This window comes from Bos grunniens, chromosome 16 (assembly GCF_055505025.1).
Source record: "Bos grunniens cultivar Pamir isolate PY7600 chromosome 16, Bosgru_T2T1.0, whole genome shotgun sequence".
NCBI lineage: Eukaryota > Metazoa > Chordata > Mammalia > Artiodactyla > Bovidae > Bos > Bos grunniens.
The window spans coordinates 13,282,834-13,354,922 of NC_141180.1; the positions used below are offsets into that span (position 1 = coordinate 13,282,834).

At 40.0% G+C, this 72,089-nt stretch overlaps 1 protein-coding gene and 2 pseudogenes across 1 annotated transcript; 2 read left to right on the forward strand and 1 right to left on the reverse strand.

Moving 5' to 3' along the window:
- Positions 1-3,603: 3,603 nt before the first annotated feature.
- On the reverse strand, positions 3,604-6,144 carry LOC147356187 (histone H2B type 1-C/E/F/G/I-like; annotated as a pseudogene).
- Positions 6,145-24,195: 18,051 nt separating this feature from the next.
- On the forward strand, positions 24,196-32,081 carry PTGS2 (prostaglandin-endoperoxide synthase 2). Its single transcript, XM_086343324.1, has 10 exons — positions 24,196-24,620; positions 25,676-25,792; positions 25,902-26,045; positions 26,730-26,873; positions 27,522-27,703; positions 28,303-28,386; positions 28,498-28,744; positions 29,029-29,315; positions 29,813-29,960; positions 30,110-32,081. Exons 1-10 carry the CDS (start codon positions 24,569-24,571, stop codon positions 30,517-30,519), a joined length of 1,815 nt encoding a protein of 604 aa, XP_086199450.1. The 5' UTR covers positions 24,196-24,568; the 3' UTR covers positions 30,520-32,081.
- Positions 32,082-51,453: 19,372 nt separating this feature from the next.
- On the forward strand, positions 51,454-52,487 carry LOC147356189 (RNA guanine-N7 methyltransferase-activating subunit-like protein; annotated as a pseudogene).
- Positions 52,488-72,089: the final 19,602 nt, after the last annotated feature.

The following is a 72,089-nucleotide window of genomic DNA, read 5'->3' on the forward strand; positions in this document are numbered from 1 at the left end:
TGTCCGTTGAGTCAGTGATGCCATCCAACTATCTCATCCTTTGTCGTCCCCTTCTCCTCCTGCCCTCAATCTTTCCCAGCATCAGGGTCTTTTCAAATGAATCAGCTCTTCTCATCAGGTGGCCAAAGTATTGGAGTTTCAGCTTCAACAGCAGTCCTTCCAATGAACACCCGGGACTGATCTCCTTTAGGATGGACTTTTTGGATCTCCTTGCAGTCCAAGGGGCTCTCAAGAGTCTTATCCAACACCACAGTTCAAAAGTATAAATTCTTCGGCACTCAGCTTTCTTCACAGTCCAACTCTCACATCCATACACGACCACATAGCCTAAACTTGACGGACCTTTGTTGGCAAAGTAATGTCTCTGCTTTGGAATATGCTATCTAGGTTGGTCATAACGTCCCTTCCAAGGAGTAAGCATCTTTTAATTTCATGGCTTCAGTCACCATCTGCAGTGATTTTGGAACCCCAAAAAATAAAGTCAGCCAGGGTTTCCACTGTTTCTCTATCTATTTCCCATGAAGTGATGGGACCAGATGCCATGATCTTCGTTTTCTGAATGTTGAGCTTTAAGCCAACTTTTTCACTCTCCTCTTTCACTTTCATCAAGAGGCTTTTGAGTTCCTCTTCACTTTCTGCCATAAGGGTGGTGTCATCTGCATATCTGAGGTTATTGATATTTCTCCCGGCAATCTTGATTCTAACTTGAGCTTCTTCCAGCCCAGCATTTCTCATGATGTACTCTGCATATAAATTAAATAAGCAGGGTGACAATATACAGCCTGATGTACTCCTTTTCCTATTTGGAACCAGTCTGTTGTTCCATGTCCAGTTCTAACTTTTGCTTTCCAACCTGCATATAGGTTTCTCAAAGGGCAGATCAGGTGGTCTGGTATTCCCATCTCTTTCAGAATTTTCCACAGTTTGTTGTGATCCACACAGTCAAAGGCTTTGGCATAGTCAATAAAGCAGAAATAGATGTTTTTCTGGAACTCTCTTGCTTTTTCCATGATCCAGTGGATGCTGGGAATTTGATCTCTGGTTCCTCTGCCTTTTCTAAAACCAGCTTGAACATCAGGAAGTTCACAGTTCATGTATTGCTGAAGCCTGGCTTGGAGAATTTTGAACATTACTTTACTAGCGTGTGAGATGAGTGCAACTGTGTGGTAGTTTGAGCATTCTTTGGCATTGCCTTTCTTTGGGATTGGAATGAAAACTGAACTTTTCCAGTCCTGTGGCCACTGCTGAGTTTCCAAATTTGCTGGCATATTGAGAGCAGCACTTTCACAGCATCATCTTTCAGGATTTGAAATAGCTCCACTGGAATCCATCACCTCCACTAGCTTTGTTCATAGTGATGCTTTCTAAGGCCCACTTGACTTCACATTCCAGGATGTCTGGCTCTAGGTCAGTGATCACACCATCGTGATTGTCTTGGTACATGGTTTTGTACAGTTCTTCTGTGTATTCTTGCCATCTCTTCTTAATATCTTCTGCTTCTGTTAGGTCCATACCATTTCTGTCCTTTATCGAGCCCAACTTTGCATGAAATGTTCCCTTGGTATCTCTAATTTTCTTGAAGAGATCTCTAGTCTTTCCCATTCTGTTGTTTTCCTCTATTTCTTTGTATTGATCGCTGAGGAAGGCTTTCTTATCTCTCCTTGCTATTCTTTGGAACTCTGCATTCAGATGTTTATATCTCCTTTTCTCCTTTGCTTTTCTCTTCTCTTCTTTTCACAGCTATTTGTAAGGCCTCCCCAGACAGCCATTTTCCTTTTTTGCATTTCTTTTCCATGGGGATGGTCTTGATCCCTTTCTCCTGTACAATGTCACAAACCTGCATCCATCGTTCATCAGGCACTCTATCTATCAGTTCTAGGCCCTTAAATCTATTTCTCACTTCCACTGTATAATCATAAGGGATTTGATTTAGGTCATACCTGAATGGTCTAGTGGTTTTCCCTACTTTCTTCAATTTAAGTCTGAATTTGGCAATAAGGAGTTCATGATCTGAGCCACAGTCAGCTCCTGGTCTTGTTTTTGCTGACTGTATAGAGCTTCTCCATCTTTGGCTGCAAAGAATATAATCAATCTGATTTCGGTGTTGACCGTCTGATGATGTCCATGTATAGAGTCTTCTCTTGCGTTGTTGGAAGAGGGTGTTTGCTATGACCAGTGCATTTTCTTGGTAAAACTCTATTAGTCTTTGCCCTGCTTCATTCCGTATTCCAAGGCCAAATTTGCCTGTTACTCCAGGTGTTTCTTGACTTCCTACTTTTGCATTCCAGTCCCCTATAATGAAAAGGACATCTTTTTTTGGTGTTAGTTCTAAAAGGTCTTGTAGGTCTTCATAGAACCATTCAACTTCAGCTTCTTCAGCGTTACTGGTTGGGGCATAGACTTGGGTTACTGTGATATTGAATGGTTTGCCTTGAAAATGAACAGAGATCATTCTGTCGTTTTTGAGACTGCATCCAAGTAGTGCATTTCAGACTCTTTTATTGACCGTGATGGCTACTCCATTTCTTCTGAGGGATTCCTGCCCACAGTAGTAGATATAATGGTCATCTGAGTTAAATTCACCCATTCCAGTCCATTTCAGTTCGCTGATTCCTAGAAAGTCGATGTTCACTCTTGCCATCTCCTGTTTGACCACTTCCAATTTGCCTTGATTCATGGACCTGACATTCCAGGTTCCTATGCAATATTGCTCTTTACAGCATCGGACCTTGCTTCTACCACCAGTCACATCCACAACTGGGTATTGTTTTTGCTTTGGCTCAATCCCTTCATTCTTTCTGGAGTTATTTCTCCACTGATCTCCAGTAGCATATTGGGCACCTACTGACTGGGGAGTTCCCTTTCAGTATCCTATCATTTTGCCTTTTCATACTGTTCATGGGGTTCTCAAGGCAAGAATACTGAAGTGGTTTGCCATTCCCTTCTCCAGTGGACCACATTGTGTCAGATCTCTCCACCATGCCCACCTGTCTTGGGTGGCCCCACAGGCCAGGCTTAGTTTCATTGAGTTAGACAAGGCTGTGGTCCTAGTGTGATTAGATTGACTAGTTTCCTGTGATTATGGTTTCAGTGTGTCTGCACTCTGATGCCCTCTCGCAACTCTTACCGTCTTACTTGGGTTTCTCTTACCTTGGACGTGGGGTATCTCTTCATGGGTGCTCCAGCAAAATGCAGCCGCTGCTCCTAACCTTGGATGAGGGGTATCTCTTCACCACCGCCCCTCCTGACCTTGAACGTGGAGTGGCTCCTAGAGGCTGAGGCTTCACAGAAGATGTCATTGTTGTTTAGTCACTAAGTCATGTATGACTCTTTGTACCCCATGGACTGTAGCCCACCAGCCTCTTCTGTCCATGGAATTCTCCAGGCAAGAATACTGGAGTGGGTTGCCATTCCCTTCTTCAGGGGATCTACCCAACCCAGTGATCGAACCCTCATCTCATGCATTGGCAGGAATGTTCTTTACCACTGTGCCACTGGGGAAGCCACAGAAGACAGTTCCACTCATTTATTCAATAAATATTTATTGAAATATGTAGCACTTGAAATACTGACAAATGCTAATAAATGATAAATCTGGTTGGATTGTGAGCCTGTTAATTCCTCTGGTGAATATTAAAGGAAAATAGCTTTATGCTGATGCTGAAGTTCCAATACTTTGGCCACCTGATGCAAAGAGCCAACTCACTGGAAAAGACCCTGATGCTGGGAAAGATTGAAGGCAGATTCTTTACCAACTGAGCTATTGGGGAAGCCACCATAGTAGGAATCTTATTCACAAGCCAGCTATATGTCTTTCTGTTCAACTGTTTTGAAAATGAATTGCTTCTGTATTTCTTATAATTTCTCCTTTGATAGAAAAGACCATATACCATATCTTTCCTACATGATCATGCGTAACTCTTTAACTCTTTTCTGTATTTTTCTTTTATTCATCACACCATCTATTGAAAACACATCTTTGTTTCCTTAAAGTTTTTTTCCACATTGAGGTATTTGCTGACAAATTTGTAACAGATGTAATAGCTTATTTATGTTAAACCTAGGCACAATGAAAGTTTTATACTTAATATTATATTTAATATGTTGATGATTCAAGACATGTCTATATTATTATTAGATCCATCAAACATTAATATCAGGTACTAATGTAATATTACGTTTTCCAGTTCATGTGAAATGGAAACTCATTTAACTTGATCTCTCTTGTATTTAGAATGTTTTTGGTTTAAAAGTGCTTATTACTATAATTTAGGCCAATTAAATAGAGTTATTTTTACAATCAACCAGGGCAATATTTCCCAAAAAAGAGATATACATAAACACACAACAAGGCCCCAGTTCTTACTTCGACTTCAGTTCTGAGTCAGGTACAGCAATGTAAAACCCATTAGCTTACAAAAGAGGTGGATTAAAAGTGGGCTTCTCACAGATGAAACAAGTCAGCCTTACTTGGCTAGGTGGCAAAATATTAATATTTGCAGAAAAATCAATTTCTAATTACATAGGACATGCCAGCTTCTAATTACCTTCAGTTGAGTTCAGTCCCTCAGTCATGTCCGACTCTGTGACCCCATGGACTGCAGCACGTCAGGCTTCCCTGTGCATCACCAACTCCTGGAGTTTACTCAAACTCATGTCCATTGAGTCAGTGATGCCATGCAACCATCTCATTCTCTGTTGTCCCCTTCTCCTCCTGCCCTCAATCTTTCCAGCATCAGGGTCTTTTCAAATGAGTCAGCTCTTCGCATCAGGCGGCCAAAGTATTGGAGTTTCAGCTTCAACATCAGTCCTTCCAATAAATATTCAGGATTGATTTCCTTTAGGATGGACTGTTTGGATCTCCTTGCAGTCCAAGGGACTCTCAAGAGTCTTCTCCAACACCATCATTCAAAAGCATCAATTCTTCGGCACTCAGCTTTCTTTATAGTCCAACTCTCACATCCATACATGACTATTGGAAAAATCAGAGCTTTGGCTAGACCGACCTTTATTGGCAAAGTAATGTCTCTGCTTCTTAATATGTTATCTAGGTTGGTCATAGCTTTTCTCCCAAGGAGTAAGCATCTTTTAATTTCATGGCTTCAGTCACCATCTGCAGTGATTTTGTAGCCCAAAAATATAAAGTCTGCCACTATTTCCACTGTTTCTCCATCTATTTGCCATGACGTGATGGGACTGGATGCTATGATCTTCGTTTTCTGAATGTTAGGCTTTAAACCAACTTTTTCACTCTCCTCTTTCACTTTCATCAAGGGGCTCTTTAGTTCTTCTTCACTTTCTGCCATAAGGGTGGTGTCATCTGCATAGCTGAGGTTATTGATATTTCTGCCGGCAATCTTGATTCCAGCTTGTGCTTCCTCCAGCCCTGCGTTTCTCATGATGTACTCTGCATAGAAGTTAAATAAACAGGGTGACAATATACAGCCTTGACGTACTCCTTTTCCTATTTGGAACCAGCCTGTTGTTCCATGTCCACTTCTAACTGTTGCTTCCTGACCTGCATACAGGTTTCTCAAGAGGCCAGTCAGGTGATCTGGTATTCCCATCTCTTTCAGAATTTTCCACAGTTTATTGTGATCCACACAGTCAAAGTGAAAGTGAAGTCGCTCAGTCGTGTCCAACTCTTAGCGACCCCATGGACTGCAGTCCACCAGGCTCCTCCATCCGTGGGATTTTCCAGGCAAGAGTACTGGAGCGGGGTGCCATTGCCTTCTCCGTTAACAGCGGCTAGGCATATTATATTTACTTGGAGCTGGTATACTTGGTGACAGCCTTAGTGCCCTCAGACACGGCGTGCTTGGCCAGCTCCCCAGGTAGCAGCAAGCCCACGGCGGTCTGGGTCTCCCTGGATGTGATAGTCGAGTGCTTGTTGTAATGCGCCAGGCACTATGCCTTGCCAGCAATGCGCTTGAAAATGTCATTGACGAAAGAGTTCATGATTCCCATGGCCTTGGACAATATGCTGGTGTCCAGATGGACTTGCTTCAGTACCTTGTACACGTTCACGGAGTAGCTCTCCTTGCGGCTGCACTTGCGCATCTTGCCATCCTTCTTCTGGGCCTTGGTCACAGCTTTTTTAGAGCCCTTTTTAGGGGCAGGAGCCGACTTAGCCGCTTCAGGCATATCTATAATGACAACATCCAACAACACAGAAATATCGTGAAACACAGTCAAAGGCTTTGGCATAGTCGATAAAGCATAAACAGATGTTTTTCTGGAACTCTCTTGCTTTTTATGATCCAGAGGATGTTGGCAATTTGATTCTTAGGTTCCTCTGTGCCTTTTCTAAAACCAATGCCAAAAAATGCTCAAACTACTTCACAATTGCACTCATCTCACATGCTAGAGAGGTAATGTTCAAAATTCTCCAAGCCAGAGTTCACGGATTGTTGAAATCTGGCTTGGAGAATTTGGTGCATTACTTCACTAGCATGTGAGATGAGTGCAATTGTGCGGTAGTCTGAGCATTCTTTGGCATTGCCTTTCTTTGGGATTAGAATGAAAATTGACCTTTTCCAGTCCTGTGCCTCTACTCTTTTGTAGAGTCAGAGGGATAGAAGTAATGAGGAACTAAATTCAAAAGCCACAATTGCACTCATCTCACATGCTAGTAAAGTAATGCTCAAAATTCTCCAAGCCAGGCTTCAGCAATATGTGAACTGTGAACTTCCAGATGTTTTAACTGGTTTTAGAAAAGGCAGAGGAACCAGAGATCAAATTGCCAACATTGCTGGATCATCGAAAATGCAAGAGTTCCAGAAAAACATCTATTTCTGCTTCATTGAATATGCCAAAGTCTTTGACTGCATGGATCACAATAAACTGTGGAAAATTCTGAAAGAGATGGGAATACCAGACCACCTGACCTGCCTCTTGAGAAACCTGTATGCGGTCAGGAAGCAACAGTTAGAACTGGACATGGAACAGCAGACTGGTTCCAAATAGGAAAAGGAGTACGTCAAGGCTGTCTATTGTCACCCTGTTTATTTAACTTCTATGCAGAGTGCATCATGAGAAACGCAGGGCTGGAAGAAGCACAAGCTGGAATCAAGATTGCCAGCAGAAATGTCAATAACCTCAGATATGCAGATGACATCACCCTTATGGCAGAAAGCAAAAAACTAAAGAGCCTCTTGATGAAAGTGAAAGAGGAGAGTGAAAAAGTTGGCTTAAAGCTCAACATTCAGAGAACAAAGATCATGACATCTGGTGCCATCACTTCACGGGAAATAGATGGGGAAACAGTGGAAACAGTGTCAGACTTTATTTTTGGGGGCTCCAAAATCACTGCAGATGGTGATTGCAGCTATGAAATTAAAAGACATTTACTCCTTGAAAGGAAAGTTATGACCAATCTAGACAGCATATTAAAAAGCAGAGACATTACTTTGTCCACAAAGGTGCATCTAGTCTAGGCTATGGTTTTTCCAGTGGTCATGTATGGATGTGAGAGTTGGACTGTGAAGAAGGCTGAGCGCCGAAGAATTGATGCTTTTGAACTGTGGTGTTGGAGAAGACTCTTGAGAGTCCCTTGGACTGCAAGGAGATCCAACCAGTCCATCCTAAAGATCAATCCTGGGGGTTCATTGGAAGGACTGCTGTTGAAGCTGAAACTCCAATTCTTTGGCCACTGGATGCAAATAGCTGACTCATTGGAAAAGACCCTAATGCTGGGGAAGATTGAGGGCAGGAGGAGAAGGGGACGACAGAGGATGAGATGGTTGGATGGCATCACCGAGTCAATGGACGTGGGTTTGGGTGAACTCCGGCAGTTGATGATGGACGGGGAGGCCTGGCGTACTGCGGTTCAGTGACCGAACTGAACTGAAAGTCAAAAGGCAGAACAGAGAGGGAGAGGCAGTGGGGAAGTAAAGTGAAAGGGTCTACAGTCTTGCAAAACATCTCCCAAGGAATGGCCAGCCTTTGGAAAGGGTATATTAATCTCTTCTATTTGCATGTGGGCAGGGACAAACCATCTTTCCATGAGCTGAACAAAAGCCCTTTAGTTTACAGACAAGCAGAGGGACAGGGACCTTTTAAGCAAGCCACTGTGTATGTTTATAATAACAAAAGCAATAAAAAGCAAGTTAAAGAAACAGTTTCCATCATGGAGTCAGAATTGGCTTTTTCTCTACAACAGGACATGACTTAGCAACTGAACAACTCAATTTTATTCCCAGATGACACAGTGATAAAGATTCTGCCTGCCAATGCAGGAGACACAGGAGAGGCAGGTTTGATCCCTGGGTTGGGAAGATCCCTTGGAGGAGGAAATGGCAACCCACTTCAGTATTCTTGCCTGGAAAATTCCATGGACAGAGGAACTTGGCAGGCTGCAGTCCATGGGATCCCTAAGAGTTGGACATGACTGAGCACGCACAAAAAATGAATTTTAAGCTGAGGGTGAGTTTGGCTTTTAGTATGGTCTTATGAAAAGTTCCAGGGGGCAGTTGTATAAGTATTTGAAATTTAGATTAGAGAGTAGAGATACAGCTTTAGAGGTCAGAAACCCTGAAGCTTTTGCAGAAGCAGTTGGGAAAGATGCACACGTCTTATGAGTAGTGCTTCTGAAATTGAGCAGGACCCTGTAAGGCCCTCCCAGGTATAAAAACCTCTCTGGTGACCCAAGGACGAAAGAGCAGATAAAACCAAGGAGGGTCTTGGAATGCAGGAACAGAAAAGCCAGACCCTATCATCCTTCCCTCTCCCATGTTATAACTATTAACTGATTTCAGGTTCTCCTGAGCAGTATAACCTGTCTCCCCTCCTACCCAATAGGGAGGAGATATTTGTGTTACTCTTCCCCTCCTGCAATATATGTGCCTCATCCAATCAGCAAATGACCCACAAGACCCCCTACCCCACCCCTGTACCCTGGGTATAAAAGTGGACTAAAAAAAGGACCACTGTTCAACACTGGCTCTCCCTTGAGCTGGCCCGCTGTTCTAACAATGTCTCCCACTCTAATAAACTTTATTTCCCTCTCATATCGGGAAATTCTTTACCAACCCACACCCAGACCATAACACTCTCCATGCTCCTTATTTCTTGTTTACAGGAAAAAAGGCTTCAGCCTACTTAATCTTTCCTGAGTTCTAAAGGGGGCTTCCCTGGTGACTCAGATGGCAAAGAATCTGCCTGAAATGCGGGAGTGCTGTGTGTGTGCTAAGTCACTTCAGTCATGTCCGACTCTTTGTGACCCTTTAGACTGTAGCCCACCAGGCTCCTCTGTCCATGGGATTCTCCAGGCAAGATTACTGAAGTGGGTTGCCATGCCTTCCTGCAGGGGATCTTCCAGACCCAGGAATCAAACACACATCTCTTATGTCTCCTGCATTGGCAGGCAGGTTCATTACCACTAGGGCCACCGGGGAAGCCTGCAATGCAGGAGACCCGGGTTCAATTCCACGGGGTCACAAAGAGTCAGAAATGACTGAGCAACTAACAAAAAGCAGATTCAAATAGTTCCTTACTAGGGAAGGATGTCAGAGCTATGGGAATGGAGGTCAAAGCTATAGTCAAAGCTATGGTTTTTCCGGTAGTCGTGTATGGATTGAGAGTTGGACCATAAAGCAGGCTGAGTGCCAAAGAATTGATATTTTTGAACTGTGGTGTTGGAGAAGACTCCTGAGAGTCCCTTGGAATGCAAGGAGATCCAACCAGTCCATCCTAAAGGAAATCAGTCCTTAATATTCATTGGAAGGCCTGATGCTGAAGCTGAAGCTCCAATACCTTTGCCACCTGGGATGTGAAGAACTGACTGATTTGAAAAGACCCTGATACTGGGAAGGATTGAAGATGGGAAGAGAAGGAGACAACAGAGGATGAAATGGTTGGATGACATCACCGACTTGATGGATATGAGTTCGAGCAAGCTCCGGGAGTTGGTGATGGACAGGGAAGCCTGGTGTGCTGCACTCCATGGGGTAGCAAAGTGTTGACACAACTGAGTGGAAGTGTTGGACACAACTGAGTTGAACTGAACTGAAGGGAAGGGAGGAAATGCAGAAACAAAGGAGGACCAGGGAAGAAACAATAGTGCAGTGATAAAGCAGGTCTTGGTTTCTCCTCAAGGGATATACATATTTTTGAGATCTTTGTCAGGAACAAAGGTCCCAACCCCAATAGAGAATGGCAACTTCAGGCTAAGCACAAGATTCCTGGGGAACCACCACGCTGTTGCCTCACCACCAACCAATCAGAAGAAAGTCATATGCCCTGCAGCTATCACCCCAAATTTCGCCTTTAAAAACTCTTACCCCAAATGATTGGAGAGTTTGAGGTTTTTGAGCATGATGTTCCTGTTCTCCTTGCTTGGTCCCTGCAGTAAACCTTTCTCTGCTCCCAACTCCAATGTTTCCATTTGTTTAGCCTCCCTTTGCATTGAGCACAAGCACTTGGGTATGGCATCATTTCAAAGAAAGGGAAAACATTATATGAATACAATGTCTGGATATGAGAGGAATGAGAGAAGGAGTAAATTCTTCAGATTTTATTAATAACAAGGGAATAACAAGTTATTAATAGCAAGGGAATTATTGTCCTTAGGGTACAGAGAATTTTTAGTTAGGAAAAGAGCATCTGTCATTTTTCAGATTCTGCAGCATTCAGCCTTGAAGATTTTTACCAATGATTATGAATAGTCCAAAAAAAAATGGATTGCCTTTAGCAAAATAGCCTGTGGCTCATATGGTGGAGGTTGTTTTCATCCACCACTAAAATTAACGTGAAGCATGTGTGAGAAGAGTAGAATTAATATGTGAACAAGAGAAAAAGAAACAGCTAAGAGCAAAAGCCCTTTTATGGGCTGAGGTTCTTTAGAATTTCTTTTAATTAATAAACTTTATTTTTTTAGAGCAGGGTAAGGTCATGGAAAAATTAAGCAGCAAGTACAGAGTTCCCATATACTCATGTCCCCACACATGGACAATCTGCCCCACTTTCAAAAAGCGGGAAAGGGACCCGAAGAGACATTTCTCCAAAGAAGACATACAGATGCTTAACATCAGTCATTATTAGAGAAATGCAAATCAAAACTACAATGAGATACCATCTCACATCAATCAGAATGGCCATCATTAAAAAGTCTACAAACAACAAATGGTGGAGAGGGTGTGGAGAAAAGGGAACACCCTTGCATTGCTGGTGGGAATGTAGACTGATAGAGCCACTATGAAAGACGGTGTGGAGATTCCGGGAAAAGCTAGGAATAAAAGCACCATATGACCCAGCAGTCCCTTTCCTAGTCATATACCCTGAGGAAACCAAAGTTGAAAAAGACACATGTACCCCAATGTTCATTGCAGCACTATTTACAATAGCTAGAACATGGAAGCAACCTAGATGTCCATTGATAGATGAATTGATAAAGAAGCTGTGGTACATATATACAATGGAATATTACTCAGCCATAAAAAGGAACACATTTGAACCCATTCAAATGAGGTGGATGAACCTAGAGCCTATTATACAGAGTGAAGTAAGTCAGAAAGAGAAATATAAACATCGTATACTGACACATATATATGGAGTCTAGAAAGATGATACTGATGAATTTATTTTCAGGGCAGCAATGGAGAAACAGACATAGAGAACAGACCTATGGACATGGGGGAAGGGGGAAAGAGAAGGGGAGATGTATGGAGAGAGTAACTTAGAAATGTGTGTGTGTCTTAGTCGCCCAGTGGTGTCCGACTCTTTGAGACCCCATGGACTGTAGCCCACCAGGCTCCTCTGTCCATGGAATTCTCCAGGCAAGAATATTGGAGTGGGTGCCATTTCCTTCTCCAACATAGAAATTTACAATACCATATGTAAAACAGATAGCCAATGGCAATTTGCTGTATGAATCAGGGTACTCAAACAGGGGCTCTATGGCAGGTTGAAGGGTGGGCTGGGGAGGGAGACGGGAGGGATATCTGGGAGGGAGGGGACATGGGTGTACTTATGGCTTATTCTTGTTGATGTGTGACAGAAAACCACAAAATTCTGTAAAGCAATTATCCTTCAATTAGAAATTTTTAAAAAGTAAACTTTATTTTTTAGAGCAGTTTAAGGTTATGGCAAAATTAAGCAGCAAGTACAGAGTCCCCATGTACCCATGTCCCCTCACATGGACAATCTGCCCCGGTGCCAGCGTCCCCCACCAGAGTGGCCTGTTTCTTGCAGATGATGAACTTAAACTGACACACCATCATCACCTAAAGTGGCTTTTTGTCTCATCCTCTTTACAAGGTCTTTCACAAAGCAGAAGTTTTTAATTTTAGGGACATCTACATCATCAATCATTTCTGATTTCATGGATCATGAAAGTCTGCTGTATCTAAAAAGTCATTGCGATAACATAGGCTGCATAGATTTTCTCCTACATCATCTTTTATATTTTTTTAGTTTTGCATTTCACATTTAACTCTACTTTGAGTCAATTTTTGTGAAGAAAACTGTGTCTAGATTTTTTCTTTCTTGCATATGGATGTTCACTTGCCCCAGTAGCATTTGTCAAAAAGACTATATTTCTCTATTATAATGCTTTTGCCAAAGATCAATTGACTCTCTTTATGGGGTCTATTCTGGGCTCTCTGTTCTATTGATCTATTTGTTCTTTTGCCATAGTGCACTGTCTTAGTGACTGTAGCTATATGCTAAGTCTTGAAGTCGTTAGTATCAGTCTTACAATCTTGTTCTTCTCCTTCAATATTTAAATAGCCTGGGTCTTTTCCATTTCAAAATCTTAAGAATCAGTTTTCCTATATCCACAAGATAAATTTCTGAGATTTTGATTGAAAGCGCATTGAATCTATCAAGTTGGGAAGAACTGACGGCTTGACAATAATGAGTCTTTCTATCTATGAACGTGGAATTTCTCTAAGTATTTAGTTCTTTGATTTTTTTTTTTTTTTTGTCATCAGAGTTTTGTACTTTTCTTTATATAGATTTTATACATATCTTGTTACTTTGCATACTTGGAATAAATTCCACTTCATTATGGTGTATAATTTTTATACATTGTTGGATTTCTTGTTGTTGCTGTTGTTTAGTCACTAAGTCATGTCTGACTCCTTGCAATCCCATAGACTGCAGCACACAAGGTCTCCCTGTCCTTCACTGTCCCTCAGAGTTTGCTCAAACTCATGTCCATTGAGTTGATTATGCCATCTAATCATCTTATCCTCTGTCACCCCCTTCTCCTCCTGCCTTCAATCTTTCCCCGCATTGGGGTCTTTTCAAATGAGCTGGCTCTTCGCATCAGGTGGCCAAAATATTGGAGCTTCAGCTTCAGCATAAATCCTTCCAATGACTATCAGGACTGATTTCCTTTAGGATTGACTGGTTTCATCTCCTTTCAAGAGTCTTCTTGAATACCACAGTTCAAAAGCATCCATTCTTCGGCACTCAGCCTTCTTTATGGTCCAACTCTCACACTCATATATGACTACTGGAAAAATCATAGCTTTGACTATTTGGACCTTTGTCAGCAAAGTGACGTCTCTGCTTTTTAATATGCTGTCAAGGTTTGTCATAGCTTTCCTTCCAAGGAACAAGCGTCTTTTAATTTCATGGCTGCAGTCACTATCCACAGTAATTTTGGACACCAAGAAAATAAAATGTGCCATTGCTTCCACTTTTTCCCCATCTATTTGCCATGAAATGATGGGACTGGATGCCATGATCTTCATTTTTTGAATGTTGAGTTTTAAACCAGCTTTTTCACTCTCCTCTTTCATTCTCATCAAGAGGCTCTTTAGTTGCTCTTCACTTTGTGCCATTAAAGTGGTGTCGTCTGCATATCTGAGAATGTTGATATTTCTCCTGGCAATCTTGATTCCAGCCTGTGATTCATCCAGTTTGGCAATTCCCATGATATACTCTGCATATAAGTTAAACAGGGTGACAATATACAGCTTTGTCTTACTCCTTTTCCAATTTTGAACCAGTCATTCCCTGTAAGGTTATAACTATTGTTTCTTGACCTGCATATAGATTTCTCAGGAGACTGATAACCAGACCAGGTGGTCTGGTATTCCCATCTCTTAAAGGATTTTCCACAGTTTATTTTGACCCACACAATCAAAGGCTTTCACATAGTCAGTGAAGCAGAAGTAGATGTTTTCCTGGAATTCCCTTGATTTCTCTATGACTGAATGAATGTTGGCAAATTGGTCTCTGGTTCCTCTGCCTTTTCTAAATCCAGTTTGTATATCTGGAAGTTCTCAGTTTAAGTACTGCTTGAAGTCTAGCTTGAAGGTTGTTGGACTTTGTTTGCTAATAATTTGTTGCAAAATTTTGCACCGATACTTATGAGAGATATTAGTTTGTAGTTACCTTTTCTTGTAATGTCTTTGTGTGGTTTTGGTAATAGGGTAATTCTAACTTCATGGTTAAGTTACGAATTATGCTCTCATCTTCTGTTTTGTGGAAGAGACTGTAGAGGTTTAGAATAACTTCTTCTTTAAATGTTTAGTTGAAATTAGTAATGAATCCATCTGGGCCCGGTGCTTTCTATTTTAGAACGTTATTAATTATTAATTCAAACTCTTTAGTAGAATTCATATTGTCTAATTCTACTTGCTTGAATTTTAGTCAAAGTGTCTTTCAAAAATTGGTCCATTTCATCTAGGTTGTCAAATTTGTGGTCACAAAGTTGTTATTTAGCTTATAATTAGCCTTTTTATTTCCATTATAATAGTATGCCCACTCTCATTTCTGATATTAGTAATTTGTTTCATTCTACCCTCACCCCCAACCCCCATTTTTCGGTTTTGTTTCCTCAGGGGGAAACTAAGATTACTGATTTTAGATTCTTCTTCTTTTCAAATACATGCATTTAATGCTATCCACTTCCCTTCAAGCAGTGCTTTGGCTGAATCCCATGAATTTTAAGTTGTATTTTTATTTTTACTTAGTTTAAAATTTTTTAATTAAATTTAAAAATTAAACTTAGTTTAAAATTTTTAAGCCTTTGACTGTTTGTATCACAACAAACTGTGGAAAATTCTTAAAGAGATGGGAATATCAGACCACCTGACTTGCCTCTTGAGAAATCTGTATGCAGGTCAAAAAGCAACAATCAGAACTGGACATGGAACAATAGACTGGTTCCAAATCAGGAAAAGAGTACGTCAACACTGTATATTGTCACCCTACTTATTTAACTTATATGCAGTGTACATCATGCAAAATGCCAGGCTGGATGAAGCACAAGCTGGAATCAAGATTGGTGGGAGAAATATCAATAACCTCAGATACGCAGATGATACCACCCTTATGGCAGAAAGCAAAGAAGAACTAAAGATCCTCTTGATGAAAGTGAAAGAGGAGGGTGAAAAAGTTGGCTTAAAACTCAACATTCAGAAAACAAAGATCATGCTATCTGGTCCCATCACTTCATGGCAAATAGATGGGGAAACAATGGAAACAGTGACAGACTTTATTTTCTTGGGCTCCAAAAAAGCAGCCATGAAATTAAAAGACACTTGCTCCTTGGAAGAAAACCTATGACCAACCTAAACAGCATATTAAAAGCAGAGACTTTGCTTCGCCAACAAAAATCCGTCTAGTCAAAGCTATGGTTTTTCCAATAGTCATGTACAGATGTGAGAGTTGGACTATAAAGAAAGCTGAGCACCAAAGAATTGATGCTTTTGAACTATGGTTTTGGAGAAGACTCTTCAGAGTCCCTTGGACTGTAAGGAGGTCCAACTAGTCCATCCTAAAGGAAATCAGTCCTGAACATTCATTGGAAGGACTGATGCTGAAACTGAAACTCCAATACTTTGGCCACCTGATGCAAAGAACTGACTCATTTGAAAAGACCCTGATGCTGGGAAAGATTGAAAGCAGGAGGAGAAGGGGACGACAGAGGATGAGATGGTTGGATCGCATCACCGACTCAATGGACATGAATTTGTGTAATCTCCGGGAATTGGTGATGGGTAGGGAAGCCTGGCATGCTGTGGTCCTTGGGGTCACAGAATTGGACATGACTGAGCAACTGAACTGAACTAAAAATTTTAAATGTCTCTTATTATTTCTAATTTGACCCATGTGTTATTTAGAAGTGTGTTTGGTAATCTCTAAATATTTGGGAATTTTCTGGTTATCTTTCTGGTTATTGATTTTTAATTTAATTCCATGTGGTCTGATACATTGTATGATTTTTATCATTCTCAATTTGTTAAGATGTTCTTTTTTATGGCCCAGAATGTGGTTTATTTTTGTGTATTTTCTTTCTGACCTTGAGAAGTACCTATATTCTGGTGTTTTTGAGTAAAGTAGTCTACTGCTGGAGAAGGCAATGGCACCCCACTCCAGTACTCTTGCCTGGAAAATCCCATGGACGGAGGAGCCTGGTAGGCTGCAGTCCATGGGGTCACTAAGAGTCGGACACGACTGAGCGACTTCACTTTCACTTTTCACTTTCATGCATTGGAGAAGGAAATGGCAACCCACTCCAGTGTTCTTGCCTGGAGAATCCCAGGGACGGGGGAGCCTGGTGGGCTGCCACCTATGGGATTGCACAGAGTCGGGCACAACTGAAGTGACTTAGCAGCAGCAGCGGCAGCAGCAGCAGCAGCAACAGCAGCATGGTGTATCTTTCTCCATCCTTTTACTTTATTCTGTGTGTGTCTTTATATTTAAGGCAGTTTCTTGTAGAAACCATATAGGTGGTCTTCTTCTTTGGTTTGTTCTGATAATGTCTGTTTTTTAGTTGATATATTTGTACCATTGTTGCTTAAAGTGATTACTGATAGAGCTGGATTACTATCTATCATATTAACTTTTTTCTACTTGTTTTCCTTGTATTCTGTTCCTATTTTTGTCTTCCATTCTTTTTCTGATAATTGTGCTTTTAATTGGGTATTTTATATGACTCTATTTTCTCTTCCTTCTTAACATATCAATTATGCTTAAAAATATTAAAGTGGTCATCATATGCATTTGCAATTAAACCAATTCCATTTTCAAATAACATTATACCACTTCATGCTTCATAATAAAATATTCCGAATTCCTCCCTCTTCCTTTGGTGTAATTTACCTATTATACATAAGCTGTAATTTACCTCCTATCAGGTCAGATCAGATCGGTCGCTCAGTTGTGTCCGACTCTTTGCGACCCCATGAATTGCAGCACGCCAGGCCTCCCTGTCCATCACCAACTCCCAGAGTTCACTCAGACTCACGTCCATCGAGTCAGTGATGCCATCCAGCCATCTCATCCTCTGTCGTCCCCTTCTCCTCCTGCCTCCAATCCCTCCCAGCATCAGAGTCTTTTCCAATGAGTCAACTTTTCACATGAGGTGGCTAAAGTACTGGAGTTTCAGCTTTAGCATCATTCCTTCCAAAGAAATCCCAGGGCTGATCTCCTTCAGAATGGACTGGTTGCATCTCCTTGCAGTCCAAGGGACTCTCAAGAGTCTTCTCCAACACCACAGTTCAAAAGCATCAATTCTTCAGTGCTCAGCCTTCTTCACAGTCCAACTCTCACATCCATACATGACCACAGGAAAAACCGTAGCCTTGACTAGACGAACCTTTGTTGGCAAAGTAACGTCTCTGCTTTTGAATATGCTATCTAGGTTGGTCATAACTTTCCTTCCAAGGAGTAAGCGTCTTTTAATTTCATGGTTGCAGTCACCATCTGTAGTGATTTTGGAGCCCAGAAAAATAGAGTCTGACACTGTTTCCACTGTTTCCCCATCTATTTCCCATGAAGTGGTGGGACCGGATGCCATGATCTTCTATACATAAGCTATAATCCTTAAATACACTTTTACCATTATTATGTTGAACAAACTGCTACTTGTTAGATCAATTAAAAATAAGAAAAATAAAAGTTTTTATTTTACTCTTAGTCTTCACTAATGCTCTTTGTTTTTCTGTAGATCTGAGATTCTAACTTTCATAATTTTCCTTCTCTCTGAAGAACTTCTTGTGTAAGGCAGATCTACTGGCCACAAATTCCCTCAACTTTTTTCTGAGAAAAGTTGTTCCTTCACTTTTGAGGGTTAGTTTCCCAGTATACAGAACTCTATCTTGTTGTTTTTTCAACATTTTATTTCATTTTCTTCCTGCTTGTATGGCTTCTGAGGGGAAATAGGATATAATTCTTATCTTTGTTCTGTATATATGGTAAGGTTTTTTTTTCCTCTAGATTCTTTAGAGATTTTTTCCTTTATATTTTCTTTTCTGCAGTTCTAATATAATACACCTAGGTATGGGTGCTTTGGCACATCCTTACTTGATGTTCTCTGAGCTTCCTGGATCTGTGATTAATTTAGGGAATTTCTCAGTTAATATTGCTTCAAATATTGCTTCTATTCCTTTCTTTCTTTTCCTACTCTATTCCCATTACATCTATTTGACACCTTCTGCAGTTCTCCAACAATTCTTGGCTATTTTTTACGTTTGTTTTTTTAACACTGTATTTTCTCTATTCATATTTTTCTTTATCGATTTTGGAAGTATCTACTTTCATACCCTCAAGCTCAGAGATTCTTTCCTCAGACGTGTCCAGCCTACTAAGTTCATCAAATTCATTCTTCATTCCTATTACAATGTTATTGACCTCTAGAATTTTTTTTATTCTTTCTTAGAATTTCCATGTCTCTGCTTATATTACCCATCTGTTCTTGCACAGTAATTACTATTCCATCAGCACTCATGATCTTATATTTCCACCATCTGTGCTGTATCTCTGAGTCTGGTTTCAGTGTTCGCTCTGCCTCTTCCAACTGTTTTTTGTCTCTCATCGTGACTTGCCATTTTTTTTTTTTTTTGAAAGCTGGGCAAGGTGTACTGGGTGAAAAGCACTCTGATAAATAGGCCTTTAGCAATGTGGTGGGAGGGGTGGAGTGGGCGAGTCTTCTTGAGTCCTGTGATCAGGTCTCGGTGTTTTACTCAGCCTATGCCTCTGAGCTGTGAGTGTCACAAGTGTTCCTCCATTCCCCACTGCCACAGATTAAGTGGGACATGGCTAGAGGGTGCTAGAGTTTGAGTACATCCTTTCCCCAGGTCATTTAGGCTCTGATAAAATTCCCAGAGTTTAGCCTCTGGTAATACAATTTCTTTTGAGCCTAATTTAAAAGAACAATGCTCTGGCATATTTCAAAATGGTTATTTTTCCCCTGCTTCCCTGCCAGTCCTCCAAGGGGATTTTTTTTCTTTTCCTGGTAATTCACTGTGGGAAGTTGGCAGAGTTCCAGGAAGTAAAACTCATGAAACTAAATAGACGCCCCCCCCCCCTCAACGCCCCTGGAATTTCTAACTCTTAAGGTTTATTCAAGATATGTGTGTATGCGCTTCACTCTTCAGGCTTCCCTGGTGGCTCAGATGGTGAAGAATCCGCCTGCAATGTTGGAGACGTAGGTTTGATCCCTGGGTTGGGACATCCCCTGGAGAAGGGCATGGCAACCCATTCCAGTATCGTTGTCTCCATGGAGAATCCCCATGGACAGAGGAGCCTAGCAGTTTACAGTCCATGGGGTTGCAGAGTCGGACACAATGAGTGACTAAGCCCAATCCATTACTCTTTGGGTTTCCCTACATAGGCACTGGTTTTCAAGGAGGTGTTTGCCTGTAGGTTTCTGTTCTGGTAAATTGTGCTTCTCTGTATGGCCAATCTCTCCAATTTTGTTGAAGTCGTGTGGATGCTTTTGCAACCTCATGGATTGTAGACCTCCAGGCTCCTCTGTCCATGGGATTTCCCAGAAAAGAATACTGGAATGGGCTTCCATTTCCTTCTGCAGGGGATCTTCCTGACCCAGGGATTGAACCCGTGTTTCCTGCACTGCAGGCGAATTCTTTATGGCTGAACCACCATGGACGCCCTCTCCAATTTTGAGGGCAGCTTTTTATCCTGTCACCTCACTTCTTTGGAGGATCTAAGAATAGTATTTTGAGTTTTCACTTTGTTCAGATTTTTGTTAGGATAGAGTGGCAACTTCCAAGCTCATTTAAACTGGGTTTAATCCGTCAGTGTCATTGTGGTCTCATTATGCTGGCCCCAGCACGCCCTGCTCACATTCTCTTGTATTTCCTTCTCCCCTTTTAGGATTCCTAGCTCTAACACAAAGACCATGTTCAATCTACCTTGATTCACCTTAGTAGTTATGATATACAACCATGAAAAACAAAGGAAAAGAAAAATCTATCCAGAAACTAAGCTGAGAAAAAGGAGATACTTTTTTAAAATAAAACTTAGGACTAGATATTGTTTGGTATTTCTCCATTGGTTTATTTGACAAGGATTTTTTTTTTTTAATGTTTGTCCTTGTCAACTGGAAAAAAAAAAAAACCTACACAATGTAAAAGGTGAGAATTATGTTTTCTTTGGTGGTAACCCCAGGATACCATCTCTCAGATAACTCTGAAGGACTTTTCTGAAGAGGTAAAGAAGGAGTCAGGATATACAAGTGTTTTTGCCAAACAAAAACCCCAAAACCCAGGAAGTGGAAGATCAAAAGATTCCTGCTAATCAAAAGAAAACAGACATCTGAAGCTAGTGAATTTAGTTCTGTCCACACATGGGAAGATGCAAGACCCTGGGAGTATTGAAATGCTTTCTTTGATAGGGCCACTATTCCATTTTTCTGCACCCTGAGTCCCCTCGGGGCGCACAGTCACTGCAGTGGCAGCCTGTTTACCTCCCCTCGGGAGCCACTGTCCTGACCATCAGGCTGGGGTGGGGGCAGGGGGCAGTGGCTGAGGGTTTTACATCCTTTGTTTACTGAAATGAGAAGTGACATTCTTTGTCCACATGCTCTTGTTTTTCTAGTTGAAACTCCTATCTTGTGTAGTCAGGAATAGGTAAACAACCATGATTTACTAAAAGTCTGGGCTTCCCAGGCGGCACTAGTGGCAAACAACCTGCCTGCCAATGCAGGAGACGTAAGAGGTGTGGGTCTGATCCCTGGGTGGGGGAGATCTTCTGGAGGAGGGCATGGCAACCCACTCCAGTCTTCCTGCCTGGAGAATCCCGTGGACAGAGGAGCCTGGAGGGCTACAGTCCAGAGGGTTGTAAAGAGTCGGATATGACTGAAGCAACTTAGCATGCACGCATGCACTAAAAGACTAAAGTAGAGGTCTTTTATGGGTACTTTTATGGGTACATCTGTTTCTGCCCTTCAAGAAACAGATGTACACTGTGGCAAAACCTTGTTAAAAATGTCTCTTCAGGCAAGATGCAAGATAGTAAAGCTGTCTTTCTAGTCAGCCTGTCATGAATAAAAAAGACAAGGGCAATCTCCACTATCTTTGAGTGAATCAGAATAGGATAAAGGTGAAGACAGGGAGATAGAAAAAAGTTCCACGTCTAAGATAGTAGATATGACCATCCTTTCATGTCTGAATAGTGCGTGTGTGTGTGTGTGTGTGTGTGTGCAAAGTCGCTTCAGTTGTATCCTACTCTTTGCAATCCTATGGACTATAGCCCGCCAGGTTCCTCCGTCCATGGGATTCTCCAGGCAAGAGGACTGGAGTGGGTTGCTGTGCCCTCCTCCAGGGGATCTTCCCAACCCAGGGATCGAACCCACATCTCTCATGTCTCCTGCATTGGCAGGCGGGTTCTTTACCACTAGCGCCACCAGGAAAGCCCCTGAATGGTAGAACCCTGCTCAAAGCAGTAAGAAATATCTCCTTTGAAAATGTCAGTGCCTTTGGAATTTTGGGTATTAATAGTCTTTACTGTTCATTTTCTTTTAGCTCATATGAATGGCTTATTACTTCAACTAACACATATTTCATTCCTTTTTTAGTATATTCATGAAGGTTAAATCTCAAATGAAAACTGCATATGTAGACTTTTAAGAATGTTGTAACATCAGACACAAAATCTACCTAGTGATCTTTACAACAATCAAGAGAGAAAAAGAAGTTAATAAAAATTGAAGCAGCAGAAGGGGGCAGTAAAACGCAGCAGAATGCTCTGGAAGATTTTTTAATATGCTTTCTTATTTTTAGTTAACAGAATTCTCCAACAAATTTCAGAGACTAAGGCATTTTATATAACAGATATATGTATTTGTCTAAAATGAACACAGAAACACTAAACACAGACACAGGTGAAAAACATAAATCTCACATGATTATAATCTTATTTTTTTATGCTGTGACACATCATGGCATAATAATCAAAGTACTTTTCCACACAGGACAGGATTTAGCCATTTTGATTTGGTCTGGGACATTTAATATTCCCCCATGATCAGCATCCCCAAATGCACTACCCATTCTATTTTACTGTCCAGACTTACCAAAGTTAATAAATCATAACAGTTTTCCCTCAAGTCCATAACCGGACTTCCTTTCTAAACTGCACCCATCCTTAAAGTGTCATTTTTATCCTTGAACTATTTTCTGACAGATAGGTATATGCAACTCTCTCTATTGTGCTACAGAAGTTACAGATTAAACCAAGTAGTTTAACCGAATAGGTATTTTTTAATTGAATTTCCACTATGAAATGGAGTTCAATTTAAGTTCCAAGTAGTCTAAATGTGATTATTCGCAACACCCTGTTTTGTTCTCACTTTGAATTTAGTCTCCCTGCAAACAATAGAACACACTTTTATACGCGGCAGGTATACAATTAAGATCAGATGAGGACAATGATGATGATGACTTCAAAATGAATTCAGGATTACAATATAAAGCCAACAGAGTCAGAATATGAATTCTTCCTTGGCGTCTAACCAAACTCAAATTGATAACCCTAAATATCCACTTAAAATTTGAGTAGACACATCCTACCACTTAAAATGAAACAGAAAACTGGAATTATTAAAAGATTGTTTACATCTATGCTCTTAGTTGAAATTTCATGTACGACTCAGTACAATAAATGGGAGTGTCACAAATGGAATGATTAAATATGACTAGAGGAGAAAGGCTTCCTGGGTGAGATGGAATTTTAGTCATTTGTCTCAGGTAGAATCACATTAAGCAAAATGTTGAAAAAAAAGATGATTGTCTTTTTTTAAAGGGCTCTACAATGCTGCTACTTTTTTCTTTTCTCTTTTTTGGGGGGTGGGGGAGGGGGGTGGCATTTCACCTTCACACACCCCTCCAGACCACAAGACAGAATCAAACAAATGCAAAAGATGATGAAATTGAAAATTGTCAAAATCACCCTTCCTTCATATCCATTCCATCCGAATTCCTCATCAAATTACCTTCCAAAATGAGCCTAGAAAACTGGCCCTAATAAACCCAGACAACTGAAAAGTGAGTGTAATGTTGTACTTTAATCCTTTGTCACAACTCATTATCCTAGAGAAGTAGGCAGAAAACACACACACAAACCAAGCTTTAAAAATCTACTTCCTTCAGTTGGTATCTCCTGTGAAGAGCTGGCGACCAAAACAGTGAAAATCACTGCAGCAGAGAAACAAACGCCATAAAGCAGATCTTTTGGACGGTGAGCATCCTTAAACATCCCGGTCACCTCCGCTTCACTTGTTCATGGGAGGACAGGTTACAGCGGTGACCCCTCAATCTCAGACTGACTATTTACAGGGTAAGTGCTCAGGGTCAGTTTTGAGGGAAGGAATTTACCTTTATTTCCTCTCTCCAAGAAGCAACGTCGGGGTGGTGGCAAGAACAGTATTTTTTATGTTGAAAACAACTTAGCTAGAAAAAGAACCTACAGGTACGTATACACTGACTACAGCTATTACAGTTCATTCGGTCAAGTAAAAAAATAAAAAAATTAAAGTATTAATAAAAAATATTAAAGTATTAATAAAAAATTAAAAATTAATGGATGTGCGTACATCTACACGAGGTTAAGAGTAGTCACTGAAACCAGGACACATCTGAAATACATGACATGAGTAAAACATGTCAGCCTTTCTTGGCCCGATTCTCCCCAGTCTCTCCAGACTGTGACTTCCTCGGCCCCCAAAAGCCGAGGGACCAGACGTGGGGGGACGGGGGCGGGGGCGCGCGAGGGAATTCCCTGCGCTCCGGAACGTCCCAGCCCCCTGATCAATTCCGGGAGAGGAAGCAAGCCAGGAGGCCGCCCTCCCCACCCACGCCCTCACCCAGAAAATCTACCTCGGACCCCCTCTCGGAAGCCTCGGTCCCAACCGCGACAGAAGGAAAGGAATCTGGCGCGAAGCCCGGCGCCAGCGGCGGAGAAACCGGCCGAGGGGCGCTGGAAGGTCGGAACCGGAAGGGGGCGATCCTCTTTGCACCCACCGTAGGGAAGCCAAGCGCGACTCCCCAAGTTTCCGATTTTCTAGTTTGCGTAGCTAAAAAAAAAGAAAGAAATCCTACCCCAACCCAGGTCTTGCGCAATTGTTTAAGTAGAAAGAGGGGGAAAAGTTTTGGAAGGGGGGAAGGAAAGGCGGAAAGAAACAGTCATGCCGTCACGTGGGCTATTTCACGCATAAAAGGAAGGTCCTCTCCGTTAGCTTCCAGTTGTCAAAGGACTCGCAGTGAACGTCAGAGGACGCCCCGGAACTCCGCACAGCGCCTCCTCCGGCCCCGCAGCTCCGATCCGCGCACCTCCACGCCTCCGCCGGCCCCGCGCCCCGCCCGCAGCCGAGATGCTCGCCCGGGCCCTGCTGCTCTGCGCTGCCGTGGCGCTCAGCGGTGCAGGTGAGTGAGTTCCTGGCGCCTGTGCCCGGGATTCCGCGGCTCCGTCCACCCGGGCTGAGTTTCTGCTCAGACTTCTCCCGGGAACTCCAGGTATTATAAATACCCCCAGAATTCAGAGGCCGAGTCCGGACGGATAGCCCCGCTTTGCCCTCAGCTCTGATCTTCATGGGCCAGTTATTGCACCCATCTTTTCTCATCTGCTAAATAGGAACGGGGATACTAATTTGCAGGTTGTCACAAGAAGATCTGATCAATATATGTGAGGTGCTTTTGTATAGCACCTAACTGCTATTGAATGAAAATAATTGTATTATACAATTTCCCTAGTTAGTGCTTTCCCGTCCCAGGGAATACCAGATTGTTTTTTTAAGATAAACAGAATAGCTTAAAAGCAAGCTGTTTTTATTTTGCAAATTTCTTTATAGTTGGTTTTTGTCGTTTTTTTTAATGTAAATTAAGTCACGCCACCTTAATACTGTAAATCATTCAATGATCTCTCCTGACACGTAGAATAAAACCCAAATTCCCATAAAACCCGAAGGATCTGCCTTCACCTTTTCTGAACTTAGCTTCCAGCTCTCCCTCTCCTGCTGTCAGGCATGCCTCAGGGCCTTTGCACTTGTTTTCCTCTCAACTTAGAAGGTTCTTCCTCCAGATCTTTATCCAGCTTTATGACAGAGAAGAAAGAAGTAGGAAAAAAAAAAAAAAACCCAAAGTTTGATTAAAATACTTGATCTATTCACTTTAGTTTTGAAAGTCCTACTTTGAGCCTCTTCTAAAGGCTAATTTGAGCATCTAAAGTTTCTAAGAAAAATTTAGCAACATGATTTCCCTGGTGGAATATTCTGTTACCTTTATTTAGAAAAGGAAGTTGGTATTTCTACATTATAACCATTCTGTGAGGCAAGTCGGGGGGAAAAAAAAAGTTTTCCCATGACTACCTGTATATTTCTTGAATTTTTTATTGTGAAGTTGACTCATAGTAAGTAAAGCAATTAAATGCTTAAGATTGACACTGAAAAATTATTCATTCACTGTCTGTACTGTTTTTGTAGCAAACCCTTGCTGTTCCCATCCATGCCAGAATCGAGGTGTATGTATGAGTGTAGGATTTGACCAGTATAAATGTGACTGTACCCGAACAGGATTCTACGGTGAAAACTGTACCACACGTAAGTTTGTTGTTGAGTGCCCTCATTTGGAATGGGGTATATACAGTTATCATTTTACAGAATTGTGCTTATAATGTGTCCCGTTCATTTCTTTTTCTTCTCATTGCAGCCGAATTTCTGACAAGAATAAAATTACTCCTGAAACCCACTCCCAACACAGTGCACTACATACTTACCCACTTCAAAGGAGTCTGGAACATTGTCAATAAGATCTCCTTCCTGCGAAATATGATTATGAGATATGTGTTGACGTGTAAGTACACATCACTTTCTAGTGTTCTCAGCTGCCTCAAAGAGAAATGTACTTTACAAATTTTAGATTTTAAAACTTAATTCAAAACATGTTTAAATATACCATTTTAGTTTGCCTACTATCTTAATGGCCAAAAATATTGACATCTGAATCCCTTGAAGTTTCTAAAGTTCTGTCTCACAGGCAGAATTCTACTTAAAATACTGCATGCTTCTGCTGACCTTCACTGTTCTCCACAGTTTGTGAAAGATGCCTGGTCCAGTTGTTTATTGAATGGCCATGGGGCACAGAATTGCACCCATTAAAATAAATGAATAATTTGGATTGGGGTCGGCAAGAAAGTAACTTTTATTTCTAATGTGAGTGTCAAGCACAGACGTTTTGCTCATGGGCCTCTTGAACAATAAGTGGATGGTTATTTGAAAAAAATGAAAATGGCTAGACCAAAACATCTTCTGTAAAGAATATATACTTTATCAAAGATGCCTTTTAATGCATCATTCTTTCCTCTTTTTTGAGCACCAGTAGCAGGCTTTAAAGTATGATTGCTTTAAAATAGAGTATCTTTGTATTAATTAAATTAAATTTATTCTAGTGCCACTTTGTACATTATACAATAAAAGTGAGCATTGATTTGCCTTGTGGATGGGAACAAATAACATTTTTTTTCCTCTAAAATTTCAGCGAGATCACATTTGATTGAGAGTCCGCCAACTTATAATGTGCACTACAGCTATAAAAGCTGGGAAGCCTTTTCTAACCTGTCTTATTATACCAGAGCTCTTCCTCCTGTGCCTGATGACTGCCCAACACCCATGGGTGTGAAAGGTGAGTGAGAGGAGACAGAGTTATATTAACTGTAACTGGGATTGGATTGATACCTAGAAATTTTGATCCCAAACTATGATTATTTGTTAATAAAACCATTTTTTCCCTTCTTATGTATATCTCTGGATATTTTTTGAAATTGTGAGTCCATGTAAACTATTCCATGGAAGGAAATAGGCATTTTGGTATGAAAAAGTGAAAATGTTAGTCACTCAATTGTGTCTGATTCTTTGCGACCCCGTGGACTGTGGATAGCCAGGCTTCTATGTCCATGGAATTCTCCAGGCAAGAGTACTTGAGTAGGTTGCCATTCTTTTCTCTAGAGTATCTTCCTAACCTAGGTATCGAATCTGGGTCTTCTGCTTTGCAGGCAGATTCTTTATCATCTGAGCCACCAGGGAAGCCCAGACATTTTGGTATAATGTCATATGTTCTCAAATTCTTTCATTAAAACTGAATTGATACTAGTTAAAGTAGATTATTCAGTAAGAGGCTGTTCCCCTATATCTTAGAACTTCCATTAATATGATCCTGTTCAAAGTTGTATTTTTCCTGTAAGTGAAAAAGACCCTAGTAAATTGACAGTTCACTCTCCGCTTCCTTAAATATATAGATGGGTTCTTATTTTGGCTTTCTCATTTTTTATAGGGAGGAAAGAGCTTCCTGATTCGAAAGAAGTTGTGAAAAAAGTACTTCTAAGAAGAAAGTTCATTCCTGATCCCCAGGGCACAAATCTGATGTTTGCATTCTTTGCCCAGCACTTCACCCATCAATTTTTCAAGACAGATTTTGAACGAGGACCAGCTTTCACTAAGGGAAAGAACCATGGGGTGAGACAGAGTTAAATGAGAATTTGTAGCAAATCAAGTTCTATGTGTAAAAACCTTAATGGAGTTTCCATTTTATCTCACTGGTTGAATAAAAAAATACATAACACATACTTACATACATATATACAGATTACTATTTGTAGTTTGACTCATGTTTTTAGTTTAAAATATTGGATCTGCAAAAAAGTTGTCTTCAAAAAAATTTGTTACCTTGATTATGCTGCCTTAAATATTATAAGGTGAGATTTTTGCAGCATTATTATCTCTTGGGTTTCAGTGACATAGCTTCAATGAATAAGTATTTTATATCAAAACATTTTCTGCTGCTTTTTAAAAGAAATATCATATAATTAGAGTGAAAATTTCTTATACAGGCTCCATATGAGACACTAATAGGAGACATTTAGATTTATAAGCTATGGGGTTATTTTTAGTGGATAAGCAAGTTAATTTATTATTTTGTGGCTGTGAAAAAAAATGTGTTACTGAAAATTTTAAAGCAAACTACATCATCACATTATCTAGTAATAAATACATCCTAGACATTTTACATAAGAACAACTTCAGTAGCAAATCAAAAATTTTCCATAATCTTCTAGGTGGACTTAAGTCACATTTATGGTGAATCTTTAGAGAGACAGCATAAGCTGCGCCTTTTCAAGGATGGAAAAATGAAATATCAGGTTTGTTCCATTTAAATATTAAGAATTCATTACCACTCACCACCCACCTATGTTCCAAATCTCTAATGATGAAAATTTGTTTCTTACCTCTTCTTACTGATACTTTTTTAGATGATTAATGGAGAGATGTATCCTCCCACAGTCAAAGATACTCAGGTCGAAATGATCTACCCGCCTCATATTCCTGAACACTTGAAGTTTGCTGTGGGCCAGGAAGTCTTTGGTCTGGTGCCTGGTCTGATGATGTATGCCACCATTTGGCTGCGGGAACACAACAGAGTGTGTGATGTGCTTAAACAAGAGCATCCAGAATGGGGCGATGAGCAGTTGTTCCAGACAAGCAGGCTAATCCTGATAGGTAAGCAAGAAGAGCAAATCACTTAAAGAAAATCCTCTTCCTCAAAGAAAACTAACTTGTTTCCTTTGCTTGGGAGGAATATAATTCTGGGGGAGTGTCATGCATGTACAATCACCTGCTCCATATTCATTCAGTCCTTCAGCTGGATTGCTCAGACACCTACCTCTCAATGGAGGAAAAGAAAATCTAGATAGGAATGCCAAATGACCAGTTGCATTTCAGTTGCTTGAACATTTGTGAGCAGAAAGAATTCATGTTTTCAATTTTTTATTTTGTGCCTGTAGGAGAAACTATTAAGATTGTGATTGAAGACTACGTACAGCACTTGAGTGGCTATCACTTCAAACTGAAGTTTGACCCAGAGCTGCTTTTCAACCAACAGTTCCAGTACCAGAACCGTATTGCTGCTGAGTTTAACACGCTGTACCACTGGCATCCCCTTCTGCCTGACGTCTTTCAGATTGATGGTCAGGAGTACAACTATCAGCAGTTTATCTATAACAACTCTGTCTTACTGGAACATGGTCTCACTCAGTTTGTTGAATCATTCACCAGGCAAAGGGCTGGCAGGGTAAGCATTATTAGTGAAAAATAAAATAAAACAAAGGACTGGTTGGTAACTAGAATGTCTGCTGCAGGAAAGATTTTTCTTAAACTTACTGAAAGATTAATTATTGCTAGTAATCTTTCCTTGAAATAAGAAGGCTGTGTAATATATATATTTAATATTATATGATCTTGATTATAATATAATTTTACCATTATAATCTAAATCATAAAAATAATCTATAAATATTCCAAACTTATAGTTTAGGTCTCCACTGGTAGCTTCAGTTTACCTACTTGGCACTCAAGGGATGTTTTTAAAATAGAAATCTTGGGAATTCCCTGGTGGTGCAGTGGTTAGAATTTCTTGCTCTCACTGCTGAGGGGCTGGGTTCAGTCCCTGGTCAGGGAACTAAAATCCCACAGGCCACTTAGCATGGCCAAAAAAAGAAAACAAAAAAAAATCTTACATATGCCTAAAACTCAATTAATGTGTTCTACAATTTAATTCATATTCCACAGGTCGCTGGCGGTAGGAATCTTCCAGTCGCAGTAGAGAAAGTATCAAAGGCTTCAATTGACCAGAGCAGAGAGATGAAATACCAGTCTTTTAATGAGTATCGCAAACGTTTTCTGCTGAAGCCCTATGAATCATTTGAGGAACTTACAGGTGGGAAACGGTTTCTAAACTCCTTCAAAGAGTCAAGGGGCAAATGGAAACAACACAGAAATTGAAAGCAAATTGAGCGAAGGGGTAAAACTCTTCATTTTGTCAAAAGTTTGACATTGGTTGTATCTTTGTCCTTGTCACCCTCACAGGAGAGAAGGAAATGGCTGCAGAGTTAGAAGCGCTCTATGGAGACATAGATGCCATGGAGTTTTATCCCGCCCTTCTGGTAGAGAAGCCCCGTCCAGACGCCATCTTTGGGGAGACCATGGTAGAAGCTGGAGCACCATTCTCCCTGAAAGGACTTATGGGTAATCCTATATGCTCTCCCGAGTACTGGAAGCCTAGCACTTTCGGTGGAGAAGTAGGTTTTAAAATCATCAACACTGCCTCAATTCAGTCTCTCATCTGCAGTAACGTGAAAGGCTGTCCCTTTACCTCATTCAGTGTTCAAGATACGCACCTCACCAAAACGGTCACCATTAATGCAAGCTCTTCCCACTCTGGACTAGATGATATCAACCCCACAGTCCTACTAAAGGAACGTTCAACCGAACTGTAGAAGCCTAGCGATCATATTTATTTATTTATATGAACTGTTTCTTTTAACTTAATTATTTAATATTTATATGAAACTCCTTGTGTTACTTAACATCTTCTGTTAAGGAGAAAAAGGGGGTCATGCTTGTGAAGATTTTCATGTTGATTTTAAAGATGTCGAAGTTTCTTCGAGTTAAAGGGGAAAGCAGTTTTCATTCTTCTGTACAATCCAATGGGAAATGAGTATGACATTTTTTACTTGAATTTCAACTTATAATAAGAACAAAAGCTAAGTTTGAACATGTAAGTGCTGTTGCAAGATGACAAAATGCTGCACATTTCGACACTATCATATTTCCAGGGTGTCTCCTATGATGCCTGAGAAACAGCTGTCTACTCACTGGTCCTTTTACAGTCTCCTTTTAGCCATTTTCAGATCAGTTTACTTCGACTATTTTGTTTTCCTGGTTTTAAGGTCTGAGTGTGTTTTTTTGGACTCTGCCTGTACTTTCTTACCTGAACTTATGCAAGTTTTCAGGAAATCCTCAGCTCAAAACTACTACAAAAGGCCTTTACAAAAAGGTATACATTCATTTTAAGTGAAAGGCAAAGAACTTTACAAATAAACTATAACCTGATTAAGAGCCCAATACCTTAAAGCTCTAGGGGGTTCTCGACACCAAGAACGTATTCCTATTCTGATTAATGTCTTTCCTCATTTAAAAGCAAATAATTGCTGAATAGTTCCCAGGGAGACAATGCTTCTTTTCCACATCTCATTGTCAGTTGACATTTTCTGGTACTGTATATTAATTTATTGAGAGCTATTATGTCTTCTTAGGATGACTATTATAAACTGGGTTTAAGGCTACATGATGTTCTTTGTTGGCATTATGTCAGAATCAGTGTATCTTGTGGGATTACCTCTCCAAATTATTACTATAACATTAGTGTTTGGATTAAGATTTGTGAAAACATGTGAGGAATCCAACTCTGGTATACTGAGATGGAAAGTTGGAATTCGCCTTTAAGGCTTACCTACTCACCAGCCCACAGAGAACGTTGTCTCGTTACCCTGGATGTGCTGACACTGACAGTGTGTACGTTTTTGAAGGACTTGTGGATGTTTCATTAATTCATTCACCCCTAACTTCTGGAGAAACATTCTTTACAAAGCACTGTGGGTCTTAATATTTTTAAATCATGCACTGAAAATCAGTATTTATGTAAATAATTGAACAGGTATGCCTGTTAGGCAAAGGGAGAAAAATGAAATTTCATTAAAGAGAAATAACTCAGGGGAATTTTCAGGATTTTATGTTTAAATGATTTATGGTTAATAAAGAGTCAATAGTAGAAGAGCTTGTATTAAAAAAACTGTTACCTTCATTGATTTTTTAAAAAAACTGATTTGTTAAATATCTGAATGAATCTGGGAATTTGGAATATATGAGTGTTTTGGTGCCTCAGACTATGATTAAATTAATTTATGTAAACTGTAAGTGTTGAAACAAATAGCTGTTTATTTTTGTATTATTTAAAAATTGAAAACCTCTTCTAAAATAAATTTTGACTGTTTCTGTATATCTTTGTCATGAGATGATTTCTCTAAAGCATTATTCTCCTATCTCTTCCAAACCGGACTGGCCTTTAGTGACATTGTTCTGCCCTCCATCATATAGAGGTCTTAAGGTCACTATTATAATCTCTCATACATGGAAACACTGTATTAGAAATGGGTGCTTTGTCCTATAGAAGAGAGATAGCAACAAACTTATTTTCATTGCCTAATCTTCAGTTTAGTTCAGTTCAGTCGCTCAGTTGTGTCCGACTCTTTGCGATCCCATGTATCACAGCACGCCAGGCCTCCCTGTCCATCACCATCTCCCGGAGTTCACTCAGACTCACATCCATCGAGTCAGTGATGCCATCCAGCCATCTCATCCTCTGTCGTCCCCTTCTCCTCCTGCCTCCAATCCCTCCCAGCATCAGAGTCTTTTCCAATGCGTCAACTCTTCGCATGAGGTGGCCAAAGTACTGGAGTTTCAGCTTTAGCATCATTCCTTCCAAAGAAGTAGGGGAAAAAGTACACAAAAGGCAAAGAATAAGGCAAAGCTGCTAAGGAGGAACAGAATTTAAAAGAAAGTTGAAAGAAGGAGAGATTAAGTTCAGTTGGGTGAATCATTGATACCAGGTTCATTGGCTCTGTCATTTGCTACTCTTGACATCTTGGTAATTTCAATATCCACGTGGACTGCATGTTTAACATCCTGCCTGGGGTCTCTTATCTTCTATTTTAGTGTTGCCTTCTTCCATATTTCCTATGATCATACAGACTTTGATCTCATCATTAATTACTGTACCATTTCCAAAATCTTCATTTCAATCATCTTTTACTACCAACGCTTGCAGCTCCCATGTGTTAGTATTCATGCTCTAGCATCTATCTTCAGCTTCACTGAACCTATTGATTCACCAAACCTCATCACCTCCTATCTCCTCATTTCCTTCCTTATGCATCTAACTCAGATGCCATTGTCCATCTTGAGACGCATTCCCTCATTTCTTGGTCTACTCTCCATTGTATGTAACTGACACAACTTAAGTTCAGCCATAAACAGATTATTTGACTTCTCAGTAGCATTCAACACAAATGTCTATAGCATCTTTACTGTAAGATTTTTTTTTTTATTGGCTTCATGGTTTTATCCTCTCCTCATCTTTCTCCCCTTCCATACAGAGTTACTATTGGGTTGTTTATTTTTAAAGCTCTTCATACATTGTGTGTTGTGTGTGTGTGTGCTCAGTCACTCAGTTGTGTCTGATTCTTTGCAACCCCATGGACTGTAGCCCTCCAGGCTCCTCTGTCCATGGGATTTCCCAGGAAACAATATTGGAGTGGGTTGCCATTTCCTCCTCCAAGGGACCTTCCTGACCAGGGGTTGAACCTGCATCTCCTGCATTGGCTGGCGGATTCTTTACCTCTGACCCACCTGGGAAACCCTCATCATCACTAGGAATTAAGGTGTCCTGATTCCTCTTTCTCTTCTTTATCTGTACTCTTCCAGGTTAATCCTGTCCAAGTTTATAAACTGAACCACTAACTAATCACTCTCAGATTTGTTTCTAGAACCAACCTCTGTCAATTAACAACTCAAATTCATATATTTAGTGGCTTGTTTTATATCTCTGCCCTTTCAGCACCACATACTCCAAATAATAATCATTCAATATTAAAGACACCACTATTGCCTAGTTTTCAAGCAAAAGCATCTCTTTCCTTCACACTCATAGCCAGTCCAGCAGCAAATCTTTTGTCTATATTCCTGCACACAAATCTTAAATCTGTCACTTTCCATCCAACTCCATGGCAATCAACTTTATCGATGTAATAATCTCTTAATTGGTGTTCTCTATTCTTGCCTCATTCCAAATCACTGTCATAGCAATGAGAGTGATCATTTTCAGACATAAATCATATCATGCCCCTTCGCTTGTTTGAAATCTTCTCAGTTCAGTTCAGTTCAGTCACTCAGTCATGTCTGACTCTGTGACCCCATGGACTGCAGCACGCCAGGCTTCCCTGTGCACCACCACCTCCCAGAGTTTACTCAAACTCATGTCCATTGAGTCAGTGATGCCATCCAACCATCTCATTCTCTGTCATCTCCTTCTCCTCCCGCCTTCAATCTTTCCCAGCATCAGGGTCTTTTCCAATGAGTCAGCTATTCGCATCAGGTGGCCAAAGTATTAAAGTTTCACCTTCAGCATCAGTCCTTCCAATGAACACCCAGGACTGATTTCCTTTAGGATGGACTGGTTGGATCTCCTTGCAGTCCAAGGTACTCTCAAGAGCCTTCTCCAACACCACAGTTCAAAACATCAATTCTTCGGTGCTCAGCTTTCTTTATAGTCCAACTCTCACATCCATACATGACCACTGGAAAAACCATAGCTTTGATCAGACGGACCTTTGTTGGCAAAGTAATGTCTCTGCTTTATAATATTCTGTCTAGGTTGGTCATAGCTTTTCCTCCAAGGAAATCTTCTGATGATTTCCTATTCCACAATGGATAGATCTAAACTTATCTTATCCTATGAGACTTAGTGATCTATCCCTGCCTATTTCAGTCACGTCTACTACAATTTCCCACCCTCGTTCACTTTGGAAAATAGTTTAGAAGTCCCTTCTAAAACAACAACAACAAAAAATCATTTACAATATGTATTAGCTTTATATTTAAGCTGTTAACAAATTACCACAAACTTACTAGCTGAAAACAACACAAATTCATTACCTATGGTTTCAGAGTTCAGAAGTAAGAATAGGTCTTGTGAGTTAAAATCAAACTGTGAGCAGCACTGTGTTTCTTCTGGAAGCTCTAGGGAAGAATCTATTCCTCACCTTTCCCAGCTTCTAGGAGCCACTTCAATTCCTTGGCTCATGTCTCTTTATCTTCAAAGCCAGCAGGGTAGCATCTTCAAATATCTGTGACTCTGACCTTTTTGCCTCTTTCTCATTAAGGCCCTTTTGATTGTTTTGAGCCCATGAAGATAATCAAGGAAATTCTTCCCTCCTCAGAATCCTTAATATATTTGCATATACAAAGTCCCTTTTGCCGCATAAGGCAACATATTCACAGATTCTAAGGATTGGGCCTGGACATCGTTGGAGGGCCATTATTTTTCCTACCATATCATGTAATCTAGCCAATGATCTCTTGGGTATTTTCACTAGAAAAATAAAAACCTATATTCATGCAAAAATCTTTTCAACACAAAAATAGCTAAAAGCTGGAAATTATCCAAGTGTCCTTTAATACGTTAATGGTTAAATAAAATGTGACAAACTGGGGTGTGTCTATACCATGGCTGCTACTGCTGCTAAGTCGCTTCAGTCGTGTCCAACTCTGTGCGACCCCATAGACGGCAGCCCACCAGGCTCCCCCGTCCCTGGGATTCTCCAGGCAAGAACACTGGAGTGGGTTGCCATTTCCTTCTCCAATGCATGAAAGTGAAAAGTGAAAGTGAAGTTGCTCAGTCGTGTCCGACCCTCAGCGACCCCATGGACTGCAGCCTACCAGGCTCCTCCACCCATGGGATTTTCCAGGCACGAGTACTGGAGTGGGGTGCCATTGCCTTCTCCGATCTATACCATGGAGTACTACACAAAACAAACAAATGAAATTATTGATGCACATAATAATTTGGATGGAACTCAAGGGAATTATGCTGAGTGTAAAAAGAACCAATCTTTAAAAGTTACTTATGGTATGAGTCTATTTATATAACATTTTTTAACTAACAAAAGTATAAGGATGGAGAATTGATTAGTTGTTACCAGATTAGGGATGGTGGGATGGGTAGCTATAGCTATAAAGAGGTAGCATGAAAGCTTTGTTCTGGGATAAATGAAACTCTCATAAATTACTGATGACAGTGTAAAAGATTATAGCCATTTTGGAAGCCACTCTGGCAGTTTATATAAAGTTAAACATACCCTATGTCCAGCAATTCTACTTCCAGCTACTTACCTAAGAAAAATGAATATATGTGTACATAGAAGACTTAAAGACTGTCCATGGCCACTCTTCCAAAAAATTGCAGAGGGTGGAAAGATCCCCAACTCATTTTACAAGGCCACCATCATCCTGATACCAAAAAATAGACAAAGATACTACACACACACAAAATTACAGACCAATATCACTCTTGAACATAGATGCAAACATCCTCAGCAAAATTCTAGCAAACAGAATCCAACAACACATTAAAAGAATCATACACTAGGATCAAGTGGAGTTTATCCAAGGGATGCAAGAATTCTTTAATATATGCAAATCAATCAATGTGATACACCAAATTAACAAACTGAAAGGTAAAAACCATATGATCATCTCCATACATGCAGAGAAAGCTTTTGACAAAATTCAACACCCATTTATGATAAAAAAAAAAAAACTCTCCAGAAAATGGGCATATAAGGAACCTACCTCAACATATTAAAGCCCATATATGACAAACCCACAGCAAACATTATTCTCAATGGTGAAAAACTGAAAGCATTTACTCTAAAATTAGGTACAAGACAAGGGTGCCCACTCTCACCACTATTATTCAATATAGTTTTGGAAGTCCTAGCCATGACAATCAGAGAAGAAAAAGAAATAAAAGGAATCCAGATTGGAAAAGAAGTAAAACTCTCACTGTTTGTAGATGACATGATACTATTCATTAAAAAATCCTTAAGATGCCACCAGAAAATTACTAGAACTAATCCATGAATTAGTAAGGTTGCAGGATACAAAATTAATACGCAGAAATCCCTTGCATTCCTATACACGACCAATGAAAAATCAGAAAGAGAAATTAAGGCAACAATTCCATTCAACATTGTAACAAAAAGAATAAAGTACCTAGGAATAAATCTACCTAAAGAGACAAAAGACCTGTATGCAGAAAACTATGCATGCATGCGTGTTAAGTCACTTCAGTCGTGTGCGACTCTTTGCGACCCTATGGACTGTAGCCCGCCAGGCTCCTCTGTCTGTGGGATTCTCCAGGCAAGAATACTGGAATGGGTTCCCATTTCCTTCTCCAGGGGATCTTCCCGACCCAGGAATCGAACCCTGGTCTCCTGCATTGCAGACATATTCTTTACTGACTGAGCTATGAGGGAAGCCCTAAAGACAGTATGGTACTGGCACAAAAACAGAAATATAGACCAATGGAACAAGATAGAAAGCCTGAGATACACCCACACACCTATGGGCACCTTATCTTGGACAAAGCAGGCAAGAATATACAACCTTTTCAATAGCTGGTGGTGGGAAAACTGGACAGTTACATATAGAAGAATGAAATCAGAATACTTCCTAACACCATATACAAAAATAAACTCAAAATGGATTAAAGACAAATGTAAGGCCAGAAACTAAAAAAACTTGAAGAAAAGAGGCAGAACACTCTTTGACATAAATTGCAGCAAGATTCTCTTTGACTCACTTCCTAGAATAATGAAAATAAAAACAAAAATAAAAAAATGGGACCTAATGAAAAGTAAAGCTTTTTTATAGCAAAGGAAACTATAGACAAGATGAAAAGATAACCCTTAGAAGGGGAGAAAATAATTGCGAATGAAGCAATGATAAAGGGTTAATCTCCAACATATATAAGCAGCCCATACAGCTTAATTATCAGAAAAACAAACAACCCAATCAAAAAAATGGGCAAAAGACCTGAACAGACATTTCTCCAAAGAAGACATACAGATGGCCAATATACACAAGAAAAGATGCTCAACATCTCTCATTATTAGAGAAATGCAAATCAAAGCTATGATGAGGTATCACCTCATACCAGTCAGAATAAAACCTGATAGATTTTATGATGATGACCATCATCATAAAATCTACAAACAATAAATTCAGGAGAGGATGTGGAGAAAATTTAAGTTGATAAAGCCACTATGGAAAACAGTACGGAGATTCTTTAAAAAAAAAAAAAAACTAGGAATAAATCTATCAGATGACCCAACAATCCTTCTACACCCTGAGAAAACCACAATTCAAAAATACACCTGTACCCCAATATTCGTCGCAGCACCATTTACAATAGCCAGTACCTGGAAGCAACCTAAATGTCCATCAACAGATGAATGTATTAAGAAGATGTGGTACATATATGTGAATGAGCATTACTCAGCCATGAAAAAGAACAACTGCTAAGTTGAACTGAGGTGGATGAACCTGAAGCCTGTTATACAGAGTGACAGATGTCAAAAGAGATAAACAAATATCATATATTAATTCATATATATATATGGAACCTTGAAAAATGGTACTGATTAATCTATTTATAGGGAAGGGATGGAGATGCAGACATAAAGAAGGGACTTGTGGACACAGTGGCAAAGGAGAGGGTGGGATAAGTTGAGAAAGTAGTGTTAACATATATGCACTGCCATGAGTAAAATAGCTAACTAGTGGGAAGCTGCTATATAACACAGGGAACCCAGCCTGGTGCTCTGTGACAACCTAGAGGACTGGGATGGGGAGGTGGGTGGGAGGAAGGCTCAAGAGAGAGGAGATACATATATATACATACACACACATAGTTATGACTGATTTGTGTTGTTGTATAGCAGAAACCAACACAACATTGTAAAGCAATTATCATCCAGTTAAACAGATTTTAAATAAAGAAATAGAACAGAAACATAAAGAAGTACTTAAGATATAATTTACAGCATGATGGCCATAGTTGCCATGCTGTATGATATATATGAAAGTTGTTAAGAAATGAATCCTAAGAATTCTCTTCAGGAAGCACCAGAGTCTGCTCTTCTGCACGGCAGTGGCAAAGAGTAAGTTTCAGATGGAAGCTTGGCCATGGTTTTGATTTCAATAGGGAAATTAAAATGAAGAAGAGAGCAGGCCTTTGACTGATTTCTGACCCTGCCTGGACTACATACCTGCCTGCAAACACACTAGTTGTTACCAGAAAGTCAAGAGGCACTTTAGATAAGACAGCAAGTGGGTATTGGCTTTTCTTGAGCCGTTAGAGGCCTGGCCAGCACCCTGGGGTCCAGAAAATCTAGTGACTTTCATCCAGAAAATCCAGATGAAACAAATAGCTTTGTAAATGTTAAAGAAAAATCAGAGCTGCATTTTTGCATGCAAACTGATGATATCAGTTTGGAATTATAATCAGGAGCCCCAAAACTGAAATTTGAAGTCTCATCCATGGGGTGAATGCACAGCCTGGGACCTCTTCCCAACTGGGACTCCAGATTGCTGTTAACAAGGGACTTCTCACTGCTGCTTAAGTCTGGATGTTGCTCAGTCAAATCTGATGATGTATGTGCCACTATTTTTCTTTCTTCTTTCTATTTCTCTTCTTTTAATGACTGTATATTGAAATTAAGTCAGTCAATCCTTTATTAAATATTGAAATTGTTCAAAACAAAAATCTTTGTCGATCAAGAGACTTTTTTTAGAGATATGCTGCTGCTGCTGCTAAGTCGCTTCAGTCGTGTCCAACTCTGTGTGACCCCACAGACGGCAGCCCACCAGACTCCCCCGTCCCTGGGATTCTCCAGGCAAGAACACTGGAGTGGGTTGCCATTTCCTTCTCCAATGCATGAAAGTGAAAAGTGAAAGTGAAGTCGCTCAGTCATACCCAACCCTCAGCGACCCCATGGACTGCAGCTTACCAGGCTCCTCCGTCCATGGGATTTTCCAGGCAGGAGTACTGGAGTGGGGTGCCATTGCCTTCTCCGTTTAGGGATATGAAGAAATAGCTAACAAGGAATGTCAATGAAATGCAAATCTCATATATTTGAATGCAGTTACTATCATATCTTTCAGTTTTCTTCTTATCAGGAGAATACTGATACCCTTCTCTCCCTCTCTCCTTTTTTTTAGGTTCCATTATTTAAATGTAACTGTGTTGGATCCATTTGACTTCTCTCACACAACTTAACAAAAGAACAAATTAAAACACACATTCACACATGATTAAGTCCTCAGAATCTGCCTTCTTCTATAAGGCTCATCAGCTCCATCACTCAAGGTAGGATGCTACCTAATTTTTCTATTTCTCCTGCTAAAAACATGTGGACTAATCTTTATATTCTTAGATGTACAACACACTGTGATTATGTGATTTTGATTGAATTTGTTGATTTTCCACTTATGTAGACTATTTTTCTATGTGAATGAGAGCTCCTAGCCACTCTGTTTGGATACAGAGTTTACCATGTGAGAGCTTAAGTAAAGATTCGGAATGGGCCATCTTATTCCTTATAAATGGAAATGTTCCTGGCATCTCATAACCAATTACTGCATATAGAATTAAATACATATCACTTTCATGAAAGTAGCTTATTTAATAATCACAATAAAAATAATGAAAAATAAAAGCAAATCAATGAGGAATGAAAATAATTGTAATAAACTTTATGTGCTAAAGCTAGCATACTTTAATCACAAGAAAGCATTTGAAGATCTCAGTGAAAAGCAATTTTTTTTCTTTAACTTTTTTCTTTTTTTGACTGCATAGCACAGCGTGTGGGATTTTAGTTCCCTGCTGCTACTGCTGCTACTGCTAAGTCACTTCAGTCGTGTCCGACTCTGTGTGACCCCATAGACGGCAGCCACCAGGGTCCCCTGTCCCTGGGATTCTCCAGACAAGAATACTGGAGTGGGTTGCCATTTCCTTCTCCAATGCATGAAAGTGAAAAGTGAAAGTGAAGTCGCTCAGTAGTGTCCGACTGTTAGCAACCCCATGGACTGCAACCTACCAGGCTCCTCCATCCATGGGATTTTCCAGGCAAAGTACTGGAGTGGGGTGCCATTGCCTTCTCCAACCAGGAATCAAATCTGGGCCCTCAATAGTGAAAGCAAAGAGTCCTAACCACTGGATCACCAGGGAATTCCTGAAAGGCAGTTTCTTCTTGATTAGGGTGCTTGCTGATAAACTGGTAATTAGGAAGATGAAGAAAACAGTAAAGTAAATAAACACACATCTCAAAATTGAAATCTAAGTGAAATGTGGTTGTTACATATTTTACATTACATGAATGATCACTTTAGTAATCAAGAAACTGCTACTTATCATTTTAAAAATGGGTCTCTTTTTGTTCCTTTACTTTTCTTCATTCCATAAGTATGGATATAGATAGGGAATTCCCTGGCAATGCTGTGGTTAGGACTCCAAGCTCTCACTGCTGAGGGCCCAGGTCTGATCCCCTGGTCAGAGAAATAAGATCCACAAGCTGTGTGGTGTGACCAAAAAAATATAGATAGATAGATAGACAGCATTGACAAATGTTATAACTTGCCTAATAATTATATTTTAACAACTTAATATCATAGACTTAGGATATTCAGAGCTGCTTTTTTCCATAGTTGAAGTTTAAAAAATGATTTAAAAATTACAATTGTCCCCCAACTTGACCTCCAATTTCAGTGTATTACTAAAGACTCAAGTTTTTGCAGAGCTTAGCCACAGTCTGGGTTTGAAGTAGAGGGAAGCAGTTTAAGATGAATAGTAAACAGTTTGGAAAATCATTCTGTTTTTTAATCCAGACAAAAAGCACTAATTCTGTGGATCCTCACTAAATACCATTGGTATTCAAAAGTAATCAGATTACTCTCACTATAATAATTAATTTAAAGGCCTTAGATTAAGTAGAATGTATTACTATTTCAGCATTCTATGTTATGTTACTCAGAAAAATAAATGGCCAAATTGCCTGTAAGAGTAATCCATGAAGGAAATTCAGAAAATAGATAGCTTTTTTGAGAACATAACACAAAAGGTTATCTTCTGTTTACTTTCCAACTTCCTTCCTAAAAGACTCATCACTGAAATCAAACGGAAGTTTGAGATTTGAGTTGGTCACATGTCTCTGCCTCATGTTTTAACTTCTCTCCTGCGTCTTCGTTCAAGTGGACTCTGTCCAAATAGCAGGCACTTGCCATTTCATGTTCCTGATTGTTCCTAATAGATGATGTGAAGCATCATGGTGTGACTTCCCCTGGTTATTACTCAATATCTGGTTAAGATGGCAACATTCATTCACAAAACGCAGGGTGGGGTATGTTTTACATGCTCTTGAAAAAGTGGAAAACATTATAATCTGAAAGAAGCAAAGAAGAATGGCCAATGGATAAACAATCTTTCCTCAAACAAAACAATATTTAGAAATGATGCAAATGAAGAATGTTCCTTTCACCCGCATCCTGAAATCTACCATGTATGTTTTTTGTAACATTATCATGGTATATACATACATATATATATATATATATATGTATGTGTGTGTGTGTGTGTGTGTGTGTATCTTAGATTCCACATCGCTATTGAGAAATATTTTAAATATTGAGTTATCTGAAATGCTGTTTAAAGTCGGAAGATGCCTCCTTCAGAGAGGAAAAGGGAGAAAAGTATTTGAATGTTAGAAACAATGTAATTGTATTAAAAGCTCCAACTTTGAAGAGGTTAACACCAAATAGACTGATGTGCACTCCCTTTTCTCATATTAATTCTCTTTATTCATCTAAAAAATGATATAAATATTCTTAATAAGGTGAAGTCACATAAATAGATTCATTTAGAATATGACTTCTAGTCTATGTTTAGAAATCTATAGCATCACTTGAAATAAAGTTATGTCCTTGGAAATTATAAAACAATTGTGAATTTCTAAGCTAAACTACTTAATTTAGGTGTTACGAGTCAAGAATAGGACTTTTCACATTCTTGAGGATATTAGCATGGTGGTGGACTGGCTAAATGCTTGCAGACAGGATGGGCTTAGGAGTTGGACAAATATGGGTTCTGTTCCTTTCTAGCAGTGTGGTTAATAAGAGCCCTGTATTCCTCATCATTCAAAGGTAAAATGGGAATAGTAATATCTACTGCATTCCTGGGGCTTCCCTGGTGGCTCAGACAGTAAAGAGTCTGCCTGCAATGCAGGAGACCTGAGTTCCATCCCTGGGCTGGGAAGATCCCCTGGAGAAGGACATGGCAACCCACTGCAGTATTCTTGCCTGGAGAATTCCACAGACAGGGGAGCCTAGAGGACTATAGTCCATGGGGTCACAAAGGGTCAGACACAACTGACTGACTAACACACACACTGTATTCCTAACCCAGGATTGACATACAATTCAAGGAAGCAAGTTTTATTTTTCTATTTCAAACCATAACTCAAGGCAAATTACTTTGTAGGTTTTCATTTCTCTGAGTGAGTGAGTGAGTGAGTGAGTGAGTGAAAGTCACTCAGTCGTGTCCAACTCTTTGGGACCCCATGGACTATACAGTCTATGGAATTCTCTAGGCCAGGATACTAAAGTGGGTAGCCTTTCCTTTTTCCAGGGGATCTTCGCAACCCAGGGATCGAACCCAGGTCTCCCACATTGCAGGCAGATTCTTTACCAGCTGAGCCCCCAGGGAAGCCCAAGAATACTGGAGTGGGTAGCCTATCCCTTCTCCAGTGGATCTTCCCGACCCAAGAATCAAACTGGGGTTTCCTGCCCTGCAGGTGGTTTCTTTACCAACTCAGCTATCAGGGAATCATATAATAAATATGTTGATAATAATACCACATTGAAAAAAATAACAGATAAAGTGGAAATAACTTGCTGTTCTAAAATTGGCTTTCTGTGACATCAAGAACCAGGAATCTCTCTGGACTTCATTTGCTTCAGATACTATAAGAAGTTTTAGAGAGGGCTACATAATTCCTCTTATATATGACTACTAAATTAACTTAATATCCACACATCCTGTGGTAACTCAAGATAGTTCTTTGCTTCTCAATTGGTTTACAGCTCAGCAAAGGTCTACCCTGTTATGCCATGATACAAAGCATTACTTAGGGGATTAAAAAAAATTTTTTAGCCGTGTTAGGCAGAATCATGTCCCCTACCCAAAGCTGTCCAGGTTCTAACTCCTGGAATTTGTCATATAACAACATGGAATAAAAGCTGCAGAGAAAATTATTTTGCTAATCATCTGACCTTAAAGAGTTCATCCTGGATTACCCAATGTAATCATAAGAATAACTCAAAAGGGTTCCTAAATATGAAAGAGGAAGACAGAAGGCTCATTGACAGGGCAATGCAATGCGAGAAAGACTTGACTGTCTATTAGTAGTTTTGAAGATGGAAGCGGCCAGGGAAGCAAGAATGTGAGCAGCCTCTAGGAGGTGGAAAAGGGCAAGAAAACGTGTTCTCCCCTAGAGCTCCCACAAAGGAATGCACACCTCAATTTTAGCCAATGTGGCCAGTTTAGGACTTCTGAACTACAGAACTAAAAGATAATGAATTTGTATTGTTAAGTTTAGGTGAGCTGTTACAGCAGCAATAGGAGACTAATACAGTAGCCAATGTGAGCAAGAGAAGAACACACTGGGAGTGATGAGACCAACCTCCTATAATGGCAAGTATGTGTAAACCACTCAACACAGATACAAGCAACAAATCATATAGTGTCTCTTGAGCTCTGTTTCCTTCTACTTCATGATAATGTTACAGTCCTACTCAGACCTGCTTACAGCATTCCCAATAGACTGGCAGGTGTATGCTTTTTGCTTCAATGCCCTTATGACTTGGGTTTCCCTGGTGGCTCAGATGGTAAAGAATCTGCCTGCAATGTGGGAGACCTAGGTTTGATCTCTGGGTTGGGAAGATCCCCTGGAGAAGGGAATGGCTACCCACTCCAGTGTTCTTACCTGGAGAATTAATTCCATGGGCAGAGGAGCCTGGTGGGCTACAGTCATGGGGTCACAGAGAGTTGGACATAACTTTTGCTTTTTTGCCTTGTGACTTACTTCTCTTAGGTCTTGTCTTATGCATTTACCTTAAGTGTAGTCTTTTAAGCCCTAAAGTCATCACAGTATTTCTTCAGAGATTTTCCTTTTTTGAATTTTCTCTGCAAATACTAGCTATAGAGTGATTCACTACCTTTCTTACCTGTGTGTTCACACTCTGCACGATCTCTGTTGGGCCCACTCTAGTCAACATTGTGTGTGGATTAGAGGGAGATTTAAAAGGAGAATGTGTAATTTTTTTCCTGGAATTAAAACTGAAAATGAAAGCCTCCACTTGAAAAATAAGAGGAACATCACCAGAATTCTTTCTTTACCCAACACAATGTCAGTCCAGAATAAGGAAAAAACAAAACTGGTCAGCTACTTCATGCCCAATATTCTACAGCTTTAATAAGATCTAGAAGGAGGTGACAAGTCAAATTGGGAGTTATCATGGTATGGGAGTTGGTGACGGACAGGGAGGCCTGGCGTGCTGCGATTCATGGGGTCACAAAGAGTCGGACACAACTGAGCGACTGAACTGAACTGAACTGAACTGATGGTATGGTGAAAAGAAAAAAATACTAGTTTTGGAGTTAGCAAAACTTGTATGTTCAACAATTATGTTCCTCTTCAGTTCTTCCTTATCATTTTTTCTCTTTTAGTAAGTCTTTATTACAGAATTGTGACATTCATTTTTTCATTCTTAGCATGAAGCTCACTACTGGGAAATACCCTTATTGGTTTCTGATTGAATGAATATGCCTAATTTAGCACAGAAAGGGACTTTTGAGTGAGAAAACTGTCACTCTGATGGGATACAGAAAACCACTGCTTAGTAGATGGATACTTTTGCTATCATAGATTATTTTGAGAATCTTATAAAAGCTAAACACCTAAAATAAAAAATAACACAATAATTATCATAAAACTCAGGTAATTCTTAAGCTTTTGAACATGATCCAAATTAAAAACCTACAGCAGTGGATTCTCCTGCAGTAAAATAAAAGGGAATTAGTAACAACTTGGAAAAGACTGAAGAGAATTACATAACAAAAGAGGGTAGTAATGTCATAGAAATAACTTTCAATTGAGAATCCAGTAACTAAGAGATCCAGTTTTACCAAGAATTTATTTAATCAAGTTATTTAAAACATTTTGATAGAAAACATCAAAGAGAGCTTCCCTGGCATTCCGGCAGTTAAGACTGCTTCCAATGCAGGGGGTGTGGGTTCATTGTCTGATCAGGGAACTAAGATCCTACATGCCACGTGGCCAAAAATTTTAAAGTTAAATTAAATTTTTAAAAATCAGTAGAAAGATTAATCGTAATACTCTTTATGTCTCTTTTCATCTTGTTTCTAACATTCTATTGATCTGTTTCTACTTTAATAAAATTAGGGTGTTAGTGATATGGGTTAAATGTTTGTGTCCCTCCAAATTTCACATGTTGAACTTCTAACCCAAGTATGGATGAATTTACTTCTCAGGAAGTAATTAAGTTTAAATGAGGTTATAAAGTGAGGGTCCCAGATAACAACAAGGTCCTACTGCATAGATCAAGGAACAATATTCAATATCCTATGATAAACCACCATGGAAAAGAATATTTAAAAGAGAATATAAATATATGTATAACTGAATCACTTTGTTGTACAGCAGAAATTAACACAACTTTGTAAGTCAACTATACTTCAACAAAAAAAGAAGTCAGGGCCCTGATCTGATAGTATGACTATCCTTGTAAGAAAACACACTACATTTGGTACAGTCAAACAATAGAACACTAGTCAGCACTAAAATGAAATGAGCTATCAAGCATGAAAAGACATGGAGTAACCTTAAATGCATATTACTAAGCAAAAACAACTCTTCTATAAGCCAGGAAGAGACCTTTCATCAGAAATCAAATTTTCAAGTACCTTGATCTTGGATTTCTCAACCTTCAGAACTGTAAGAAATAAATTTATGTTGTTTAAACCACCTAGACTGTGGGATTTTCTTATTACTACTTTTTGGCTGCATCAGGTCTTAGTCATGGCGTGCAGATCTTCCTTGGGTCATGCGGGATCTTTCCATGCAAGATCTTTCACACGCGGGATCTTTCACAAGCTGAGTTGTCTCCACCTGCTCACTCGCCCCCAAATTGCGGGATCTTAGTCCCAAGATCAGCAATTGAACCTCCATCCCCTGAATTGCAAGGCAAAGTCTTAGCCTCTGGACTACCAGGGAAATCCCTGTGGAATTTTGTTACGGCAGCCCACGCAGACATGCACAACTGAATAATCACCAAGGTTCTAGCGCCATTTCTATTTCCATAATGTCATAAATCTCTAATTAGCCCAACTTAGGAGGCCAATGTAAGAGACAACTATAGGTGACATTTTATTCGTATTATGAAATAACACATATAAAATCAAAAGCTTCTTTTAAACACAATCTTGAACTATACCAACAATTTTTTGTTATAAAATGGCTTCAACTATTACTGTGTTTTCAACTCTCATTTTTTTAAATTTTAGTTATAGAACTTCTATTAAAAATTTCCAGTCCAAAGACAAAAATTGTCCAACCTCCAAAATAAATCAATAAGCCTGCTGCTGCTGCTGCTGCTAAGTTGCGTCAGTCGTGTCCGACTCTGTGCGACTCCATAGACGGAAGCTATATGCCTTAGACAATCACTGGTTCACTCAAAATAAAACATTATTGTTCCATTGTCACAGTGAAAATGAGAAGAAATATAGCTTCACACACAAAATAATAAAATCACTAATTATAAATCATATTCATAAGAATAAATGTACGTATAAAAATCACATCCAATGATCCTGACTCAAGTGTTATAACCATGTCCAAAAGTGATTAAAGAAAAAGTGAGGGATTTACATGTGATCCAGTTGCTAAGATTCTGTGCTCCCAATGCAGGGAACTCAGGTGTGATCCCTGGTCAGAAAACTAGGATCCAGCACAGTTAAATAAACAAATAAATATTTTTAAAAAATACTTTGTTAAAAAAGTAAAACTAGAAAATACTTTACTTAAAGTGAAAAAGGACACATAGCTTTAAGACTCTTTAAGTCTGTCAGAGGAACCAACTGTTAACTGTGTCCACACATACAATTTTATTCATAAATATTCATACAATTTAATTTTTGTTTAAAAAAATTGTGTGACTTTTTTGTCCCATGATAGAAGTTTTAATATACATTGCATCATATAGATCTACACGTACTTCATATGGAAATTTTAGTCATTGATTTAAACTCAACATAATCTCAAAGGTAATTTGTTATTGACTCTAATAATTAGGAATAATGAAATTTTTCCCAAAATAATTAACAAGTGAAAACTAAATAAAGCAAGTCTAAAAAAGAAACCAAGGAAAGAAAAACAGGGGACTTCCCTGGTAATCCAGTGGCTAAGACTCCATGCTGTCAATGCAGGGGACCCAGATTTGATCCCTGGTCAGGGAATCAGATCCCACATGCCGTAATAAAGATGGAAGAGCCCACATGGCCCAAGTAAGACCAAGTGCAGCCAAATAAATAAACAAAATATTTTTTAGAAAAAGGAAAGACAAAAGAAAATAAAAGTTGAGTTAACTCTACCCTTTGGTTAAGATCATGGCATCTGGTACCATCATTTCATGGCAAATAGAAGTGGAAACAGTGACAGATTTTATGAAAATGTGTTCAGATGGTGACTGCAGCCATGAAATTAAAAGATACTTGCTCTTTGGAAAGAAAGTTATGACAAACACAGCACATTAAAAAGCAGAAAGGTCACTCTGCCAACAGAGGTCCGTCTAGGCAAAGCTGTGGTTTTTCCAGTAGTCATGTATGGATGTGAGAGTTGGACCATAAAGAAGGCTGAGCACCAAAGAACTGATGCTTTCAAACTGTGGTGTTGGAGAAGACCCTTGAGAGTCTCTTGGACAACAAGGAGATCCAACCAGTCAATCCTAAAGGAAATCAACCCTGACTATTCATTCATGACCCAGAAAACCATGATAGTGTGATCACTCACCTAGAGCCAGACATCCTGGAATTCAGAATCAAGTGGGCCTTAGGAAGCATCACTACGAACAAAGCTAGTGGAGGTGATGGAATTCCAGTTGAGCTATTTCAAATTCTAAAAGATGATGCTATGAAAATGCTGCACTCAGTATGTCAGCAAATTTGGAAAACCACTGGCCACAGGACTGGAAAAGATCAGTTTTCATTCCAATACCAAAGAAAGGCAATGCCAAAGAATGTTCAAACTACTGCACAATTTTACTCATCTCACATGCTAGCAAAGTAATGCTCAAAATTCTCCAAGCCAGGCTTCAACAATACGTGAACCATGAACTTCCAGATATTCAAGCTGGATTTAGAAAAGGCAGAGGAACCAGAGATCAAATTGCCAACATCCGCTGGATCATCAAAAAAGCAAGAGAGTTCCAGAAAAACATCTGCTCTATTGACTATGCCAAAGTCTTTGACTGTGTGGATCACAGCAAACTGTGGGAAATTCTTCAAGAGATGAGAATACCAGACCACCTGACCTGCCTCTTGAGAAATCTGTATGCAGGTCAAGAAGTAGGAGTGAGAACTGTACATGGAACAACCGAATGGTTCCAGATCGGGAAAGGAGTACATCAAGGCTGTATACTGTCACCCTTCTTGTTTAACTTGTATGCAGAGTACGTCATGCAAAAGGCCAGGCTGGATGAAGCAAGAGCTGGAATCAAGATTGCAGGGAGAATTATCAGTAACCTCAGATATGCAGATGATACCACCCTTATGGCAGAAAGTAAAGAACTAAAGAGCCCCTTGATGAAAGTCAAAGAGGAAAGATAAAAAGTTGGCTTAAAACTCAACATTCAGATAACTAAGATCATGGCATCCGGTCCCATCACTTCATGGCAAATAGATGGGGAAACAGTGACAGACTTTATTTTTGGGGGCTCCAAAATCACTGCAGATGGTGACTGAAGCCATTAAATTAAAATATACTTGCTCCTTGGAAAGAAAGTTATGACCAACCTAGACAGCATATTAAAAAGCAGACGTTACTTTGCCAACAAACGTGTCTAGTCAAAGCTGTGGTTTTTCCAGTAGTCATGTATGGATGTGAGAGTTGGACCATAAAGAAAGCTGAGTGCCAAAGAATTGATGCTTTTGAACTGTGGTGTTAGAGAAGACTCCTGAGAGTCCCTTGGACTGCAAGGAGATCCAACCAGTCCATCCTAAACGAAATCAGTCCTGAATATTCATGAGAAGGACTGACGCTGAAGCTGAAACTCCAACACTTTGGCCACCTGATGTAAAGAATAACTCATTGAAAAAGACCCTGATGCTGGGAAAGATTGAAGGCGGAAGCAGAAGGGGATGCCAGAGGATAAGATGGTTTGATGGCATCACCGACTCAGTGGACATGAGTTTAAGCACATTCCAAAAGATGGTGATCGACAGGGAAGATTGGTGTGCTGCTATCCATGAGGTCACAAAGAGTCTTTGACACAACTTAGCAACTGAACAACAATAACCATTCTTTGACAGGATATTTTCAGGATGCTTTCTATTAAGTGGTTTGACGGTTTGGGTGTCAATGTTGGATTTTTAATTTATTATATATGCATATTTATATGTTCTATTGAGTTATAATTGATTTACTATTTATTTGATTTTATTTATTTTGGCTGTACTGGGTCTTTGTTGCTTCACCTGGGCGTTCTCTAGTTGAGGCGAGTGGGAGCTACTCTTCACTGGGGTGGTGAGACTTCTCGTGGTGGCTTCTCTCGTTATGGTGCACAGGTTCTACAGCACTGGCTCAGGAGTGTGGTGCATAGGCTTAGTTGCTCCGTGGATTGTGGGATCTTCCCAGACCAGGGATCAAACCCATCCCTGGGTTTAGTAGGTGGATTCTTAACCACTGGACCATCAGGGAAGCCCTAGCTGACTTGCTATTGTGACTTTGAGGAACGTAATTTGTGATGGCCCAGCAAATAATTGACAAAAGGCAAAGAGATTGTCCAAAACTGAGGGTTGGCCTAGAAGTTCTGAGTGAAAATTATCTACATAATATTAAAACGTGTTTCTGTTAAAGCAAATCTCTCCAGACTAGAGTTGTATGGCTCAGGGAAATAGACAGATCTTCAAGAATAAACATTTCTAAATTAGGAGCAGACATTAAAATGAAATTAAAATGTCTTTCTCAATTAAATGGGAAAAGGACTCAAACCAGAATGGGATCCTGAATTGTAATGGACTTTCTGTAACATACAAATCTTTAAGAAATAAATATGCCTATGATGTTTGGAACAAGATACCAATGTTTTACTCTTATAAAGCAGCAAGTAACATAACAACAACTAAGTAATACAGAGTTTTGTGAGTCAAATTTGTATTTTCTCTGTGTTAGGCATCTCCAGAGAGATAGAACTAGTAGGAGATTTATCTTTATCCCGTAAAATGCTGGTTAATTTTAATATGCTATCAATCAGAAAATACTAATTTCTGATATATAAAGTACAAACATGAAATATGTGTCTAAGAATCTATATAAGGGAGGCCCTCTGATGGCACTCTGGACCGGAAATCTTAACAATCTAAACATTAAACAGAACAGCTTCCTCAAATATCTGGGAATTTCAGAATGACTGACACTTCTGAAGCTGTTCCAGATTTTGAAGAGATGTTTGCCAGTAGATTCCATTCAGTTCAGTCACTCAGTCATGTCCAACTCTTTGCACGCCAGGCCTCCCTGTCCAAAACCAACTCCTGGAGTTTACCCAAACTCATGTCCATTGAGTCGGTGATGCCATCCAACCGTCTCATCCTCTGTCCCTATCTCCTTCTGCCTTCAATCTTTCCCAGCATCAGGGTCTTTTCAAACCAGTCAGCTCTTTGCATCAAGTGGCCAAAGTATTGGAGTTTCACCTTCAACATCAGTCCTTCCAACGAATATTCAGGACTGATTTCCTTTAGGATGGACTGGTTGGATCTCCTTGCAGTCCAAGAGACTCTCAAGAGTCTTCTTCAACACCACAGCTCAAAAGCATCAATTCTTCAGCACTCAGCTTTCTTTATAGTCCAACTTTGACCACTGGAAAAACCATAGCCTTGACTATACGGACCTTTGCTGGCAAAGTAATGTCTCAGCTTTTTAATATGCTGTCTAGGTTGGTCATCACTTTCCTTCCAAGGAGCAAGCATCTTTTAATTTCATGGCTGCAATCACCATCTGCAGTGATTTTGGAGCCCCAAAAAATAAAGTCTGACACTGTTTCCACTGTTTCCCCATCTATTTGCCATGAAATGATGGGACCGGATGCCATGATCTTAGTTATCTGAATGTTGAGTTTTAAGCCAACTTTTTCACAAAGAGTACCAAGATGACAAAGAGTACCAAGAATAACTGAAGCACCCTCCTGAGTCCCCTCCAATCATCGAGAAATGGAATAGCAGATCTGGTAGGAACCGGAAAAATAGAGGTAATCGGTTGCAAGGTAATAGACAGTTTAGAGGTAGGGATAGCAGACAGGCGTGCCCAAGTAACAACTGACCCAATCAGTGGCATAAATGATCCTGGGGTAACAATTGCCTGCAGCACAGACCAGAACGTTACTAGCCCATTAATACGGACATTATGGTTAAAACCAACAGCCTCCCTAAGGTTACTACTGATAGAAGTGTCAGCTGCTGCTGCTGCTGCTAAGTCGCTTCAGTCGTGTCCGACTCCATGCGACCCCATCGACGGCAGCCCACCAGGCTCCCCTGTCCCTGGGATTCTCCAGGCGAGAATACTGGAGTGGGTTGCCATTTCCTTCTCCAACGCATGAAGGTGAAAAGTGAAAGTGCGACTCAGCTTGTAGTAAAACCATCTACTTTGTTAACATGACAAAAGTTTATATTGTACCTTCTGTTGGTCACAGTTTTATATTCTGATTGTAGCGAGTGAATTATTAATTTTTTTGGAACTTGAGAGTTTTTAAAAATTATATCTTACTGGAGAGACGTAAGGGTTGCTGGAACTAAATATCTCCTAAAAAGGTTAAAAAAAATCTATGAAACACTGTTATGAAATTCACGCTTCTTGTTTGACATTCACTACCAGCAGAAATTAGTTCAGGAAGAAGAGAATGAGGGCCTAGAAATCTCATAAGATATGACAAAGGGTGAAAGAAACTTGTTACCTAATTGATGCTTCTAAATTACTGAAGAGAATATGTTAACCAAAAGGGTGTTGTCTGTTTGTAGTTTAGAAAGAGGTGACCCGATAAACAAAAATGTGCCTGCAGCACTGTTGACACAGTTTTATAATAAAACAGAACTCTGTTCCATGGGGTAATTATATTCCCATAGCACCAGATTGGTATAAGTAAATCTCCTGAATCTGTGAATCTATTAAGAAACTCAAGTTCACATCATATCATGGAGAAAAATACAGTTACAGCATGGAGGTAATACCAGCAGACTATCCAGCCTGTAACTTATAGAAGCTAAACACTATTTTTTAAGATTATGTGTATATTATGTATAAAAACAAGCCTGCATTTGCATGATAGAGACTAGAAATAAGGGGAATTGAAAGAATTCATGTATCAGATGGTCTCCCCAGGATGTTTCTTTAGTTTAAAGTAGTTAATTCAATCTACTTAAATCACACGGGTTCCCAGATCCTCTTGTGGAGAATTCTAGTGGATACTGAGTGAATATTAAAGGACTATGGAGACAGAAGAAGAAACAAACTTCAGGATTGAATGGAGGGAGGTATATATGTCATCAAAAGCTCAGCTTCTCTATGCACCAGTGCCAGATTCAGAGACAGAGCTTTGGCTGAAGTAGAAAAGGACAGCTTTATTACTTTGCCAGGCAAAGGAGGATGTAGCAGGCTAATGCTCTCAAAACTGTGTCCCATCTTTGAGAAAATAATGAGAAATTTTATGGTTCAAAGAGGGCATATCAGCTTGTGGATATACTTCTGATTGGTTGGTGGTAAGGTAAAAGGAGTCACTGTTACCAACCTTCAGGTTCCAACTAGTCTGAGATATTGAATCCCACCTAGAGCGAGTTTCCGTATCTGCAAAACAGCTCAAAGATATTGTTGTGCGTATTGATGAGGAATCAGGACCCTGCCCCAAGACTGCTCTACTGTTTCTCCTGACTGTTTCTTTCTTTCTTGTCTTGCTTCCCTCTCTTTCCTAACAGCTGCGTGAATCTGCCTGTTGAAACAGGGAATGTCATGCAGGCTGAATGAAGGCTATTTCCTATAATCAAAGAAAAGGGGGACACAGAAAGTCTTTGTACCCAGGAGGCCCACAGGGCCTTGCTCAGTATCATAGATTAGCAAGATTACTGCATGTTTCAAGAGGAGAAAACAGTCTTAAAATCTGCACCAATTATGGATACTGATTACAAACATTGGAATACTCATGGAGAACTAGAATACAAATCTGCTTCCTTATTACTTTGGTGAGGTTTTTAGGGGGTTGGAGGGGGCAGAGGAGGTAAGGGTGGGTGGTTTTGGTAATGGGTAGAAGTGGAAATGTTTATAAAAAGCAACATAAGTAAAATGTTTTTACTATTCTTGGCTATGCTTTGTGGTTTGAGGAATCTTAGCTCCCTGACCAGGGACTGGGCTATGGTAGTGAAAGTGCTGAGTTCTAACAATGGAACAGCCAGGGAACTCCCATGAGATCTTAAGCAACTTCCTCCAAATAAATCTGATTAATCTTGCCAGTGTTTTCTTGACATTCAAGTTATCTTTATCAAAATCAGGAAGTGGGTCAGGAAAACCTAGGGTAGCCAAGACAATCAGTTGGTACCTAAGCAGTTGAAAGACTTCTTCTGTAAATCAGTAAGAGACTTGTAAGATTTCTTAGATTTAAAAAGTTACTTGTCATATGGCAGAGCCTCTCGTCACTTTCTCATCTTCCTTTACCCTAAATTTACTGATATAATTAGGCATGCACACAAATTAAGAGGTTGAAATATTAAAGAACAGTCAGTATAGTAGGAAAGTGGAGATTTTAACATTACATAAAATGTCTACAACACGCATATGCTAAGTCGCTTCAGCCGTGTCTGACTCCTTGTCACCTATGGACTGTAGCCCACCAGGCTCCACTGTCCATGGGATGCTCCAGGCAAGAATACCAGAATGGGTTGCCACGCCCTTCTCCAGGGGATCTTCCTGACCCAGGGATTGAACCTTCATCTCTTATTGTAAATCGGTTTCCTATACTTCAATTTAAAAAGTTCATGTACCTACAGCTTGCTCTATATTCCAATTGCAAATTACTTTCCACTCATCAAGCAAGGACTTTGGAATCTGAGAAAGTAGTTTCTTAAACACATGTAGCAGATAAGCAGATTACAGAAGTTTAAGACTTTATGACTGTAAAGATTTTCAGTAATTAGATAGTCTAATCCTTTCATTGCAAACTATAAACATGAAGTTATAATCCAGAAAGAGAATGAGAGTTTTTTTTCAAAATATATAAACTTTTCTTGTCCTACTAATTCCTCCAGGCCAAGAATTATTCATATCTTTTCTGTAGACTGGTGGTTTCCAGATGTCTACAACACAGATGAAGCAGAGGAGAGATACAGTTGAATTAAATACAACATGATGATCCATTGTTAAAAATATGACTCCTCCCAGGTTGAGTCTAAGAGCTGCCATTTATGCATAACCAGTTCTAGATTCAGGTGGGGGCAGGATGGGATATTTCTTTGAATAAAGTACCAAATTTTAGAGGTGTAATCTACCAGTTCGCTAGTCCATAATATCCTTGTACAATCCTTAATCAGACATTGCAGGTTTTGATACTGGCTCAGAGTCCTGCACTTCCTCACAACTCTTGCTTACCTTTAAAATGATTATAGGGATCGTGTAGTTAATCTGTTCAACAGTCTATAATTTTCAGTACTTGTCTATTTCAGACACCATCCACCCGTTTCCAAGGCAACCTTTATGACCTTTTAGCACAGTACTTGTGCTCAAGCTCAGTCACTAGTTGTGTTCAACTTTTTGCAACCCCATGGACTGACTGTGGCCTTCCAGGATCCTCTATCCTTGGGATTTCCCAGGCAAGAATACTGGAATGGGTTGCCATTTCCTCCTCTAGGGGATCTTCTTGACCTGGTGATCGAACCCGAGTCTCCTGCTTCTCTTTCATTGCTGGGTAGATTCTTTACCACTGAGCCACCCTGGGAAGCCCATAATATTTAACTTCTTTCCACTCACTTCTGTACCAGCAGGTATCTCCCACCTTAACTCACACCTCTTGTGGACTTAATTCTTTATTCCTCTATTTTGTTTCAGTCAATCACTGTTCTTTGGCGCTTTCTTTCTTCCCTCTGATATACTTTTACCATTCAGAGACAACTATTCCTAATATTTTGGTATATAAGAACATGGCAGTATTATCTTCTCATTTATTTCTCTGGCTGTCTGCCGGGAGCCGATATATTGCATATTGAGTGCATATTGCATATTGCATATTGAGTGCAGCACTTTCCACAGTAACGAGACAGATTATAAATGGCAAAAAAATTACAAATCATATTTCAGGTGTTTGGAACAGCTCTGACATTGGCCTGGACTTAGGGAAACTTCATAATCAAATACAGACCCTGGAACACTCTCGACTGGATTTTCCCGCCGCTGGAGCAGCTAATGACTTATTTCACACCTTCTCTAACTTTATTTCTGGAAAAAAACATTCTGTCTAATATCTTTAGTTCTAATTTTGCTTCTCATAATCATTCTTCCTTGCATTGTCAGGGTTCTTCGGCAGAACATTCAAAAGCTCGCGACTGAGCTGCGTCTGGCTGTTTTAAGAAATAAAAAAGGGGGAGATGCCAGGAGCCAGCATATTGCATATTGAGTGCATATTGCATATTGCATATTGAGTGCAGCACTTTCCACAGCATCATCTTTCAGGATCTGGAATAGCTCAACTGGAATTCTATCACTGCCGGTAGCCAGCGTGAGGAACTCCGCCCATGACAAAGGTCATGAGGAAGGAGGCTCGGCATACGCAAAGGCGGGATCGAGCTTCAGGAGTCCCCCTGGAAATTCTCAAGCATTTACACCCAAAACCAGAGTCTGCCTACTTTCTGCTTTGTGCTTTCACCTACACCTCTGACTTCACGGGGGGCTGTCCCCCACTACCTCTCTCTGAAAAAAGAGTTAGCTTACAGTTCCAGTTAATAATTCCTGGGTGTGACAGTGTTTAACCTACAAACTCCTTTGGAAATCCTCTAGCCTGCCTGAATAGGTTTTTCCGGCCACATGTGATTGTTCAGAGCCTCCCAACTGTGAGAGGCAGGAGATGTTCTAAACTGTCTAAACACAGGTTCTTTTGAGTAGTTAAAAGATTGTTTAGAAATTGTATTGGTGAAGGGATTTTCACTTGTTGGGCCAATGTTTGCTGCTAAGTTTCGATATCCCTTACCTGCTGTGTTCCTGGCAGTGTATTGATTAATATAATTGGTGTAAGTAGTAGCTTTAATGTTTGTAACCTGGGACCCTTGAGTTAATTCTTTTTCTTGTTATAGCCCACCACACCTTTGCTCTGTAGGAATGCAACTTTATCTAATGCTTTTGGAGGGTGGCTCCTGATCAATCACCTTTAGAGAAAAATAAGTTTTCTGAAGAAAGGGTCTTAAAATGTTAACAGGCCTCTGGGCCAGAAGATGATGCAAATCACCTAAGCTTTTGCATATGATAAGTTTGCAGGAAGAAAGCCTGGCTTGCTGCATGACTCTACCCCTTCCCCCATTATCCTCTATGCATAACTTAAGGTATAAAAACTACTTTGGAAAATAAAGTGCGGGCCTTGTTCACCTTGCTCACCATGTCGTTCTTTCTCTTACCTTCTGGCTGAATTATTCAGCCTCTTTTCTCCACTGAATTTCCTCACTGAGCTATCCTTATTCCATTACTCTTTATATCCTTAATTAAAGTTTAATTAAGCAGTTGTTTCCTGATCTTCGCCTACGCTGTCTCTCCTTTGAATACCCTGGATCAGCCAGGGCTGGACCCCGGCAGCTGTCCCAGGTCTCAGTTGCAGCATGTGGGACCTTCCGTCTTTGTTCGTCGAGCCATACAGGATCTCCAGCTGTGGCATGCAACCTGGCAGCTGTGGCTCATGGGATCTAGTTCCTCAACCAGGGATTGAATCCAGGCTCCCGGCACTGGGAGAGAGGAGTCTTAGCCCCTGGACCACCACGGGGTCCCAATATTAACTTAATTTATAGAAATTATGCTTTTTATTGGAGTCAAAACTATGAACTCCTTATTGCCTGTGATTTTAAATCTTGTTGAAAGCTTCCTCACCCTAAGACCTACAATCTTTTCTTCTAATTGTATAGCTTTGTGTTTCACAATTAGGTCTTCAATGTGTGAGAAGCTCACATTTGTAAAAGTAGTGTAGAAGTGAGGACTCTTTGAGGGGTTGGTAACAGAGGCAGCAGAGAAGACAGGAGGCACAGATTAGGTAGCTTTGCTATCACTCACTCACCCTCTATAGGGAAGCTCTACTCACTTATCCCCTGCTTAGCAAAACCTGTATCTTAATTAATATGTTCAGAGGAGAAACTTTGACATTCTTAAAGCAAAAGACATGCTATAAAAATGAACCAATCATCAAATAAAGAAGAAGTTACACAAAACTAAACATATGATGCTATCAGTAAAAAATTCAGTATGCATAGAAACCTAGAAACAATCTTCTGGAAAGTAGAATAAAAGGTATGTGAAGGAAATGGGAAAGAAAAGATAAAAGGATTAGAGAAACCCAGGAGGGCCAACATCAGATAAACTAGAGGTTTTGAAACTTAAACAATAAAAATATAGGGAATTCTGTTTAAATTATAAATGAAATATCCTATGGTGGAGAGAGGTTAGTGAATCCCAGCCTAGAAAATTAAAACAGATCTGAACCATAATGTTATGAAATTTTGGAACACTTAATGATGAAGAAGAGAACTAAAAGGATGAAAAGAAGTTACGATTTTAAAAAGTGTTAGTCGCTCAGTCATGTCTGGCTTTTTGTGACCACATGGACTACAGCCCATCAGGCTCCTCTGTCCATGGGATTTCCCTGGCAAGAATATTGGAGTGGGTTGCCATTTCCTTCTCCAGGGGATCTTCCCAACCCAGGGATTGAACTCAGGTCTCCAGCATTGGCAGGTTGGTTCTTTACCACTGAGCCACCAGGGAAGCCCCTAGTTTCATTAAAAACTTTAAAATGAAAGCCTCTGGTTGGCCTGGCTGGGATCACATGTTCATCCTTGGCTCAATCACTACAGCCGGAGGAATGAATGACTCACTCTGACAGGCCAGGTACAGATTAGGTGCCCATCCTCTGGCCCTGTGGAGCAGGTACCATAATGGGTAGAATGAGAAGGAATGGGAGAGGAAACCAGACAGATAAATATAGAAAGATCTACTCTACATATCAAGGGCTTCCCTGGTGGCTCAGACAGTAAAGAATCTGCTTGCAAAAGCAGGAGACATGGGTTAATCCCTGGTCTGGGGAAATCCCCTGGAGAAGGAAATGGCAACCCACTCCAATATTCTTGCCTGGAAAATCCCATGGACAAAGGAACCTGGTGGACTCCTACTATCCATGGGGTCACAAAAGAGTTGGACATGACTTAGCGACTAAACAACAGTTCTATATGTCCTACAAAATCTTTGACAGTCTGAAGACTGCCTTCTTCGACAGCCTTATTTCCTTCCACTATTTAAGTCAGATTATGCTCCCGAAGGATAGCAGAGCAGTTCAGAGAGTGAGCTTTGAGATTAGCAGAAATACATTTGCAAAAGAAATTTGCAGTTTACAAATTATATTATTTTGGGTAATTTTTGCAATTTTGCAATTCTCGTCACTTGTTAAATATGGTAAATAATGAAACCAAAGGACATGATACCAGGAAAACTTGGCATAGGTCTCCCAGAGAACAGGTGTGAAATTTTGGGGGGTCAGTCAAAGTACCCATTAGAGATTTCCTGTCTCATACAGGGCAAGGGCCTGCTTCTCAGGTCTTTAAACTATACCACTGGCTTTCTTGGTTCTTCAGCTTCTAGATGACACGTCATGGGGCTTCTCAGCCTCTATAACTGCTTGAACCAATATCTTAGAACAAGCTATAATTCTGTTCTTTTTCTTTAGAGAATCCTGGCTACTACAGCTGCTAATTAGAGTCTGTGCCTTATTCAGTTTTCACTGGATTTTTATACCCTCATTTGTGTGTGTATGTGTGTATATATACTTTCATACAATTTTAATATCATACATAAATTCATGTAACCACCATCAAAATCTATATACAGAACTACTCATACAACTCCATAGCAAAAAGGAAACAATTTGATCAAAAACTGACAAACAATTTGAACAGACATATTCTCAAAGAAGAAATACAGCCAGTCAGTATATATATAAGGACATGAAAAGGTGCCCAACATCATTAATTATGAAGAAAATGTAAATGGAATAACAAATATTGGCAAGGATGTAGAGAAAAAGGAAAGCTTATATTCAATACATTGTTGGTGGTAATGTAAATCTGTATATGTATTTGTATAAATTTCCATAGTCACTATGGAAAACAATATGGATGTTCCTCAAAAAACTGAAAATAGAATACTGTATATCCAGAAATATATATATGTGTATATATGTATATAATACAAATACTGTATAATCCAGAAATCCACTGCTGGGTATTTATCAGAAAAAAATTAAAACACTAACTCAAAAAGATATCTGCACCTCCATGTTCACTAAGCATTATTTACAATAGCCAAGACATGAAATAACCTAAGGGTCCATCAGTGAATAAATGAATAAAGAAAAGACATATAATAAATATATGTATGTATGCTATTCAATCATTTAAAAAGGAAATCCCGCCACTTGTAACAATGTGGATGAACCTTGAAAGCATTATGCTAAGTGAATAAGTTAAAGACAAAAATCATATATGAGCTCACTTATAAATAAAATCTAATAAAAACCACTGACCTCATACATAGAAAGAATAGACTGATCATTTCCAGAGGCAGTGGGTGGTGTATAAAATGGATAAAAGAGGTCAAAAGGTACAAACTTCCAGTTATAAAATAGTAAGTCCTGAGGATGTAATGTGTGGCATGGTGGCTATAGTTAATAACTCTGTATTGTAAATTTAAAGTTTCTAAGAGAGTAGATCTTAAAATTTCTCATCACAAGAAAAAAATTGTAACCATGTGTGGTGGGAAAAAAAGAGATACAGAAATGTTCCACCAGCATATAGTAACTCCACAAGCTCTTCTTTTATAGTCATACCTTCCCACTTCTGTCCTTGTCTGCTTATCTATTCTCCACCTTAATAGTTTTGTTATTTTGAGAATTCAAAATCAGTGAAACCGTGTGCTATGTAACCTTTGAAACTGGCTTTTTTCACGAAGCATGAGGCTCTTGAGACACATCCAAGTTGCTGCGTGCATCCTCATTTCCTTCATTTTTATTGCTGGCCAGTATTCCATTGTATAGATTCCATTGGACCGATACTTGCTTAATCATTCACCTATTGAAAGGCATTTCAATTGTTTCCTCTCAAATTTATTTTTAAAGAAGTAAACATTTCAAACCTTGGATCTTTCACTTTTATAAATAATTTTAAATCTTGCCAACCCAGGGATTGAACCCAGGTCTCCTGGGCGGATTCTTTACCGTTGGATTCTTTACTGTCTGGGCCACCGGGGGAAGCCCTTAAATCTGCCTCAGGAGTGATTAATTCACTGATTGAGTGTTTCTGAACAAGAGGGATGCAGTCATCACATGGGATGTCTATTTGAATAAATATGACTTTCTGAGGGTGACTTTTAAAATTCTTTAAGCGTTAATCAGTTGATCATTCTTTAGTTGCTCACTTGTGTCCCATGCGACCCCGAGAACTGTAGGCAGCCAGGCTCCACTGTCCATGGGATTTCCCAGGCAAGAATACTGGAGTGGGTTGCCATTTCCTTCTCCAGGGAATCTTCTTGACTCCGGGATTGAACCTGCGTCTCCTGCGTTGGCAGGCAGATTCATTGCCACTGAGATACCAGGGCAGACCTAGTCAGTTGATAGCTTAATCCTAAACAGTATCAAGTCTCAGGAGACCGTAGGGGCAGGGGACCACAGATGGTCAGCATGAGGCAAAGAGGGCTGGCCCAGTTGAAATGTTACCTTGGTAAGGAGGCGGGCTGATGGAAAAAGTGTTGTGCAAAAGAGAAAGAGTGGTTTTGCAACAGGAAAGATGACAACATGGGAGTCACTTAGACTTCCCATTTCCCTCAAGTTCCAGTGGCTGATCTGTCACTGTCATTCACTACAACTCTCCTTGAGCCTCCACTAACATCTGGTAATAGCCATTTCATCATTAATTTTACAAAACCATACATGGAAACTAAACCCACCCCAAAGGCCACGATTTTTGTTACAAAAAATTCAGAAGAACATATTCTCTTTTAAATCAATTACGTGTCTGCACATTTGAAGTTAGTTTTAGCTCATTTGGGGTAATAATTTACCCTCTTCAGACTTTCTGTTTCTATACTTTCAAGGTAGAAAAATCATATCTATCTTCCTGAAGGTAATGAAAAAGTCAAAAAAAAAACTCTTTGAATTTCTATTTTTACTATTTCATTAAAATAGTGCTGTGTCTATCAAAAACATTCTATCAGTTCAGTTCAGTTCAGTCGCTCAGTCGTTTCCGACTCTTTGCGACCCCATGAATCGCAGCACGCCAGGCCTCCCTGTCCATCACCATCTCCCGGAGTTCACTCAGACTCACGTCCATTGAGTCAGTGATGCCATCCAGCCATCTCATCCTCTGTCATCCCCTTTTCCTCCTGCCCCCAATCCCTCCCAGCATCAGAGTCTTTTCCAATGAGTCAACTCTTCGCACAAGGTGGCCAAAGTACTGGAGTTTCAGCTTTAGCATCATTCCTTCCAAAGAACACCCAGGGCTGATCTCCTTCAGAAGGGACTGGTTGGATCTCCTTGCAGTCCAAGGGACTCTCAAGAGTCTTCTCCAACACCACTGTTCAAAAGTATCAATTCTTCGGCGCTCAGCTTTATTCACAGTCCAACTCTCGCATCCATACATGACCACTGGAAAAACCATAGCCTTGACTAGACAGACAGGAAAGAGCTTTTGTTCTTTCAAAAGGAACCAAGAGGTTCCAGGTGAACAAAATATATTTTAGATGCAATCTCTGCTCTCAATGGGCTCCCAATTTAACTCAGTGGAGAAAATAAATGTCAAAAGTATAAAGCATGGAGTTATTGTAGTAATTACAAATAAATATATCATGGCTATTCGACATTTTCTTCTTCAGTGAATTTTCCCCCACTCTTTCTTAATGGTCCATTTCCATAATCATCACCCAGATAAAGTCATTATGCTGTTAAGTCAAGCATTTTGCTCTGTGACCATATCCTTCTATTCTTTCAGATTGTTTGCTTGAATAATGCCCTCCCCACTATGGGACACCCCTGGATACCCTTGGGCTCTCCAGTCCTTTACCATCTCTGCTGTATCTCTTTTCTTTAGCTCCCTTCTGCCGTTTGTTCTCTCCTTTTCCAGAATAAATGGTCTATCACCTCAGTAATTCTCTTGCCAAACATTAAGCTCACTTGTCCCCATTTTCATTGCCTTTTATTATGGTAAAATCCCTGGAAGCAACTAAATATTCAGTTTCTCCACATTTTCTCCACACTGACTTCATACTTAAGAGATACTTTCTCTACACATGTTCCATACTCACAGGAGAGAATGTGGGACTCTTACAAATTCATGATTCCTAAATTAAAATGTGCCTTCAGTATTCCTGGGAATCCCATTGCCTTTTCTGACCAACCCTCTCCTTCCTATCCAAGAGGGCTTTTCCCCACCTTCTCTCTCCTCAAACTTCTGCCCTGGACAAATTCTTCCCCTTGCTCCATGAAGACAACCTACTTCCACCTCAATAGAAAAAAATAAAGGCCAGCAGCGGTGAACTCCCACAGGTTCCTCTTATCCTACCTAGAAAATGTCCCTGAGCCTGGGTCTACTATAGCCTCCTTCACTCCTGTTTCAGCAAAATGTGCCCCATCTCCATCATTTAAGATCTAGCCTCAACCTGGGTTCCCACTCCCTTGTTAGCCCAGCGCCATCCACTGTCTGCCTTTCATCTCTTTATCTCTTCCTGTATATTAGTCCTTTCCATCATGGCATCCGGTCCCTTCACTTCATGGCAAATAGATGGGGAAACAATGGAAACAGTGATAGATTTTATTTTCTTGGGCTCCAAAATCACTGCAGAGAGTGACTGCAGCCATGAAATTAAAAGACACTTGTTCCTTGGAAGGAAAGCTTATGACAACTTAGACAGCATATTAAAAAGCAGAGACATTACTTTGCCAACAAAGGTCCATCTAGTCAAAGCCATGGTTTTTCCAGTAGTCATGTATGGATGTGAGAGTTGGACCATACAGAAAGCTGAGCACTGAAGAATTGATGCTTTTGAACTGTGGTGTTGGAGAAGACTCTTGAGAGTTCCTTGGACAGCAAGGAGATCAAACCAGTCAATCCTAAAAGAAATCAGTCCTGGGTGTTCATTGGAAGGATTGATGCTGAAGCTGAAACTCCTGGCATGCTGCAGTCTACAGGGTCACAAAGAGTCAGACACAACTGAGCAATGAAACTGAACTGAACTGATCAGTACTTAAACATGCATATCCATCTCAAAACAAACCTCCCTTAATTTCACTTCCTCTTCCTCTTTCCCAGTTGCCATCTTCCTTCCCTTCTTTCCCATGGGGCCCAGAAACTTGTTTTTTTGTTTTTTTACCATGATGACTATAGTTTTTTGCCTCAAAGCTGTACATTCGTGCCATCCTCCCAACCCATTCCTTTTCTAGTAAAAGACCCTGCCCTCGCTACAGAAATGGGCTTATGTCCCAGACTCGACCAACTATGGTCATTATCTGTGCTCAGCAATTAGTGATTGGCCCTGAGACCTGCGTAACCAAGGGCCCAAGAAAGTAAGCAGAAACCACACTGGGTACTTCAAAGAGGGAAGAATTAATCCAGGGAGCTCTTAAGTATGAAAAGGTTGGAAAAGCAAACAGGAGCTTACTAACTGCTAGATCTGCAGAAGCCAAAAAAAAAAAAAAGAAAAAGGATGATGGGTAGGGACATAGGAATTTATGGGAGGGGGTCTCTGAGATCTGTTGCTACAAGTTGTAGGGGGAGATTCTCCACAGCTAGGGTGTGGACTGTTGTGGAGGATATTTGTCCGGGCAGATCCCCGGCTGGCCCAGGAGCCAGAGCCTGGTGGGTGATGTGAAGCAGAACTGTTATCCCAACCACAAGGGGATACATCCTGATATCAAGAGTTTCTGGTTCTTCTAAGGAACACAGCGAAGGGGGTGCTGAGAGTTCAGAAAAAAGCTGGAATCTGGAGCCATCTTCCCCTGCTGCTGAAGTGACGAGATGCAAATGGAAAAACAGGGAAGAAATTCCTTTGCTTTCCTCCTCTTGTCTTCTAATTTTCTTCTCTTGCTTCTCACTGATAGGCCCTAGTGAGAAACCAGCCAGGGCTTCCCTGGTAGTCCAGTGGTTAAGACTCGATGGTGCCAATACAGGGGGTCCAGCTTCAATCCCTGGTCAGGAAACTAGATCCCCCATGCTGCAACAAAGAGCTCACATATTGCAACTACAAAAAGACCCCGCATGTTGATGAATGGCAAAACCAATACAATACTGTAAAGTAATTAGCCTCTAATTAAAATAAATAAATTTAAAATTAAAAAAAAAAAAGACCCCACTAAGGTCCAGCATGGCCAAATAAATTCTTTAAAAGAAAAGAAACCAGCTGACAAAGGAGTCCAAGAAACGCAGTCCCAGACCCAGCATCACAAAGCAGAATATAAAAGGTTAGAGTTGGTAAAAACCTAGCATGTGACCTCAGCTAGATTTGACTTCGAAATCCAGATTAATAGTAACCTCTTTTTCTCCTCAGCTTCTAGGGCTGTGAGTACTGATTTCAGAGTGCAGGCTGTGCTTAGGAAAGCCTGACCAAAGAATGGCAGAATAAATCAAGCAGGAATAGGTGATTTCCAGCGCTCCCCAACCCAGCTTCTAAGTCCCTGAAGTTGCAAGATGTAAAAGTAAAGGAATGGATCTCCATCGATTTCCTACCACGTGTAGGAGAAGATTGCCCTGTAAGTAAATTTTGGATATTCTTTTAATAATAAATGTTATGTTTTGATCATGGCAAGAAGCATGCTTGTTCAGTATAACAGTTACTCCAACAGCTTTGAAGAGGAGACTAGAGGAGGAAAAACCTGGGCAGAAGACAGAGAAGCTCTTGTCAGGAAGGCAAGAGAGGTCAAAATAACATCTTAGAAGTCAAAATAGGAGTTTCAAGAGCTGGACAAAAATGGCGAATGTCTAATGAATTACCAGGTGATTGATTAGGCTAACATTACTTGTAGCTATGAAAGTGAAAGTGAAATTACTTAATCGTGTCCGACTCTTTGCGACTCCATGGACTGTAGCCTACCGGGCATCTCCGTCCATGGGATTTTCCAGGCAAGAGTACCGAAATGGGTTGCCATTTCCTTCTCCAACTTGTAGCTATTGGTCTTGCTAAATTTTGCAATCAACGATTCAATGTTGAAGGGTCCCAACAACCCCAAAAAAACCTTTTAATAAATTCGTTCTGGATTTCCAATTCAAATTGAGGGCAATATTCTTGGTTTATTTATAGTTTGCAGATTTCACTTCTCCTATATGAAAAATCAAAGAATTAAGTTAAAGAGTGATGGAACGTCCCTGGTGATCCAGTGATTGAGACTCCTTGCTTCCATTGCAGGGGACATGGGTTCCATCCCTGGTTGGAGAACTGTGATTCCACATGGCATGGACAAAAAATAATAAATAAACAGTAAGTACCTAATAGATGCTATCACCTAGACAGAGAATGCACAAAAAACAAGAACAGGGCTGCTTCTTTTCTGCAGGAATTTACAGGCCAGTCAGGGAGACCCTTATTCAAATTGAGGAGCTCTGCAACTTCAGTCAACTTCAGAGGAAAGTCATGAATTTTATTCTATAAATCAGACTTACTGGGAATTACTGTGTTATTTGTATATTTATTTGGTTGTTCCAGGTTTTATTTGCAGCACATGGGATCTTTGATCTTCCATACAGCATGTGGGATCTTTAGGCATGCGAACTCTTAGTTGTGGCACATGGGATCTAGTTCCCTGACCAGGGATTAAACCTGGGCCCCCTGCACTGAGATCGTGGAGTCTTAGCCACTGGACCACCAGAAGAATCCCGGAAATCATTCTTTTAAAAGATAAAAAAACACTTGTGAGGTCATTTTAAATTTCACACCCTCTGCATTACTTTGTTAGGGTTGCCGTCACATAATACCACACACCGGGTGACTTAAACACCAAAAATGCATTTTCTCACAGTTCTGGAGGCTAGAATTCTAAAATCAAAGTGTCAGCAGGTTTGTTTCTCCTGAGGCCTCTTTCCTTGGCTTGCAGGTGGCTGCCTTCTCCCAGCATCCTCACCTGACCTTCCCTCTGTGCATCTGTGTTCTAATCTCCTCTTCTTATAAGGATATCAGGCATACTAGATTAGAGTCCACCCTAATGACCTCATTTAACCTTAGCCAGCTCCTTAAAGGCCCTAGCTCTAAATACAGTCACATTCTGAGGTACTGGGGATTACGGTTTCAACATACAAATTTATTAGGATGCAATTCAGGCCATAACACCGTGAAAACCAATTCTACATAATGCGGTGATTTGTACAGTCAGGATGATTCATGCATGCTAAGTCGCTCAGTCGTGTCCAACTCTTTGTGACCCTATGGACTGTAGCCCACCAGGCTCCTCTGTCCATGGGATTCTCCAGACAAGAATACTGGAGTGGGTTGCCATGCCCTCCTACAGGGGATCTTCCTAACCCAGGGATTGAACCTGTGTTTCTTATGTCTCCTGCACTGGCAGGTGAGTTCTTTACCACTGGCACCGCCTGGGAAGCCTAGGATGATTCATAAAAGCACTAAGTATTATTCTGCATGGATAGCTTTCTAATTCAGCAAAAAAAAATCTTATTTTTTCACATCACTTCACACCAAAGTATTAAGAAAATTGCCTAGAAGGAAATATCATCTACCTAATAAATTTGAGTGCTTCTTACGGTGTTCCTTTCCCTTTCAGTAGAGTTATCTGAATCTTCAGGTCCTGAGTTAATTCCTCTAATTTTCATGGCAACAGTTGGGTGTGATATCTGCTGTTCTCATTCCAATCCAGATCCCATAAAGAAGAGCCCCAGGAGTGTATACACTGTTTACTTTGCACAGCCTTGCTTGGCAACAGGATTTGGAGTCTCCCTCATTTTTAAAAGCTCTTTCCACACCCCTCACAAGGCCCTTTAGGAGAAAACGTTTTCCACATATTCTTCTTATGTGTCTTAGTAGCTGATTATACCTGTGTGTTTGTTTCCAAAATACTGCCCGTTACAACTTGCATAACTTGGAAGCAGGTATATTATGCAAAAGTCCACATTTATATGAAAATTTGTCTCCCTTTTCCTACAGGCAGCAAGTTGCAATGCCCTGCCCTTCGAGCCCTTCATAGTATGTGAGAGGGCAGGGCAATGGCAGAACGCATACCCATACATTATTACCATGGCAGAAGAACTGGCTGGTCTTAGGCTCCCCAAGGGAAATTATGTGTCTTCTACTAGAAGGCAGGGAGGGAACCCTACACCTCTTACTCTAAGAAATTCTTTTGGAGAACTGGATGATGCTGTAACCTGCCATGTAGGATGAGACCATGCCTAGAAACAGTGAAAGCCAAACAAACCTGTAAACAAACAATTTTTTAATGGTAAATCATGACACTAATTAACATCAAAAGTGAATGACTATGCAGATGCTAACTGCAAATCTAAGAAATCTATCCGTATGTATTCTCAACGTGATACATGTAGCATTTTAGAATTTAGACCTAGGAAGAGCATTCCCTCAACTCCCTGAGAAACTAGAGACACCGTTTTCTCCAGCAATGTGAACCACGTAACAGATTTTCCAACCATGATGTCATATCTCATGAGCATACCTGGGAGTGTTTATAGGTCTGCCCAGATATTGATCCTCTCAGCCTCACATTTGTTAGATCCCAGAGTTAATAGAGCAGGCGCCTCTGTTTTCCATCATATCCCATAAAATAATTACAATGTTCTGTTTGTACTATTATATAACAGGGAAGAAGCCCTGATGTAACTGACCACATTTTCCACTGTTTTTTCCTTGTAAGTCAGGAAGCTCTGAGACAAGTATGAAGCTTGACTACTAAATTATCATAGAGTTAGGATATTTTTGTTTTCTTTCTCCCTTTGTTCTGATTTTCTATTTTACTAATGCTATTTTGCATGTCTTTTGTGCAAATAAAATCCTTATGGGAAAAAAAACAAGATAAATCTTCTGTTAGTGACACTAGAGGAGTTGAAATACAAAATACAACTTTACAAACATTGCCCTGGCTGCTTTACAGACAAAAGTGAGGATCACCCTAAGAAGAAAAGTGATCTTTGATGAAAACCCTGCACTAGACTGCAGCTAAGCACATGTTTTTATATTTATTCTCAGCTGTTTCTTCCACATGTCACTCATTATGTTGTTTAGAAATGCATATTTAATGACTCTCAATATCCGATCGATATGTGCAGTGCATTATTGAAAAACACAGTTAACGTGTGATGATATACAGTGGTAGAGAGGATGGAGTGGGTGGGAGCTTCTAAGATGGAAAAGTTAAAATCCATAACTGAAAGATTCTTCAAATAATTCCTTCAATTCTATTCTACCATATTCTACCTTCAAAGGATCTTTCTTTTTACCACAATTTATTACAGATAGCATTACTGACCAAAGTCTTGATATCAATCAGAAATGATTGTTAGAAATGGTTCTACCAAGGTGTAGAGACTAAAATATTCCATGAGTCCATTTCACCTATTGTTAGTTCACAGTAACACTGCTGCTGCTGCTAAGTCGCTTCAGTCGTGTCCGACTCTGTGCGACCCCATAGACAGCAGCCCAGTAGGCTCCTCTGTCCCTGGGATTCTCCAGGCAAGAATACTGGAGTGGGTTGCCATTTCTCTCTCCAGCGCATGAAAGTGAAAAGTGAAAGTGAAGTCGCTCAGTCGTGCCCGACTGGGACACTATAAGTTTTCCTAACTGCTATGAAGAAGAATAGAATAAATTTAAACTAGAAACATGACCAGCAGTGTAACACATTGTTTATAGCAATTAAACCTCTAATCAAGAGAGGCTCAACTACTGGTTTTGAATACATAAATGAACCCTATGTAGTTCATTTAAAAAGGAATAATTCACTAATATTTTTCAATATAAGTTAATGTGTAATTCCAAAGATCAACTCAGTAAATCTGGATGATTTAATTCAAAGAAAAAAATGTCTATAAGAGTGCACAGACTACATATTCCTAAGAAAATAGTCCAGAAATACATAGCTTTCTGCCAAATTTCTGTTAAGTCCAGAAGAGCAAAGAGCATGAGGTCTGTACTCATTAATGAATGCTTAGAGTTCAGTTATTCAATGCTGTGTATTAAAATAAAACTCATAGAAGTGCTACAGGCAAAGTTAAAATTCAACAACTTTTCATTTTAATTAGGCCATAAATCTAAATAAAAGAATATTGAGTCTCCAAATAAAGGTAGGTGCCTAAGTCAATATTTTAACAAATATATCTCTTTTTTAGTATTTATTTTTTGAATTAATGTATTTATTTGGCTGTGCCGGGTCTCAGTTGGGAGATCAGTCTCCGTTTTGGCATGCAGGATCTTTAGTTGCAGAAAGCAAACCCTTAATTGAGGTTTGTGGGATCTATTCCCTGAGCAGGGATCAAACCTGGGCCCCCTGAATTGGGAATGCAGAGTCTTAGCCACTAGGACACCAGGGAAGTCCCAATAAATATATACCTTAACCAAAAAGATTCATAAAATTTAATTTGCACTAAGCTCCTTTTCAACATTTTTTCCTTTTCAAATTTTGCTTATACTAGTGATGAGAACATAAATCTAGAAATAAGATTTGTAGTCATCACTTTCCTTCCAAATCCCCAAATTAACATTATAACAAACACTAGTGTTGTTTTGGACTTCAGGAAAAGTATATAAGTTTTCTAGCCCTTGGTTTTCTAACATGTATAATGAAAACGATTAATAGTACCTACTTCATACACCCTCCCCTGGTGGCTCAGACTATAAAGTGTCTGCCTGCAATGCGGAGGGCCCTGAGTTTGATCCCTGGGTAGGGAAGATCTCCTGGAGAAGGAAATAGCAACCCACTCCTACTCTTGCCTGGAAAGTCCCATGGATGAAGGAACCTGGTAGGCTACAGTCCATGGGGTAGCAAAGAGTTGGACACAACTGAGAGATTTCACGTTCACCTACTTCATAGGGTTGTTTTGAAAATTTAGTAAAATTTCACATATGAGGCAATGGCCAAACGGTGTGGCACAGATTAAATGTCCAGTGTCAGCTGTTAATGTCACTATTGTGATTATTATTATGATAATGATCTTTAAAGTCATTATTCTGTCACTATCTTTTCCCGATAGCCTTACATTTAAAACCATCTCATCTTTCCATTTCTTTCAATATTTTCTTAATTTTTCCGCAATTTCAGCCATGAAAACTCTGAGTAATGTCCAAATGATAATGATAATGACAACAACAATAACCCGGATAATGAAGATAATAAAAATGAAGTCCCAAAAAGCTTGTTATGGGACTTTCCTGGTGGTAGTGGTTAAGAATCCAACTGCCAATGCAGGGAACACGGGTTCAATTCCTGGTGCGGGAAGATCCCGCATGCCACAGAGCAGCTATGCCCATGCTCTAGAGCCCACTCAACTACTAAAGTCTGCATTCCTAAAGCCCATGCTCTGCAACAAGAGAAGCCATTGCAATGATAAGTCTATGGACTGCAATGAAGACCCAATGCAGCCAAAAATAAATAAATAAATATTAAAAAAAAGTTTGTTTTGATAGATCATGAAATTTTGACGAATGTTCGTATGGTATTTTTGCCAACAAACCCCAAAATTCTTCCACATAGTCTTTGCCCAGTTATTCCTTCCCACATGATTTCCGCAAAGAAGAAACATGCACAGGATCCAAGGAAAATGGCAAAAAAGCTACCA

What these genes read in the sequence shown, in the direction of transcription:
- PTGS2 (XM_086343324.1), top strand. Translation starts at nt 24,569, where the DNA reads ATGCTCGCCCGGGCCCTGCTGCTCTGCGCTGCCGTGGCGCTCAGCGGT. An exon ending in AAGCAGGCTAATCCTGATAG is followed by an intron (nt 28,745 to 29,028) that starts GTAAGCAAGAAG and finishes TTGTGCCTGTAG; the next exon opens with GAGAAACTATTAAGATTGTG. An exon ending in CCAGGCAAAGGGCTGGCAGG is followed by an intron (nt 29,316 to 29,812) that starts GTAAGCATTATT and finishes CATATTCCACAG; the next exon opens with GTCGCTGGCGGTAGGAATCT.